Genomic DNA, 72,089 nt, shown 5'->3' with positions numbered 1-72,089 from the left:
GTTATATCTGGCTCTGCTTGCAATAGTTAAACTGGGTAGGTTATATCTGGCTCCACTTGTAATGGTTGAACTGGGTAGGTTATATCTGGCTCCACTTGTAATGGTTAAACTGGGTAGGTTATATCTGGCTCCACTTATAATGGTTGAACTGGGTAGGTTATATCTGGCTCTGCTTGTAATCGTTAAACTGGATAGGTTATATCTATCTCCATTTGTAATGGTTGAACTGGGTAGGTTATATCTGGCTCCACTTGTAATGGTTAATCTGGGTGACTTATATCTGGCTCCACTTGTAATAGTTAAACTTTGTAGGTTACATCTGGCTCCACTTTTAATGGTTGAACTGGGTAGGTTATATCTGGCTCCACTTGTAATGGTTAAACTGGGTAGGTTATATCTGGCTCCACTTGTAATGGTTAAACTGGGTAGGTTATATCTGGCTCTGCTTGTAATGGTTAAACTGGGTAGGTTATATCTGGCTCCACTTGTAATGGTTGAACTGGGTAGGTTATATCTGGCTCCACTTGTAATGGTTAAACTAGGTAGGTTATATCTGGCTCCACTTGTAATGGTTAAACTGGGTAGGTTATATCTGGCTCCACTTGGAATGGTTGAACTGGGTAGGTTATATCTGGCTCCACTTGTAATGGTTAAACTGGGTAGGTTATATCTGGCTCTGCTTGTAATGGTTAAACTGGGTAGGTTATATCTGGCTCCACTTGTAATGGTTGAACTGGGTAGGTTATATCTGACTCCACTTGTAATGGTTGAACTGGGTAGGTTATATCTGGCTCTGCTTGTAATCGTTAAACTGGATAGGTTATATCTATCTCCATTTGTAATGGTTGAACTGGGTAGGTTATATCTGGCTCCACTTGTATTGGTTTAATGAACAGTCAGGTAACTCCCTGTCATCTTGTCACTCATTTGGAGTAAACAGATATTTCCAACACATAAGTTGGACCTATCTGTTTACAGGTTCATTGTTTTGGTAGTTTTATGTTTCATTAAATTGCTGTAGGTTGACTCGAATGCTAATCAGCGGGTCATACAAATACTTGATAACCTTGACCTAGAAGGGATGTTTGACAGCGTAAGTCACCTTCATCTTTAAAACTGTTGTATAGTCACCTTTGAACTTTTCCTGATGAATATTTTAGCCATAGTAACATTTTAGTCTTGCTACAGCTGCTTGTCTACACATTGCATAAACAATACTGCTTTATTTTCTAGCGTTGTTACATACGCTACTTTATATTGTAGTACAAGCACTTTAACCTGAGTCTTGTGCGAGATTTAGCAAAAAATACCATTCCTCTTGAAGGTAAGAGATTAGTTGTTCTGAGAGACTGCTAACGGTTGCCATTAAAATTTCCAGTTTTAATAATTAGTCAACTGCTGCTGTTCTATCCGTTTACAGTCAAACCTCTGCTTACTAAAGTCAAATTTTTACATGCTACAATCGAACATCTTAATAGTACAGTCAAACCTCTTAATACTACGGTCAAATCTCAACATGCTCTAGTCAAACCTCTACATACTACAGTCAAACTTTTAAATACTACAGTCAAACCTTTACATACTGCAGCCACATCGTTACATAATACAGTCAAACCTTTAAATACTATGGTCAAACCTCTTCATACTACGGTCAACTCTCAACATGCTTTAGTCAAACCTCTACATACTACAGTCAAACTTTTAAATACTACAGTAAAACCTTTATATACTGCAGCCACATCGTTACGTAATGCAGTCAAACCTTTAAATACTATGGTCAAACCTCTTCATACTACGGTCAACTCTCAACATGCTTTAGTCAAACCTCTACATACTACAGTCAAACTTTTAAATACTACAGTAAAACCTTTATATACTGCAGCCGCATCGTTACATAATACAGTCAAACCTTTAAATACTATGGTCAAACCTCTTAATACTACGGTCAACTCTCAACATGCTTTAGTCAAACCTCTACATACTACAGTCAAACTTTTAAATACTACAGTAAAACCTTTATATACTGCAGCCACATCATTACGTAATGCAGTCAAACCTTTACGTGCTACAGTCAACCATCTACATACTACAATTAAACCTATACATACTACATTCAAGCTTCTACGTACTAAAGTGAAACCGGTTAAAGTACATTCCATTTTTTACTTTGCGTCTCAAAATGGTGATATTTTAGAGCCAATCTTTTCTAGAAAAGACACTGTAAGTTGCTTACTTTATTTTGCAACCAAACAAACTTATTAAATACTGCAGGTAATTACACGTGGCATTAGAATAAATGTTGTTATATAGAAATTGCAAAGCAAACTGAATGTAAAATAGCTGAATGTTATAAAAAATTAAATTAATAAAGTGATAATCAACAGAAAGACTTTCTACAGTTACCATTGATACACGGAGAATGAAGCTTAGTTTAGGCAATGTATAGGTTTAAAGGTAGAGTTAAAGAAGCCAGACATAACCTACTCTACTTTACACTACGTAAGGTATAGACTAACTTACTTTATATAATTTATTAGAGTTATAGTGTTGTACATTTTCCTTTTAATTTCTCAAAAACTCTTCAATTTCATTTGTAAAACTGCAATGTTTGGGTGGGAGGTCAAACATTTGCTCAAATTTTACTCACTGAAGAACTACAATTTTTGTTGTGTTTTTATGTAGTGTTGCATGTATTTTCCATCTGAATAAGCTATTTGTTTTTAAATAATACAATATTTTTATATTCATAAAGGTCTCATATTTTATGCCTAATATATGACATCACTTAAAGAAATAAAGTCTCTATGATAATATAAACAATGAAGCAACAGCTGCACCTGAGTGTGTTTCATTATTCAGGTATTGAGGAACTGGTTTCTGAAAGGACTGAACAAGTGCAGAAAGACTTCAACTGGTCTGCGGTACTCCAACATTTCCGTTTTATTATTTGTAATAATTTTAGTTTTATTTTCTGTTTATCTTAAAATCGAGCCTATATTTAGTATTCTACAGCCAATTTGAAGCTATGTACTGTAAATAGCTAAAGACTATTCATATCTAGTTTTATACCAAATGTCTTACACCAAATTGATTGCTTGCCTTGAGCTCATACTTTCAACTTTTATTAAAACCCTTGCAGCTCTTTAAAAAAAACTCTAGATTTCCTTTTTAGCTCAATCCTTTGCAAAGTGATGAAGCAATGATGAAAGCAATAAATAATGCAGAAGAATTTCTGTCACACTCTGCTTTTAAAAATGTGTGAGTTAATCTCCAGCTTATTTCTATATTAGTTATCAGTTATTACCTGTTACTCTTCTCCTGTTTATTTCTACATTAACCAACAGTTGCTATTAGTTACGCTTCTGTTTATTTACATATTAGTCAACAGTTACCATCAGTTAGTTCTCTGTTTAGCAATAAGTTAGTCAATAGTCCCAACTATGTGTTTGTAACAAGATAAGGCATAAAACAGAGCTTATAGGGGAGAAGTAGAACTTCATAGGCATGACTAAAATAGAAGTTTGATGGTCTTACGCTCTTTTGTTTCTGGTCCAATCTCTATTGACTTTATAATCTTAGTCAGATGCTCCTATGGCTATTTCCATGTGTTTAGTCAGTTTAAAAAAATTATCATTAATTTATGAGTGACTTGTTAACATATGCCTATCTTGCTTGAAAACCAGTCATTATGAGGTTCCTTTGATTTATGATATTGTAAAGGAAGCCTGCAGGGCCTCTTTACTAGCACCACGTCTGAACTTAGAATAAGAATTTAGTGTGTTTGAGTGTCAAGATACACATTTGTTGAACTTATATATATTATATTGCATAAATCATAATAGTTCATTAGCTGACACAAATTAGCTCTGAAGTACTTGTCCCTTCCGTCATCTTATATACTCGCTCAGTCGTAAGTTTCAGCATACTATCTTCGAACCAAATCAGGCTGGGTCGATCTCACTTGAGCTGGGCTAAACAATTTCGAGTAAGATTGGTGAGGTGCTGAGCCAGACATGGGGCTGGCTCAGTGAATTAGGGATCATGAGATGTTTTATTGCTTAGTAACCTGTTGACCAGAAGTTTTTCCTTCAGTTAGAAACCCTATTGCACCAATGATGAATGAATTTATTAGCTGATAACAAAGTGTTCAGGTTCTTTAATAAAATGGCCGTAAACCATCTGTTGAAGCAGCCTGAGGTTTTGACTCCAAGAATCTCAGCTGTATAGACTGATCAACTAGTCAGCCATGTCTCTGTTGTCAGTATTTGTTGCCTTTAATAGATTGTTTATACTATTGCTATCCTACATAATACATACAAAGGGCTTTTGTGCATGATCTGGTATTAATCTTTTTAGCGGACACGTAGTAAGGGCATTAGCATTAGTGCCCTTGGTGTACGTCGCTATTGTGGGCCTTGGGCTTGCCATGGGGTTGTACGCTACACATGACCAAGAGTTTCCTTGCCCAGAAAGAAATGCAACTTCCGATTTTGGGGCAGACTTTCTCAACAGGTCAGTTTTAATAACTATACAAAATGTTGTTAGGAATTCAAGTGCATGAAAAGTATCATTAAATAGTTTCATAATATAAAAAATTTGACAAGAAATTTTCTCCCTGTGTGTCTTTGCCCTGAAACTGTTTCTAGTAAAACTGAAAATTGAGCAGCTTAGACCGTAAGTAAGCAGCAGTTATGTTTTATGGGCGCCTTTACTGCAACCGCAGACTCTGCTTTATCATTTATGAGGTCATGGTTATTACACAAACGATTACATCTATTTTGTTAATTATCTTTAAATTGGCATGTTTGTTTTAATGCCTGTAAAAGTTCCCATGGTTATAGCCAAATTTTCATGCCTGATCGAGCATTTCGCCAACTTGAAGCTTCTATAAAAAATTGGGACAGCCTTTGTTGAACTAGACATGTATAGAATGTAGGAAGAGGTGATGGTCCATAAAACGTTATACCATCATGCTCTAAATTTGTTCATTGAAATGATATCATAGAAAAAACCATGTAATGCCTCCGATTATTGTACAACAAATAAAAGTCATCCCTATTCATCCCTATAATCATCTCTAAAGGTTGGTTCAAGTGATTGTAATGCAATACTAACCTAATAGTTAAGAAGAAAAATTGCTCATGCTGTGGTACAGCTGATTTAAGGAAAATACGCTAAATTACGGACCGAGTTTGGGCCTTGGCTGCTTGACTAAGAGCAAAGCCAGCAGCAGATATTAGTGAGTTATGGACACTTGTCAATCTACCAATGAAAAAAGCAGAGGTCAATGAAGGATAATAGGAATCATAACTTAATAAACAAGAAAGGGTAGTACTAATAAGGTGACATACTCAGAGTAGTACTAATAAGGTGAAGTACTCAGAGTAGTACTAATAAGGTGAAATGCTCTCAGAGTAGTACTAATAAGGTGAAGTACTCAGAGTAGTACTAATAAGGTGACGTACTCAGAGTAGTACTAATAAGGTGAAGTACTCAGAGTAGTACTAATAAGGTGAAGTGCTCAGGGTAGTACTAATAAGGTGAAGTACTCAGAGTAGTACTAATAAGGTGAAGTACTCAGAGTCGTACTAATAAGGTGAAGAGCTCAGAGTAGTGCTAATAAGGTGGTACTCAGAGTCGTACTAATAAGGTGAAGAGCTCAGAGTAGTACTAATAAGGTGAAATACTCAGAGTAGTACTAATAAGGTCAAGTACTCAGGAATAATAATAATGAGGCTACGTACTCATGGTATGTTGAGTGTTCTTCTTCTATGCAGGGCTCAATGGATTGTGTTAGTGTTCCATGCATACTTTGCTCTGGTTGGTGCCATCCTTCTTATAACCATGCCATTTGTGTCCATAATCACAGAGTCCTTCTACACCAAAGACATCACCATGAGGGTAAGCTAGCATGTCTACAGATAGTGCTACACATCTCTATGGTAATAACGCTGAGTTGTGTAAAATTACATTAGGAATAGCCTACTTGTATGACAAACAATCTCACCTGTCCACTGACCAAACCATGAAGCAATTTCTTTCATCAGCTGTAACTTCTACTGATCTGACAAGATAGGAAAGCTTGCTCATAAGTTTCGTGTATCTTCCTATTTTCCTCATCCAATGTTGGCTAATTTTCAAACATTTTTGAACAAAATAAAATCTGTGTGTTGTTTATGCCGCAAAGTTGCCAGTTTCTAGTTACTACAAGATCAAGTTTCAAAATATGCTTATTAGCTTAGTGTAGGAGTTTTGGGTTTAGGAGAGTGGAATACCCCTGCTTATCCGCACTCATCCCTATAAGTAGAGAATAGGTGATCAAAACTTCCCACTATCTGTTGCACCTTCTGAGTTGTCTCCCGCTCAAACCAGGCAGATTATTATTTTTAGATTTTAGATCGACTTCCACCTGCTTACAGAAAAATAAACTTTGAATTGGGTGGCTCGCAGATTGATGTAGATGTATCTACCAAGAACTTCCTTCAGTAAGCTATAGCTAAACAGCTAAATATATAAATATCAGTTGATCAAATGATCATTACTGTAAAACTTAGCATGGCATGCTTGTATGACTCATACACCATTTACAGCCTATAATACAGAGATCCGCATTCTGTAGCAATAGACCAATCATACAGTTTTGAATAGGAAAGTCTTGGCATATACATGTATATATAATGCTGTGCATATCTCAAGTCATATGTTCGTATGTACAGTGTTTTAGTCTGATGAAAGCTTGGCGCAGGTGTCTGCATCACTTGCCATATTATCAATGCTCTAAATTGACGGACTAATTGATAACCCTGTGAATACTGACAGTTTCAGTTTAAATATAATACAATACAATTCATTCATTTTATAAGTACAGTTTTTCTAGTTTGAAGATAAAAGAATTGTATTAGATTCAGGCTGAAACTGTCAGTATTCACAGGGTTATCGATTAGTCCGTCAGTTTAAACTTTAGAGCATTGATAATAGGCAAGTGACACAGACACCTGTGCCAAGCTGTCATCAGCACAAGAAAGTAGAGAAGCCTGCTCTGTTTGGTACTCCCTTTGCCTACTGTTCACTTTAGCGATTGACTCCGAACTTTCATCTTCTTGTCTGATCAACTTAATGAGCTCCTACTTTTTGCGACCTTCAAAAATGTTGACAGTTGTAAGTAAGAGCCTTCGTTTTGATTCTTTAATGTTTAGTAAAAGCTGGTATTTTAGATTATATTATGCACTTGCAAAATAATCACATGTTTTCAAAATAATGACTATTTCATGTTAAAAAAAAAGCGAATAATTACTTAAATGCTATTTGTATCGCAGCTACTTTGCAGAAGCCTTTTTCTAGACTTGGCGCTGTAACTATTTCATATGGTTGTTGAATTCAGTTTGGCGCAAAGAATCTGTTTTGCCACACTTATTAGGCTAAAACGAAATTCTACGAAAACCTCGGATTAAGAAACATCTTGTAGTTTGAGAAGTAAATTGCTGGCTACATAGCTTTAGTAACAGTAACTCATATTTACTTCTGACCTGCCAAACTGCTTGGGCATGAGCGTGTTCAACGATTGTAAGGTATTTTATGAAGGAATTACTCTTCACAAAGATAAAGCTGTTGGTTCCATAACTGCTTTCGCGAAATCTGTTGATTTTTTTCTCTCATTTTTTTCTAATATTCTTTAATACGTGTATAATATGTACATGTGAGCAAAGCAATAAAAGGTTGTTACGCAGCACCAAGCTGCACCGATGGCGCACCAACCTTCCCTTTGCCACCAGTTTTCACCACCACATCTTTACGCACCCGTAGCACAGTAGCCACAACCAACCCCAGTCCCTCCTACCAACACCTGTTCGCAAGCCAATAACTGCTCAGCAGCCTCCGCTGCTACACAATAGTTCTATCCGTTCAAGCCATCTCATGCTGAAGGTCTACTGTCAGCATAAGAGAAAGGCACTGCAACACAATAGCGCAGTTCACACGTTCCGCTCTCCTTATTGAAACTTCTGCCTTCAATACTGATTCACTGCCCGCATATAGCTAATCCCGTTAACAGTCCCTGGCTTTCTGTGAGAGTCAGCTTCTGTATTACTGGCTAATCCACAGGCTAACTTTGAATATTCACATAATATCCTACAATATTGTATAATCGTATAATATCATATAGTATCATATAATGCTGTATTACCATATAATATCGTATAGTATGGTATAATACCGTATATTATCATATGATATTTTATATAGTTTGCACTATCTCTGCTAAATCCCTTCTGCTGATGGTCAGCAATCTCCAATAGTTTAAGTTGCAGCCTTCCATCGTCCAATATCTTACTCATCTACAAGCATTGACCTTGACCTTGGTTTCCTAGATTTGCTATATGATTGTTCATCCTTATCCTATTTGAGTAATAATGAAATTCAACCTCCTTAAACCATAATACGTCTTTGATAACAAGCATTATATGAAAACCTCAATCATTCCTAGGGTTTGTCAAAACAATGGGGGAGCCTTGAAAGCGCTACAGGTCAACGTCGGCGACTTTTCTAGCGTCACTGAAGTTTTGGAACTTATCCCTGTGAGTAAACCGAATATATGCACATTGTATTGAGTACAGTGGCTCAGCAAGTTGTGATATAAAAGAGTTTCTAAGAAGGGATGCTCTAGAATTATGTATGTTTTATTTATCTAGTGGCCTGATTTAAGCAACTTCACAGATACACTGTTAGATGAGATTAACAACATTGAAAGGCTGGCTGTTCCAAAACACGGAGAGATACAGAAAGTGCAGCAGTACTTAGACGCACTTGTTATGCCACAGTTCAACTTTAGTCAAGTAAAGTTATAGTCTCTTATCACTCAATGTTGTAATTTTTAAATGTAGCTAGCCGTAAGCCTTTATGACATGACTATAATATTGTGTACGCGGTTTTTGCTTAATAAGTTAGAAGGTTTCAGCTAGAGGAGCAATTGCAAGGTGTTGGCTTATATTATATCTACGACTACTACAATTCTGGAATCATTAATAGCGCAGCCGAGATTTAAAATCTGTACGGTGGATAATTTTGAAAGCTTGCATAAGGGTAACTTTAGGCGGAGACTTTCTGTAGGGTACTTTTGCGCAGATGCTTTCAAGCTAATACATTCAAATTTATATCTTTGGTCTGGTTCCTCCGAGTGGGCTCCTCTGAGTGGGTTCTTCTGAGTGGGTTCCTCTAATTGGGTTCTTCTAAATGGGTTCCTCTGAGTGGAACCCAGTTAGTGAGTTAGTTAGTTAGGGAGTCTTACTCAGAATGCGTTTTGCTGAGTGGGTTCCTCTGAGTGGGTTCCTCTAATTGGGTTTCTCTGAGTGGGTTTTTCTGAGTGGGTTCCTCTGAGTGGGTTCCTCTGAGTGGATCTCTTTAAATTTTTCATATAAACAATTAACTCAAGTTATTTTGCAAAATTTTGTAAAATTCTATAATAGCAGCTAGGTAACTTATTATGGTTTACCATTTCTAGTATGCCTCTTTTCACCCTTTTGACCCTTTCAGAATCGGTCTCATGTCAATAATTGAGAACAGCATCCGTAGTTTTAATGCAACAGTTAAGTAATGGTTTTGATTTATTTGATAAAAATTAATGAATAAACTTGTAAAACAAATGTTAGAAATAATGTTGAGGAATAATAATAGCGAATGTTTCAATTGTGCCTAGAGTAAACATAGACTTACCAACATAGATGAATTTTCATTTGTATCTTAGTTTACTTGTACGTTGTAGCTGCAAAGTGATTTGGATGAAGTACTGCGCATCGATGTTAATGGTATTACAACATCATTACCAAACTTTGCTAGCAACCTTGAGAACAAAGCCAACAGTTTGCGGGTGGTGAGCAGACCCTCGAGCAAAAGCTGTTTACATAGCCATTGAGATAAAATATTTGTGCATACATAATTTTTAGAAGATGGAGGTTTTCTTTGGGATATGATACGTGAGCCTCCTTATGCTCTAGTGATCTACTTAAACACTCGCTGACTTAGACATGATGACTTAGACTATTACCAGACTATGTCGGGTTTGTAAGCTGGTACAAGGAAGTCAACTTTAGTATTGCACTTGAACAGCTATTCAATGGTTTAGCTGTTAAGTCATTTATTGTGTGCTGATGTCTTTAGTTGTTAAGTCATTTATTGTGTGCTGGTGTCTTTGCAATCAACTTGCATTCTTGATTACAATTTTAGTCAAACCAGCAGCAGGCTAAGCCAGTAGTAGCTGAGCTAGACAGTATTGTTACAAGCATTAGAAATATTGAGGGTGAAATTCAAAAGATACGTGATAGCTTGGTAAGTCGCTTCCCCTTGTTTAGTTAGATACTAAAATAAGATTACACATAGATTTGGTCTTTTGGAGTAGAAATTGGAATAAAAATTCTGATGTATATGCCATAAATAACCTCTCTCCACTACCCATCGCATTCACAGTCAGAGCTTGAGATGCTGTATGATGAGACAACTCCTCTTCTAAGGAGAATCAAGAATGATGTGACAACTCTTTATGATGAAATGGTGGCTCTTGGTCAGAAGCTACTTAGTCAAGCTAAAAACTCTGTACACATAAATGTAAGTATTGCTCCTGACTCCTGTCTCAACTTCTTTTACACTACTCGTCTTCAGACGTCGCTGATTACTGGATAATGGTTTTAACATTCAAATACTCTGAATGGGCTGCGGTTAACCACTTTTACTTATTTTTTGTTGTTATAGACAATTTTATAAGCATTCTGCTGCGTTGTCACAAAAATAAAATGATATAAATCAAGATTTTAATGTTCTTTTTTTAGAAAGAAAATCATTGGTTTTCGTAAATTTTCAAAAATCAGTGTTTTTACAATCTTGTTTTGACGTAAGTAATACATCTGTAACCACTCTGATGTCAAGAATTAGCTAATGTGATGGAGATATGTGACTGTGTGTACAACGCTGCATGAGGACCTTTGAAGTTTATTTAGCAAACCTCAAAGCAGGATTAAAGTAAAGTAAACCTTGCAAGTAAACCTTCAAAGCAGGATTAATTGTGAGGTAGCAACTGTAACTGCTACAGTTTTCTCTCACTACTCAGTCTAATAAATTACATTATGACATGAAACTCTTTACAGATATCAGCTCAAGATCAAGCATTGAAAGAGTATTCTATACCTTTGGTTTTTTATTCAAACATAAGAAACTGGCTGATACTGTAAAATCTGGCAAGCTGGTATTTATATTTCGCATGATCAGCTGCATTCATCACACTATTGCAAAATTTGCTTTAATATTTCACTGCACTTTTGGCTCTCATCCATATTTTATGCACAGATGCTAGTAGTTCTGCTCCACTAACTTACATGTAGTGTGTATATTATAATTTTATTTTATTTATCTATCATCTATTTATATGAATCTTCGTGTTTGTTTGTTGGTCTGTCATTTGTGCGTCCAGTTATAGCAATTAAAATCTATGAATGACACGCTTGCTTCTCACTGGAATTGAACTCAGAAAAACTCTTTTTGCAAACAGGTGTGCTATTTAATGCGCTGCGCTGTCATTTCCATTCTACTGTATAGTTGTTCACATATTTGTTACATCAGCCAATCTCAAATTTTGATTGGTTAAAATAGCATGTGTCCCTGTTCATCTAGCATGCTTGAATATCACAATTACTTGATAGATCATGATGCGTAACATAGTGGTTATAAGCACACTTATAAGCACCAGCTAGCTTCAGACAGACCGACACAGCTTTTATTGTAGTAAATACTTATACTAGCTCATGTTACTAGCCTAAGTTACTAGCTTAAGCTATTAGCTCAAGTTACTAGCTTAAGTTACTAGCTTAAGTTACTAGCTTAGGTTACTAGCTTAAGTTACTAGCTTAAATTACTAGCTTAAGTTACTAGCTTAAGTTACTAGCTTAAGTTACTAACTCAAGTTACTAGCTCAAGTTACTAGCTCAAGTTACTAGCTCAAGTTACTAGCTCAAGTTACTAGCTCAAGTTACTAGCTTAAGTTACTAGCTTAAGTTACTAACTCAAGTTACTAACTCAAGTTACTAGCTCAAGTTACTAGCTCAAGTTACTAGCTCAAGTTACTAGCTCAAGTTACTAGCTTAAGTTACTAGCTTAAGTTACTAGCTCAAGTTACTAGCTCAAGTTACTAGCTCAAGTTACTAGCTCAAGTTACTAGCTTAAGTTACTAGCTTAAGTTACTAGCCTAAGTTAGTAGCTTAAGTTACTAGCTTAAGTTACTAGCTTAAGTTACTAGCTTAAGTTACTAGCTCAAGTTACTAGCTTAAGTTACTAGCTCAAGTTACTACCTCAAGTTACTAGCTCGTGTTATTAGCTCAAGTTACTAGCTCAAGTTATTAGCTCAAGTTACTAGCTCAAGTTACTAGCTCAAGTTACTAGCTTAAGTTACTAGCTTAAGTTACTAGCTTAGGTTACTAACTTAAGTTACTAGCCTAAGTTAGTAGCTTAAGTTACTAGCTTAAGTTACTAGCTTAAGTTACTAGCCTAAGTTAGTAGCTTAAGTTACTAGCTTAAGTTACTAGCTCAAGTTACTAGCTCAAGTTACTAGCTCAAGTTACTAGCTCAAGTTACTAGCTCAAGTTACTAGTTCAAGTTACTAGCTCAAGTTACTAGCTCAAGTTACTAGCTCAAGTTACTAGCTTAAGTTACTAGCTTAGGTTACTAGCTTAGGTTACTAGCTTAAGTTACTAGCTTAAGTTACTAGCTCAAGTTACTAGCTCAAGTTACTAGCTCAAGTTACTAGCTCAAGTTACTAGCTCAAGTTACTAGCTCAAGTTACTAGTTCAAGTTACTAGCTCAAGTTACTAGCTCAAGTTACTAGCTCAAGTTACTAGCTTAAGTTACTAGCTTAGGTTACTAGCTTAGGTTACTAGCTTAAGTTACTAGCTTAAGTTACTAGCTCAAGTTATTAAAATTCATTAGGTAAAGAAACTTAGCCAATGGTAACTACATTACCTGTCACTGTTTATAAGCTGTTTTAAATCTTGAATGAATGTCTAGCATAAAAAGTCGAAAATGTTTTTCAGCAATCTGTTTTAGCTATGCTTTGAGCTTTCAAATATTTGAATTATGCGTTGGCCGGACACACATTAAAATAAACAAACATCTTCATTTAATTGTTATACAAGGGTATATGTCGATTAAAAATAGATTTTCTGTGCAAAAAGTTTTTATAGCTTGTACAATGCCGGGCGCTCAGTATTATGTAGTATATGTAACTGTTGAATGGAAGAAATATAAAAATTTGTCAAACTTAAGCATGCTATTCACTAACACTGAAAAGTGGGTTCACTAGCATTCTGATACCCAATGCAATACACATACAAATTGCATAAGCATATATGAGCAAAACTCAAAAAATTTCCAATATTTCATAAACGTTGAAAATTAAAAAAACTTTTCAAAAAGAATTATATTTTCTTTCTAACCCTGCCATACTGTAAACACCATTTCAATGTTAAAATCATGAACTTGTAAAACAAGCTCTGAACAAACATCTATTAATAAATAATTGCCAAATAAGTGCTAACTCAATGACGTGCTTCTTATGTCAGATGTAACCTGCCTAACTACAGACTAGACAGTACCATCTGCGGCAGACACTAAACGTCTTTGAGTATCGCCTGTGATATCAGGTTATAGAGCGGTTTACTGTAGCGAGTAGATTGGTTCCATATATAAAATCCAAACTCAGAGCAAAAACTTTGTGAGCCTCTAAGAATAAAGCAAAACCTCACATAACGAAAAGTGAAAAAATCACTAGATGTATCTGGAAAAAAATTTGAGGCATAGCTTTTTTGTCAAGCTGCTGAAGGGGCATATATAGTTATTAGCAGCAGGTTTCTGACATCAATAAGATAAAGCCTTTAAACAATAACTTAAGGTCTATAGGTAAGAGCTACACCGGCTACTAAGACATTTTGGCTATAATTAATTTGCCCACTCTCTGCTATGCTATGGCTGTGAAGTTCATATTTAACGGGAAGACAACTCCGCATTATACGTGTATACATTATTCAACTGTATGTCTCTGTTGTAGAATGCTGCCTTGATTTTGAATGATACGAAACTAAAGCTGAGGACGGCATTATTTACTATAATCGACTTTGTAAGTAGACCTACTGCTGTCTAACTTCGTTAGTAACATATTATAGCAGTAATAAAATAATAAAATACAATAAAAAACACAATAAGGAGCTTTGGAACTGGTGACAGTGGTAGAAGAACTAGGCCTGCTCTGGCATAACAATAGTAGATTGAAATTATATCATCAAGGTAGAGGTTTGTCAACTAGAGTAAAGATGTGTGTTTGGGTTGCTATGTGTCCACCTGTTTAACAAGAACCGTAAGATGGCAACCTGCAGTTTCTGTCAACAGCTGTTATCAGTTATGCGTTTGTTTTGCATATTAAATTTAACTTTAAAATTAAACTTATATATAGTAGTATGTAATATGGGGGTTCTGGACCAGAATTTTCGCCCTGTCATTTTTTGTCTAAAGATGGAAAAAATCCTAGAATTTTACAAAGTTTTCAAAATCATTGCTGATTTTGAAAAAATGGATATTAGAAATTTGTACGGAGAGAAGGTACGGCTGCCAAAGAGCACGCGACTGCAGGACCTAAGTGCTGGTCACGCTTGCCATTTGTACCTCCTTTATTATACAAAATTCTTTAAACCTACATCAATCGATTTGACTAATGCTTAAAGGCTTTTATAATAAATGGATATTAGAAACCTCTACGGAGAGGGGAATACGAGCTGGCTTCGACAGGATGCCAAGCGAAGCGGTGTAAAGGGATACAGCAAAATGAGCAAAGCGGAGCTCGCGTATCGTGCTGGCGATCGATCCAAAGTGATTGGTAAAACTATTAAGGGTATACCAATAGTGGTAGACGGTACTTACAAAAAGCCACACCCGGATGATGCCCTCCGCAATGTGAGAAACCTGTATGGAGACTCTACCTCCAGTCAGATGAGGGAGGAGGCGAAGCGTATGGGGTTTGGGAATACAGCGAAGCTGAGAAAAGCCGAGTTAAAGGATATTGTTGATGGCAAGAAACGTCTTACAGTGGATGACTTGAGTATGAAAGATCTAAAATCTTTAGCTCGAGCCAGAGATATAACAGTTGGGCCGCGTGTGAAAAAAGCGGACTTGGTGGGCGCATTGAGAGGTGTTGACAGAGCGCCACGGGTGGAGATAAGAACCACTTTTGTAGATGAGGTCACCAACAAATCTACTATAGATGTATCCAGTTATCAATCAGCCAACATAGACTTTGTATGGAATCACGCCAAACCCGTCATTATAGGTAGGATTAATGATGAGTTTAACCGAACTAAAAAACTTCGCGTAAGTGCTGAAGTTGCATTCTCCCATCTGGAGCGTGGTACTATAATCACTCGATTCTGGGGTACCCCTAGAGAAGGTGCCGTACCAATCCTAGCATCAACCAATCTGGATGAAGAATTAAACAGACAGCTAGCGAATATAATCAGAAAAATTGATGAATTTACGAACAACGGTTCGGGGTGGATTTTGGAGCGAGTATCTAGATTTTATTTGGAAATTTATCGGTGGAAACCTCTAAGAGGTGGAACGTACAAACCAACCCCTAAAGCTTTAGCGAACAAAAATGCCATCATAAACGTCAACAATGGAGGTGCCAAAACAATGGCAGTGATAAAACGGATTGCAAAATCTATGGACATTCCTTTTACTACCAAAATCGAGAAATCAGCGTTAGTTAAAAAAATAAAAGAAATAGATCCAGAGGCTTTGGATGATAACAAGTGCTTCTTGTGGGCGGTGCTATCATGCCTATACCCATCATCGGATCACGTAGACAGGTTATCAAATTACACGCCATATCAAAACAGCTTGAATACCAAAATGTTAAAGTACCCGGTCACCATAGACCAGATTCAAAAGTTTGCTAACAAGAACAAACTCGTGATTAATGTGTTTGAGTGGAAAGATGGTGGAATGGAGATTGTTCACACGGATGACCGGTTGTATACAGATAGTGCAAAAGGTCTCCCAGAGGTGAATTTAATTCTTTATAAAAATCACTACATGTGGATCAAGAGTATGTCAGCGCTAATGTATGCCCAGACAGAGCACAAAGAGTCTAAGTATACCTGCCTACGATGTCTCCACCACTCAACGTGTGAGAGAACTTTTAAAGATCATGTTGAGGTGTGCCTAAGGCTTCATGATGGAACTTGCACCATTAAGATGCCTGAACCAGGGTCAGTTATGAAATTTAAAAACTTTAAGAACATGGAGAAAGCGCTGTACACGGTCTACGCAGATTTTGAGTCAGTTATAGACAAAGTACATAGCGCGTGTGGGTATGGGTTAAAGTTGGTTAATAGCATGGGTGAGTCATTGAGGTTTGAAATGTACAGAGGCGAGGATTGTATGGAGCAGTTCTTTAAGGTGTTAGACGAGTTGGAAGAATACGTTGATAGTATACCGATTGCTGAGATGATCATCACTCCTGAACAGGAACAAAAATTTTATCACGATGTTGAAGAGGGTACATCGGAGTGCTGGATATGTAAAAAACCGCAGGGTGAGTCTATGGTTAAGGACCACGATCATGTATCGGGGTTGTATAGAGGTCCGGCTCATAACAAATGCAATCTTAATTTACGACAAACTAAAAAGATTAAGGTGATATTTCACAATTTTCGTGGCTATGACTCTCACCTTATCGTCAAAGCTTGGAAAGGTAGATGAATAAAATGCTACATGTGTAAAGAAAAAGCTGACGTCAATGCTGATATGGTTACTGTGTATAAACGCAATATTGATGAATTGGTTGTACATAAAAAGTGTAAACTTTCTCAGCATGATAGTCTAGATGAGCCACAGGACCCTAAACGCTGCTTTGCATGCGGTTTGGCGGGGGGAGATGATCCTTTAGTGATGCGAAAAATTCCAGACAAAAAGTTGGGAGTGGCTCATAAAATGTGTGCGAATGAAAAGTCATTCTTATGGCAGCAGTTGCACAAGTGTGCAAAGTTTGAGGGGGCAGAGGATATTGATGTTATAGCCAATACCGATGAAAAATACATGTCTATGAGAATAGGTAGGTTTGAGTTTATGGACAGCCTCCAGCACCTCAATAGCTCATTGGCTACATTGGTGGAAGGCCTAGATGATCTACCGCACCTGAAACGAGAGTATCCAGAGCATGCCGGGCTACTTTCCAGGAAGGGTGTATATCCGTACGAGTACATGGATTCTCACGAGCGGTTTAAAGAACGACGACTCCCGGATAAAAAGTACTTTAGTTCATCGCTTGACAATTATGCCGGTATAAGTGATGAGGACTATCGGCATGCTCAAAAAGTGTGGAAGGAGCTGGGGTGTGAGACTTTGGGTGATTATCACGATCTGTATCTTAAGACGGATGTCTTGCTTTTGACTGATGTTTTTGAGAGCCATAGATCGACAGCCATGGATGTATATGGTCTCGATCCGTGTCACTACATCTCAGCACCCTCATTGTCATGGGATGCATTGCTTAAAATAACAAAACAAGAACTGGAGCTCATCAGTGATGTAGACATGTACAATTTTGTAGAGAGTGGTATAAGAGGTGGTGTGTCTACATGCGGAGGCTTGCGATACGCCAAGGCCAACAATCCTTATGTGGAGGGGTATGATAAAAAGAAACCAGCTACCTACCTGATGTACTTGGATGAGAATAACCTGTACGGGTGGGCCATGTCGCAAAAGCTACCGACTGGTGGTTTCGAATGGGTGAAATCGAAAGGGCTGCCAGACATTAATGATGATGAGGGCTACATGGCGGAGGTAGATCTAGAATATCCAAACAAGCTCCACGACGAACACAATGATTATCCCCTGGCACCCGAATCAATGAAACCTGATCAGTGGTCAGAGTATATGCGCGATGTGGGAGAGCTTGACAAGCTTGGAGAGCCGTGCTATGCAAAAGTTCCTAAGCTGGTGCCAAACCTTCGAGATAAGCGCAAGTACGTCGTACATCACAGTATCTTAAAGTATTATTTGAAAAAAGGTCTGCATTTGACTAAAGTACACCGAGTTCTCAAGTTTAAAGAAAGTGCATGGATGGAGCCGTACATTCGACTAAACACCGATCTTCGAAAAAAGGCCAAAACTGATTTTAAGAAAGATTTTTTCAAGCTCATGAACAATGCGGTATTCGGGAAATCGATGGAGAATGTTCGCAAACGGATAGATGTAGAGTTGACTACTAAAATGAATCGCAAACAAAAGCTCATAAATAAGCCGCGATTCAAGTGTAAGAAAGAGTTTAATGACAACTTGGCGGCCATTCTCATGAGCAAATCTACAGTGGCCCTAAACAAACCTATTTACGTCGGTCAGGCCATTTTAGATCTGTCCAAACTGCTCATGTACAAATTCTTTTACGATGACATACGACGGCGATACCCCGATGCTAGAATGATGTACACTGACACGGACAGCTTAGTGTTAGTAATCGAGACAGAAGATTTTTATAAGGAAATGCCGCTCGAAAAGTATGATACGAGCAACTACCCTAAAGTTCACCCGTGCTACAGCGAGAAAAACAAGAAAGTGATAGGTCTGCCCAAGGATGAAGGTGGTGGACAACCAATTGCAGAGCTTGTGGCTCTTAGGGCTAAGTCATACTGCATAAAGTATCAACCTTGGGATCTCGATAAATCTGTTGAGGCAAACCTCATACTCAATAAAAAGAGTAAACCTAGTAAAGGAATAAAATGTTCCTGCAAAGACTCTAACAACTGTAAGTGTCTGATAAATGAAATTAAGAAACGAAACAAAGGTGTGAGTAAGTGCAAAGGTGTGAAAAAATGTGTAACTAAAAATCTAAGCTTTGATACGTACAAGCGGTGTCTGAATACCGGAAATCCTGCTGCGGAAGTGGAAATGACAACTCTCCGATCACGACTGCATGAGATCCAGAACTGGACTTTTAGAAAAAAGACTCTGTCGGCCTTTGACGACAAACGCTATTACCTAGATTCAATAAATAGCTTGGCACACGGACATTATAGAATAAATGACATTAACAATGCCGCGCTTCTTGAATAGGAAACCAAAAGAAAGTTCTCATACCTAGGTATGAGAATAGAATGCCACCAGAACTGTGCGTTAACTTACCCGAACTCAAAAAGCTGGCCAAGGCAAAAGATATACCAGGGTACAAAACGATGAAAAAGGCGGCTCTACAAGCCGCATTGTCATAATTTTATACAGTCGTATAAAATTACATCATGGAATAAGCTATACCCACGATGACTATAGTGCCGCCAATTAACAATTTATTTCCTTCGTGAATGTTGCCCTCGGGCGGTGACAATTCTGTTGATGGCTTTACAGAAGGGGCAGGTTTTGGTGAAAATAATTCTGTAGGAAATATAGATGGCTTTACAGAAGGAGTTGATTTTAGTGTCGGTGCTGGAGGCTGCTTTAGTGGTGCGGGTTTCGGTGGCTGTTGTAGTGGCACAGGTTGCGCAGGTTTTGGCTGTTGTGCGGGTTTGGGTTTTGGTGAAGGCTTTAGCGGTGTGGGTTTTGGTTTCGGTGGTGGAGGTTTTATCCCTACGCTATCAAACGCTTGGGCTATTTTAATTTTATCGTTAAATCCTTTTACGCTTTGTCCTAAAGCGTTCAAGTTCAAGTCTGACGGTATCATGTACAGACCTTTGGCTATAACATAATTTGTTTGCCCGCGAGTTTTAGTGAGGGCGTCCTCAAAGTTTGATATAGAATCTTGGAGAGATTGCTTTTTCATGATCAAGTCATTGACCAGAACTAAAAATTCTTGTTGAGACTCGAGGGAGGAACCCGCTTGTCTAGCTTGCACCTGAGCTCCCAGTAAACAGTAGACGTAAGCTCTAATACTATCATTAAGTCTAACTATTCCGGGGGATGTGAATGACTTACTATGATCGGGCACTACCCTTTTGTAGTCAAATGGGTCTTGAGTTACCGAAACCATTTTAGTACCCGCACTCGAATTCCACTCCGGAAACTGGTAATAAGTACCCCAACCATTGGCACCACTCCGATGCACATCCATATCCATCTTATCTTTACTGCTTGATGAATATTTTGGATACGGTTTGTGATGCCTGCCTAGATCAGCCATCTGTTTTTCTAAAGAACCTACTTTACTACCACCGTCTTGTATGATAAATCCGAGACCTCTGGCTGGTTGATCAATCTCAGGAATATCTTTAGCGGTTACTCTAAACTCATTGAGCAATTTGCAGTACTCGGTTCTGTTGTAAGGATTGTTGTACGGATCAAAATCTCGATCTCCGGGATTTCTAATCTCCATTTGCGCCAACATCTTTTTAGTTTGGTACATAACGTGAAAGTTTAAAATAGCTTTTGTAAGAGGTAGACCTCGTGTCAGCTGATCTTTACTCACACCGCACAAAGCAGTCGCGCAGTATAAGGCAAACTTATATTGCTGAAAATAATATAACATGGGGTCATCATACCATCGATTGACATCATCAAAGCTTTTAACCACTACCGGTGCTGGTGAGATATCGACAAACTTTTTGACAAAGCTATACGATATTTTGTTATGTTCGTCTATCGCTACGACGACAGTTAAGTTGTAAAAATCTATGGGATAACCGCTAGATAGTTGTCCAGTCATTTATTAATAAATGACCTCTTTGACAATAAACAAAACCGGTCGCATTGAGCTCGATCGATCCGTGAAGGCAACCGGTATTAGCCTTAAGACAATTACGTTATATTTATCTTTTTACAATTTGACCGAGGTGACCAGTTACACGTACAACGGTAGAACGACTACTATTCAGCCGGGGTATTACACGTACGAGCAGCTCCTTTCCAAATTACCAGGCTCATTTAAAGTTCATCAAAACACTTTAAAGGTTAGTACTGACGCGACGATTACGGGTGGACTAGCCAAACTGATAGAGAATGAATATTTATATCTGACCCCATTGTGTTTGTATTTATACATCGATGGAATAGACACGTCTAAAAATTTATGGAACGGTAAACGATCAAATCTCCTTTCAATTATTCCCATAGGCAGAACTGATGTGGGAGAAATAATACAACACCATCCTACTAATAATTACAAATCCATGCTCATTGGCGAGCTCAACAGCTTAAACGTGTCAATCTCGGATGAACGAGGTAACGCTTATCCCGGAAAATTTATTGCGGAGCTCGAGTTATCGTAGAATAAATGTATGGCAGTAAATCAAAATCTGTAAATGTGCATCAAGTCAAGCTAGATCGGGCGAGGCTTTATGATGGTAAATCCTTGTTTATGCCAGTTATTCCTCGAGGTGGAACTATTAAGGATATTATTCTCTACCGGCCGTACACACCCGGAGTGGAATTGGATATAGAATTTTTTAATGACGAATCCGAGGTTGTAGGAACGTATTCCGGGTTGTTAAATAATAAACTTCACGCGATCAATCTTCGGGTAGAGGGAATTGTGTCCTGTCTCATATCCAGTCCTAATATAAAAGAGCTCATAGTATTTTATGAGATATAATAAATGGCTAGTATCGCGATTATGGTAGTAGGAGCCGTCGTAAACTCTTTAGCGTTCGCCGGTGGAAATTATCTTTTTTCAAAGATTGATAAAAATGGAGCTCAGGAAGAAGCCAAGAGACATAATGCGGCGTTAGAAAAGCTAAACGCTGAACAAGCGGATTACAACATCAAACGAGCCAAAAACCAAGATTGGCTAAACGAGCAAAATGCTCGAAAGCAGGAGGCTACCGATGAAATATACTCGGTAAATTCGGCCTTTGATACTTATGAAAAGCTTTACGGTGAAAAGCCTACACTACCTCACCCTGATTTAAAAGCGCCTTCTTTAGATTACACCCCTAGCTCTGAACAAAAAACATATGAGCGAGTTTTTGTAGGCGCTGCCACGGCTGCGAGTGTAGGAGGTTTTGCGCTAATCCAATAAGGTAACAATCTTCGCAATCTAAGCAACAATTTTTGCAAAAATCTTTGTAAAAATCTTTGTAAGAATCTTCGCAAACCTCAACAATCTTTGTAACAATCTTTGCAATCTTTGTAACAATCTTCGCAAACCTCAACAATTTTTGTAAAAATCTTTGCAATCTTTGTAACAATCTTCGCAAACCTCAACAATTTTTGTAAAAATCTTTGCAATCTTTGTAACAATCTTCGCAAACCTCAACAATTTTTGTAAAAATCTTTGTAACAATCTTCGCAATCTTTGCAATCTTTGTAATCTTTGTAATCTTTGCAATCTTTGTAACAATCTTTGTAATCTTTGCAATCTTTGCAATCTTTGCAATCTTTGTAACAATCTTTGCAATCTTTGCAATCTTTGTAATCTTTGTAATCTTTGCAATCTTTGTAACAATCTTCGCAATCTTTGCAATCTTTGTAACAATCTTTGCAATCTTTGTAACAATCTTTGCAATCTTTGTAATCTTTGTAACAATCTTTGCAATCTTTGCAATCTTTGTAATCTTTGCAATCTTTGCAATCTTCGCAACAATCTTTGCAATCTTTGTAATCTTTGCAATCTTTGCAATCTTTGCAATCTTCGCAACAATCTTTGTAATAATTCCTCATAACAATCTTTGTAACAATCTTTTATGACGTCATAAAAGATTTATCTGTGCTTATTTATTTCATACGCTAACAAAGTTAATGCCGCGGCGATGATTATCCACAAGTTGCTTTCGAGATAATCTACAGCATTTTCCATCATGTGCCAAAATGCTTGTACTGCGCCGGAAGTGTTTAGATATCTGTCATGAAAGTACGCGGCCAAGTCTTCCAGATTTTTCTTGATAATTTTGCCAATGCCGCTTTCGATAATATCCTTCGGATCGGTAGATTTAGGAATAAGATCTTTTACCGCATCAGATCCCAACGCATTCGCTACCGCTTCGAATATGGCCGTTAAAATTCCTCCAGCGGCTAACCCACCACCAATGCCTAAAATTAGGTTGCGCTGCTTTCGCATCTTTGCTGTATTATCCGAAAGGTCTCCTTTTAGATCACTGATTAAACCGTTTTGCGCATCCAAGTCTTCTTTTAGTTGTTGCAACTTTGCGAGTTCATTAGGAGATTTGTCCTCTTTAGCATCGAGTTGTTGTATCTGCTCTGTCAGGTTCGCAGCTTTTGACACAGCCACTGATATTTGTCCTTCTATAGTTTGAAATCTCTGATCAATAGCTACTAACTCTCGTTCCGGTAACCTTCCCCCTATATCACTCATTTCAAGTTCTTCGCGATAATTAAACTCTGATGTTTTTCTGTTACTTTTGAGCCGATCTATGAAATTTTTTGGTCTTTCACCGTGTCTCCCTGTTTAGATAGCCATGACTTGAAGTCAGTCAAATTGCCTTGATCCGCATCCACTTCTTCATCCACCGGAGCGATGGTTCTAGCATTGGCTTTTTCTACTCTTTTCCTGTATTCATCTTTGTTCAAGCCAAAAAGTCCTTGATATTCCACGGTTGGGATCTTTGGATTCTTGACAAAAGCTCAGGGTTACGCACATAAGTCAACATTTGCGAGCCTTTGCTCGTTTTTACCGCGAGGCCACCGTCATCCATCGGAACAAACTTGGAATGATCTATACCAGAGTATATATCCAGCTTGGATAGTTTTACACCGATTGTATTTTGCGTGTGCGTGTCTACACCCGGCGTGTTAACGGGAGGATTAGGTACACTATCTATAGAAGAGGCGAGATAGCTATCAATTTCTTCTCGCGTAAGAAACCTTTTACTAACAAAGTCATCATAAGTACCTCCGCGCCGCGAGTATTCGTCATAAATATTTATAGCCGCATTTATTCCATCAACATCTCGGGGTTTTACGACTTCAACAATAGCCGAAAACAATCGTTTATCTACAACCCTACCTTTCCCCTTTTTTAAAATTATTTCATCAATGCTGGGCAAGTCAGCTTGAGCGAGCCAATTATTTGCCTTGGATATCGCATCATTTTGTTCATGAATGCGCGGCTCGGTAAATGATGATGCGGGCTCGATAAATGATTTTTCTCCCGGGATTTCATCGACATCGGGGTTAAAGTCTTTACCTTCAAAGTCCATATTTATTTATTATAATAAATGTATACAGGAGAATTAAACCATAACCTGTCCGTGAGAGACAGACAGGGTCTAAAAGAGCACAAGATGCGCGCGCGAGTCGTGCACAATCCATCTACAGCGAGTCCTAGCGATGAGCTAGTAATTAAAATGCCCCAGCTAACGCCCAATACAGTTCTTTACCCCAAATCGCCTAATCTAACCTACAATTTCAAACTAGCCAGCGATGGAACTGAAGCGGACATTCCCGATCACCTTACATCGGCGATCGTAGAAACGTTTAAGATGACCATAAATGGTCAAACTATATCCGACATATCTAACTACGCTCATCTAGCGATATATAGAGAGTTTTGGCATTCGAAGCAAAAGTATACTTACAATCTTACGCATAGAGGTATTCAGTCTACAGCGACTAAAAAGCAACGACATTCAATAAACGGCGCGGCTGAAGACATTCTCGCAAAGATTCACGGTGAAAGATATTCTTTTCACCTAGGATCATTTTTGACTTACGCCGCCTTTACTCCGCAGGCGATCCAAAACAATGTAGAGTTTCATATCAAATTCGCCGCCCTGGTAAGTATACGCTGACCAACCTCTGCTTAGAATATGACTACATTTTAGAACCCAGTTTGGCTGAAGGTATTAAACAAAAATATTCTAATCATAGTCACATTATCAACGATTACAAATCTCACACGATCAAGGATATACAAAAAGAAGAGTCCGAGTTTGAAATAAACATAAACGCGAGCTATGAAAGTCTTCGAGCGATCTTGGTGTTTTTCAAGAAGGATAACTCTGTTGACACTACATTTTGGAATCCGATGCTAAAAGATGCCGGACTAGATATAGACGGCGCAACAAACCAGCAATTTACATCAAATTACTTAGCTCCCTACTCGTATGAGAACGCGGTCAAGTACTTTGGTGATGGAGAAGCGTTCATCAACCAAGAAAAATTTTACACGGACAAGTTTTGTTTAATTATAGATATGAGGACTTTGAATGATGAAAGATCGAGTGGGACGGGTCGACAGATCAAAGACTATGTCAAGCTTAAGCTATCAAAAGATGTAACGCAAGACGATGGCAAAGCGTTTGTATTTCTAGTGACTGACAAACGTGTATCTTTTGTAAATAACCAACTGAGTAATATCGAACAATAAATGGACAATTTACTTCCAAAGCATCCGCACAACGCAATCATTTGCGGACGAACAAACTCGGGTAAGACTTATCACGCGCTAAATGTAATTGAAAGGTATTACCTTCATGCTTTTGATCACATTTTTATCATCTGTCCCACATTCCATGACAACAAGACTTACAATCGTCCTTGGCTGAATAGGTGCACAGTTTTGTGCAACGGTAACTTGGTTGACAACCTAGAAAGCCTGATCAAGCGACACTCCAAAGGCGGCCAACTGTCGGGTAAAAAGTCGCTCATCATCATTGACGACTGCAGCGCGGAAAAAGACCTCAACAAACACCGCACATCACTCAGCAAGATCGCTTTTAGCGGGCGCCATGCCAACCTAACCACTTGGTTCATAACGCAGCGCTACGTTTCGGCTCCCAAAGATTTTAGAGAAAATATTCATTGGGTCTTGGTAACCAAAAACACTTGTAAAAAGTCTTTTGAGACTCTTACCAGCGAGAATGACATTATCCCGTCAGAGCGCCACGCTGAAATAAAGGCTGGACTAGTAAATACTTTTATGCTGTTTGTCAACACTGACCTTGGACAGTATTTGATCCTTAGCAAATGATTGAACAAATATTCTACGCGACGGGTTCACTCTTCTTTTCTCTGGGAAGCTTTGTAATCATCAAGTGCTACCTGACATGGAAACGGTTGTATAATAAAATGGAACCCACAATTTCACTACCGGAGCAGGCTGAAGAGACATCAGTACATGATGCCAACTATCGAAAAAGGCTGGTAAAGGCACGCGTCAAGACGGAAGAAGACCTTGCCAAAATGTCAGAGAATGAAGTTAAAAAGTTATATCTCAAACACGAGCAGAGCATCATTGACAACGTTGCCGGTAACGTATCCAAGGTGTTCGCCAAACTCTGGACAAAATCTGTGTCTAGAGTCGTGTCTGTAGATGAGGTGGAACTGGAAGCTGAACTAAACAAAGACGTCTTTGTCGAGGCATTCCTCAAAGAATATTTCCCGCCATTCTACTACGACTACGGAATGTATTTGGCCCCTTTCTCAGTACTGCTCACTACTGCCAACCACATCGACTACAAGTGGGTAGGAAATTCTCTAGAAATAAATGACAACGGTCAAGAAGAACCCCAAGAGGATGACGCCAATGCAGACTCCTCTAGAACCTCTGAGTGACATTAACGATGAGCTCTCCGGGATAACCCAGCAAACTGAACATCCCGAAGAAACTGAACATCCCAAAGAAACTGAACATGCGTGGATAATCGTCGGTCTCGGTATAGCTCTACTGTTGATAGGTTGGCAATGGTACACAAAGCCACTAGCACTAACGTCTACACCAACTCCCACACCAAAGCCTACACCAACTCCCACACCAAAGCCTACACCAACGCCCGCTGTAAAAGCGAGAATATTCTAGTATAATAAATGGCGCAGATGAACAACACTCTCAAGGATATTGGTAACGCGCTGTACCAAGGCGCTTTGTTAGCTACAGGGTTAGTAGTCACTAGAAAAGCGGTTAAGGAACTGGGTTTCAAGGACAGACCCATCGAAATGAAGGTCAAGAGTCTTGGCATGTTGTCCGCAGAAATTGCAACGGCTAGCTTTGTTCTGAAGAAACTACAGGACGCCAGACTGCCCGCAAACGTATTTAAATAAAAATTTTATACTCTCGAGTATAAAATTTTGCGAGGTTTACTGTGCAGCTTCTTTTGTGCCAGGCATACGCTGAAGCAGCTGCTGAGTTAGCTCTTCTTTAGCCTCCGCTCTTATTTTGTCAACGTCAAAAGACTCGAGCTCGCGACGTACGGCATTGTATTCATTCACAATGTCCTCAAACTCCACGTCATTAATAAAGTTATCATCCAGCACGCGTGAGATCTTTTTGTTTAGCACAGATATGCCAGTGCACAGAATGGCGTGCTTCTTGGCATGCTTGACCTTTTTCTTGGCGCAGTGCTTCGCTATAGGTGTCAGTACCGCAGCCATCAGACCTGACGCAACACCTAGACCCGTTAGTACCACACCAATGGGCAGCCCTACTATAGTAAGGGATGTAGCGATACCAGCTGTCGATTCCACGGCAGCCAGTGACGATAGAGTTATTTGAGCATTCTGTAGACCACTTACCGCCTTGCTGTATTTCTTGTAATAACCATTCCGATTGTCTCTCAGAACCTGCAGCTCATTGCGAATGTCGCGCACTCTGTTGTACCGCTCAAAACCTCCATCCGGAGGCGCTGTCGGCAGTTTGGGATATATTTTTTCCGTCATTTATTGTATATCTAATCCCTCCGTATCGGGTGGTACAACTTGCAGCTGCTCTGCAGTAAACGTTCGGTCATCAATGCCTTGGAGCGTGTACACGGATGGTTGATTCTCAGCTGAACGAATCTCATCTATGGTGTATACATCTACTGACCAAATGGCATCAGTGGCTCTGTACCGCGTGTCATTGTGCTCTTCTCCGGGTTTGTACAAATACCGCACCAATGAGTCTATCGGCAAGTCTTCAGTGACCTCGTCATACTCGGGTTGTGTTACACTGTCAAGTTTTATAGCATCCATCGGTTTCATATTTATCATACTAGTTTCTTCATCATTTATCGCAGCCACTACACCCGGCAACCTCTTTACCCACTCTTGGTTGGCCTTGTCAGTTTTAATTTCCTCAGCGTACTGGTGAGCGAACAATCTTTCTGACAACGTTCTATTAAAACGCTCTACAAACGCTACCTTTTTCTTATTAAGGCTTCTAGATATTTTTATGCCTTTCTCGTTCATCAGCTCTGTGAAAGTGCCCATAAACTCACGCCCCTTGTCAGACATTATTTCTTTTGGATATTCCAGTGGTGACCTATTATATATACATTTAATAGCCTCAACCGTATCAGCCGCTGTTTTCTTTTTGAGTGGCTCCGCCTCTTTGTACCTAGAAGCGATGTCCACCACTGTCAGTGCGTACTTGTACCCCTTGTCAGTGGGAAGGCTCAGCAGATCAATTTGGTGAGTATGGTTTGGTTTGTCTTGGCTGTAGTGGGGAAATTTTATACGCTTTGGCTTTGCCTTGTAAATCTGGTAGATGGGTTGACGGTCAAGCCAGTTTTGAATCTGACTTCGTTTCAACTCGGGGATTTTTTCATGCAGCTTCCTAGCAGCTGTCTTACCACGCTGATAGCCAGACGGCGAATAATATAGTTTCTTTAGCTTGTCCATTTATTTTATGTCGACGGATTTTATTTTATGTCGACGGTTTTTATTTTATGTCGACGGATTTTATTTTATGTCGACGGATTTTGCAAAATCGGTTGACGGTTTTTATTTTATGTCGACGGATTTTATTTTATGTCGACGGATTTTGAAGGATTAAGGGTTAATAAATGGAAAGGAGAAATAGACAACAACAAATAGAGCAGAAAGCAAGAGAATTGGCTATAGAAGGCTATCAGGGTATGAGCAACAATGAGCTAGGAAAAGCAATACAGCGAGCTCACTGTGAAGGTCAAGCGAGAAAGTTTGGAATAGAAGGCTATCAGCAAATGGATAAAAAAGAGCTAAGAAATGCTACAAAAAAAGCTAAGAAAAAAGCTAGAAAAGCAAGAAGATTGCGAGCACAGTTTGAGAGTGATATGCAAGAATTTAATTTACAAGACTACCAACAAATGAGCATTGATAATATAAGAAATATTTACATAAGAGCATGGCGTGATTATTGGCAGTATTATCGAAAAAATGCACTAAGAGCTGTGATATTATCTCATCCAAGCTTGCGAGTGTACTGTGAACAGCAAGCACAGAGACTAAACATACTAGACTATCAAAATATAAGCAATGAAACTCTAGGAAGTGTTATATCGCAAGCACTGTTTCAAGAAGAAGAACGAGAAAGAGGAAGATCACAGAGATTAAACAACTATATTGTATATGAGAGTTTCTGGTTAGACCATAATTTCGTAGATGAGCGTGCAATAGAACCTATAGTACTTACCTCTGCAGAAGCAAAAGATCCATGCTCTATATGCTTAGCTGATATTGCAGAAGCGGTGGCTACACCTTGCAAGCATATATTTCATAAAAAATGCATAGAGGAATGGGCTAAAAACTCAAGCACATGTCCAATGTGCAGACAATCATTGCATTAGTTTTTACATGCAATGATTGTCAGTCGCACTATTTTTCTTAGTAAAATGTTTTAAATTCAAATTTACTCTAGCCATTCTATGCAGTGATATGAGTGCCCACAGCTTTTCTTTACAAGCCCGCAGTAGACAAACTCCCTGTCTGGCAGAGCCTCTTTTGCTATATACTCGGGCATATACACTTTGTATTCTTCCTCAGTATCCATATTAATTACACTGACTATATATGTGCCAAACCTTGTTGGCTTTGATTCTTTGCTTAGGCACACATGCGGTATTTCCTTTGGTATTGCACTAATCTTATGCACTGCAGTATGCGAAGCTCCGTATGTTTTTCCTCTGATTGTGATTGGCATTGTTATTTATTATACAGTTTTCTTTAACCCTACATTAAACTGAGCACTGCATACGCCTGTCATATCACAAAATCATTCAAGCGCTATATACTTGCAAGTGCTATGCACAGGAAGGATATTCACTTTGCGCATCTAACAACTAATAAACACATTTCTGTTACTAGGGATTATAATGACTAGTCATTATAATCCTACAGGCAATGGGTACACTAAGCGTTGTTCAGTCAAATCGATTGATGTAGGCTTAAAGAATTTTGTATAATAAATAGGTGCAAAAAGCAAGCGTGACCAGCACCGAAAGGTCCTGCAGTCGCGTGTCACCTAGGTGACAGCCGTGCCTGTTTCTAACTCTCTCCATTTTATTTTTAATATCCATTTTTTTCAAAATCAGCAATGATTTTGAAAACTTTGTAAAATTCTAGGATTTTTTCCATCTTTAGACAAAAAATGACAGGGCGAAAATTCTGGTCCAGAACCCCCATATTACATACTACTATATATTGTTACGTTGTTGTTTTTATTGCTAGTGAGACATTGATGAATATAAAAAACTTATTGTGAGATCATAATAGCAATGTCAGTAGAGGGGTGTCAGTAGAGTAAACTGTATGTACTACTACATATTTAATGATGCCTGTACCATTTTTACGCCGTCAGCTGTGCTCTGCAACTGTAATGAAAAGAAATCATTGTTTGCTATGACATAGAGTTGAGTGTATAGGAACTCCGGGGTATGTTACCAGTACCCACAGTGATGGGTAAATAAGGCCTTTACCATCAAGTTCCCATCTTCACTTTACAGCTGCTGACAAACATGTTCAGATGTGAGCTGTTCTATGACCTCTACACAGTCTTGACTGAGCTAATCTATCTATACATCGTTAGATATCTCGTGAGTGCTCTACAATTGTTAAAATGCTTATTGTCGCATCAGATGCACCGAAATTTCCTAGCAATCTGATTGCTAACCAAAACTTACAAGGTGTGGTCATTAGCAGCCTAGTCAAAAGATTTATTGTTTTTTGTAATAGATCTTATTGTCTAGATATATTAAAATTTATTAAACTATATTAAAAGAAGACATGCAACTATTATAGTCAGCTAGTTATGGTTGTACAAGTTGATCCATTTATATTTTGCTCGCAAAATAGAAACTTTATATAGAACACAGCTATAAGTGTTGTTACAATTGTAAGACGCACCCTGATAAAACTTCATATTCTTTTTGTCAAATGGAGTGTACAGCCACCTTTATTCAACCACCAGACTAGCTGATACTTAGCCAATACTTAAATATAATTAAAACTCCTTTGCAATAATTCATTTTGATAACATGAACCTAGTTTAAATTATAGTAGTACATTGAGCATTTACTTGTGATCAATTAAAATGACAAGAAAAAGGGTACATGACTCCAGTAAAATGAGACTTCAGAAATGACTTGTTTACTAGTTTGATATACTACATGTAGTTTTTGTTCATTTCCTTTTTCTCTACATACCTTACTCCTATAAATAAACATTAAACTTACTTTTGGTACGTATATTATTCATCCACTTACTGCACAGTGCATATATACGTCTAGTGGCTGATCAGTTGTCAGCTAATGTTTATGACTGTCTCATTATTTTCTTGTATAAAGGTTGACTTGCAATAAAATTCACATTACAGTTATTTGGTGTCAAAAGATTCACCATGTCTTACTCTGTTGTGTTGTAGGTGGCAAATATGTGGAATTATGATTACAAGCTCTTAAAAGTTCAAAAACGAAAAGCCGCCGTAGATTGGAATCTCTTTATTTCTCTGACGTAGCCATGAAATTTGGTTATTGTCTTGTCACATGATGTTCTCACGTGAATTGAAAGGCCAATAAAAAGCTCAATATAAAACTTATCGTAACACTAGTTTATGACAAACACTTCGGGTTTTACCGAAGACCCCGTATCAAATATAGATGCTCGCTACTTTACAGTTTTGTTTCGGCTTGGTCTAATCGGCAAGTCGTAATCTGATCATGTGACCCAATACTTCGCAAATAATTTTTGCAGCACTTTTCGATTATCACTGGTGACCAACAGGCTCGTCATGATTATCAGACAATGATATGAACTCCTTCGAGATAAGGTTAAAAAGTTTAACCAATTTTTACGGTAAGTTATAAGATATCAGTGCTAAAAGTGGCAGCATTAGAATGCCGATAAATTAGACGTGTAAGAACAATAGACATGGTTTTATTGAATGCGTGAAGTATATTTGTGAAAATATTTCGACGAATAAGGTTGCATGAAAGTGTAAACAGAAACCATCTCTAACAACTACGTCACATATGAACCGTTTTGGAAAGAGAATCCAAACTACGGCGGTCTCGTGTGGCTGCGATTAACTGTTCGTTTTTTAGCTTTTAAGAGCTTGTAATCACACTTCCACATATTTGGCACCTACAACACAACGGAGTAAGACATGGTGAATCTTTTGATACCAAATAACTGTAATGCGAATTTTATTGCAAGTCAACCTTTAACTAAATAAAGCTAACTTTTTCCCTTTATTTGATCGTTTGAAGAATGGGGTATGGCTCTCGTCTCTTGTCATCTGCACTTGGGTGTTTTGCGCTGCAAGCTGTTGGAAAGCTACACCTTTCTTCCAGTAAGTCCCCTTTCGTTCAGTAAGTCATTTTAAAATTGAATTTCCAATATTAATTCTTTACTATTAGCAATTATATTGGGGGCAAACTATGATAATAAAAAAATAAATAAATGTAAAAGCAATCGAAGCATGGTTGCTTTTAATCATAATAGCAATTCACAAATGATAAATATTTGATAACATAAATCAAGCGCTAGTCTTGGTGATTTGATAAAAATAATTGAATTAGAAACAAGTAATACCCATTGCTCAAGAATCAAATGCTTAGAAGGTCAAGCGCTTTAGTTGATAAAAATTGATTTGAACAGCCACAAAAGAGATGAAAATATATAAACACCAACCAGAATCGTGTGACACTCACTTTATTCAGTAAATAATCATCCTGATTATTTGCTGCGAATTTCATCTGATGAGATTTTCTTCTACACTCGAGCATCTCATATTCCAGAGCTAACTTAGCTAGAGCAGTTAAATTAGAAAGTCTGTCACTTTATAGTAACGGTATCCTGTTGATAGTCTTGCAGTTGGTATAAAAGTGAACAATTTCAATCGCATAGCTAAGTGGTCATCAACGGCACTGTTCAGACAACTTTTTACATAGTCAATATGACTGTTTTTCAAAGTTTCTATCACCGAGCAGATCGACTGTCTGCCTCATATTTGCTATCGTTGTACAATTGACAATCTCCTCTTTCCAAAACTTGATAATAGTATGGCTCTATTATAGTATGGCTCTATTATAGTATGGCTCTATTATAGTATGGCTCTATTATAGTATAGCTCTATTATAGTACGGCTCTATTATAGTACGGCTCTATTATAGTACGGCTCTATTATAGTACGGCTCTATTATAGTACGGCTCTATTATAGTACGGCTCTATTATAGTACGGCTCTATTATAGTACGGCTCTATTATAGTACGGCTCTATTATAGTACGGCTCTAATATAGTATAGCTCTATTATAGTATGGCTCTATTATAGTATGGCTCTATTATAGTATGGCTCTATTATAGTATGGCTCTATAATAGTATGGCTCTATTATAGTATGGCTCTATTATAGTATGGCTCTATTATAGTATGGCTCTATTATAGTATGGCTCTATTATAGTATGGCTCTATTATAGTATGGCTCTATTATAGCATGGCTCTATTATAGTATAGCTCTATTATAGTACGGCTCTATTATAGTACGGCTCTATTATAGTACGGCTCTATTATAGTACGGCTCTATTATAGCACGGCTCTATTATAGTACACTCTATTATAGTACGGCTCTATTATAGTACGGCTCTATTATAGTACGGCTCTATTATAGTACGGCTCTATTATAGTACGGCTCTATTATAGTACGGCTCTATTATAGTACGGCTCTATTATAGTACGGCTCTATTATAGTACGGCTCTATTATAGTACGGCTCTATTATAGTATAGCTCTATTATAGTATGGCTCTATTATAGTACGGCTCTATTATAGTATAGCTCTATTATAGTATGGCTCTATTATAGTATGGCTCTATTATAGTATGGCTCTATTATAGTTTGGCGCGAATGCAAAATGTTTAAAGTTATACACAATGTCAGGCACCTAATTCCGCTGTGACTGACATTAAGCTGTAGATAACGAAGTGTTAAAATGATGAATTGGTTTAACATACATGTATGAGAAGACAAAGGGTCGTGACAAATTTTATTATTTAATACATGTACTCCTATTTTATCAGGTTATCTTAAAACATGACTCAAATTTTAAATGTTTTCTGCCTGTAATTAAAAACTTTTAGTGAGTCGGTTATACTGTGGCTAAAAATTCAAACTTAACCAACCGACCTTTAAAATTTATCTAAAATTGGTAAATATTTATCGATTAGTCATAGCTGATTAGGTGTAGGTGTGTAAGTGTTGTTATAAGACACTAATTACATACATACCTGTATGACATTGTCAAAACATATAAACACACTCCCCTCAATTAGCTTGTTTGTTAGTTTTGTACTAAGATTTAATGAAAGCTGTAAAGTTGTATTTATTTACTGGAGTATGTTTAACAATTTTGAACAAGTCATTTTTTTAGTAACCTCTTGCGACTAATTTATGACGTTAACATCAATACTTACATATCAGCTATACAACATATCATTATGTAATAATATATTGTAATGATTATGTAATGAGTTAACCATTAATTAATTTACATGTGTAAATTAATTAATGGTTAACTCGCTATGACAGCATTCAACATATAGCATGTCACAATTGAAAATATTTATTCTTACAGAATAATATCTGATTTGGAGAGCAAGCAAAAGCAGATAAGACAAAACAAGGAGAAGTAAGTACATGCACATCAATTTACGTACATTATTAAACCTTTCAATAGTTGTATGTTCTACCGCAAATATGCATTAGTTGTGGAGATTGCCGCTATAATGGGGAATACGTGTATTTCAAGATTAAATCTTTTGATCCCTAAATACCTTTGGAGTTGTTGTAACCTTTATTTCATTTTGTAGGATGGGTAGTGTGCCAATGACAGAAACGGTAAGCTATTTTTGGTTTGTCATTTGCATGCAATATATGTAAAATATTAATATATACTGTGTGCAAGAGATAGTTGGTTTGAGAAACAAAAATCTTTAATTCAATTTGTAGCTTATATTAGTAAAACTAGTCATTACTATGAAATCTATCAATTTGGCTTATATGCAAACAGTATTGCAGTCACATTGGATGTTTTCTGTAAATAATAGTGAGCAAACAAAGTTATTGCAACAGGATGAGAGGACAGCTCTCTTAGAAATAAATGACAATAGATATACATGTAAGTGCCCAAATCATGGTAAAAATCAGCTTGCACACTTTCAACCATAGACCAAAGTTTAATGTGCTTATCTTTGTTTAGTGAAAAATGCATGATATATGTTATATGATATATGATATATGTTATATGATGTATGTTATATGATATATGATATATGGTATATGTTATATAATAAATGTTGTATGGTATAGTATCAATAGGTAAAAGTTTTAGCCTTGTCAACAAAACACAGGTTCAATAATTGCTGCAAATTTTTACATACTATCATAAATGAACGCAAAAACAGTAAGATTTCATCACATGTGATAAAATCGCAATATAATTTACTTTAATTTTTAATTGGTTTTTCAATGGTTCGCTTTTCTACTCGCAGGCGAAGGATGCATCGTACAAACCTACTCCTATCACAACCATGCCTAAGATGATGGAAAATTCTGCTATGAACTTACAACAACAATAAACATAAGAAGAGTCATCTAGCAGCGCTCTTGTTGACAGCAGACCCTGCGCTGTCGTCAAGAGACTAATTAAACACAACTGGCACTCCTCAGTGTTTGCTCTCATACTTGTCTGTTGCATTAGGGATAACATGAAGATAAATAGAATGAATCTAACCAATAGCTTGCTTTCTCCTTCTTTTATTTTACTTCACACGAACAATTACCAGTATTGATGTGAGTATGTTTGCGCTGAAGGTTAAGTGTGTCTATTATGGGCTTTCTTGTTCAATAAATGAATTACAATTGACAACTGGTAACCACTGGTCTTATTCAGTTTGGCAGTTGAAGCCTACCTCACCGTGTGTTTTGGCAGTGTTCAAAGTACGTTTATAAAGCAGCGTAATTAGTTAGAATTGATTAGTGGCACCATTGTTGCCTGCTGCCACAAGTATATAAAGCTAGCTGACAAACAACTTCAAGTAAGCTTTAGCCAGATCGGTCGTTCAAAGATGGTTGATGAAGAGAAGGTTAAATTTACAGTCTTTGCTGAGGATAGTGATTTTCACGGAGTAAGGCAGGTGACCAGAAGAGAAAATGGACTTGTGAGTATTATTAATCCACATTCATGTAGGAATCAATTTCTCGAAGAAATGAGTGCCTGCAGAGGCTGTGTGTGTTTAAAAGAGCATGTCTGAGTTCAGTGACAAGGAACCTCAATGACTGAAGACACGCTCAGATGCAAAGGCAATTTAAGGTTGATGCCATTCCTGTTACCGCTAGCTGTCTTTTTGGCAACTGAAGTTGCACTACTACCACTATGTAGTCGAGTTCATGCGCCAATCACATCTATAAAATTATTGTTAGTGTTTTCTCAGAATGAGGGATTTGGTCGTTTTGCATTGTGTTGAACTTTAGCTTGAATAAGTTTATAGTTTACCGTGATGTCCATTGAAAGGTGATGTCAATTTTTATTTGTAATAGTTTTTTTGCTAGACATGAAACTAATACATATAAAAATTGACATCATCCCTCCATTTTCGTCTTGGTGAACTGTAAATTTATTCAAGGTCAAAAAATTAGCTAGCATGGTGTTTTTCCTTATCGCCAATGTATATAAGAATATTTTTTGTTATAATGCTAGTATGAACTAAAGAAAATAATGCATGTACCAAGTCTTTCTAAAAGGTAACAGAGAACTTTCTAGAATTGTGCAAGGCTTCATTTGATGAGATTTCCTACCTTTTCAGGTGCGTAGAATAATCTGGGGACTGCTACTTACGGTGTCTCTCGGCGTACTCATCAACAACACAACCATGCAAATCATATACTACTTTGAATACAACCACATCACCAAATATGATATCACTTTCGTACACCAGCTTGGTAAATATTCCTTGCACTAGCTTTCAAGTAAGGAAACTAGCCTACAGTTTTCTTACCTGAAAGCAATTAGTTGGCAAAGTTGTGACTTACATGTACGTATGTTTTAGATCGAATCAATGCTTCGTAAGATAAGGCTAGAAAAACAGAAGTGTTTTTTACTCAAATATGTTTTCCTTGACTGCATTGAGATTAACCAATGCTTTGCGCTAATGACTGGTGTACAACATTTAGTTTCAAAAGTTGGCTGATATTACAGATTTCTGCTGTAAGTTTTGTTCAATGAAACTGTAACTCATCGCAATGGCTTACTGATATTTTTCATTAAACATTTTTCCTGCCGTTGATCACAGTGGCATAGAAGAGTATAATAATGTGTAATAGAAGAGTCTTTGAACAAAAAATTGATTTGTATTTAACATATAACACCATTTGCCATTCTAACTTTCAAACTACATATCATGAGAGAAGTGTGTCGTGTAGTTGAAATCAATTAAGAGAAAAATAAAAACAACTGTACAGGTTTTAAAACTTTGTCAAACAACTGTACATTTCAAGCTAGTGGCCTGGCATATTGCCAATAAAAAATTCCACTAAGCTAGTTAATAAGGTTAGGCTTCCAATGACGGTAAGCCATGACTTTGAGTCTGCATTGTTGTCCAGCTCAGCTGTTCTAATAATAGCTATAGACAGAAAACAGACGAACTTTGAGAAATATATATATAGATAAGCCTCAACGTTGAGCATTGATAGAAGCTTAGATCATTGTTCTAAGTACAAAGTCACTCTAGTTGAAGTTGTTAAAACATGAATCTTGGAAGTTATAAAAAAGAAATAAACTGGTGATATCTTGCTTGAAGAGCTTAGTTCGTAGAGCTCTAATATAGTGAGCAATGACTGGTGTAGTACTTGCTGAGGTAGAGGTCAATTGTCAAGAGCTTATACAATGAATACTTCTCAATTGATTGACAGCATTAAAATTTTATTAAGGAGCACTCAAGAAAGCTTAGCCCTGCACCCTACTATAATTAGCCCTGCGCCCTACTATAATTAGCAGAGCGCAATACATTCGTACCGCATAAATTAGATTTTGCATTTGTCCTCATAAATACTCAGACAAAAAGGTCAAAGCCTACAAGTTTTGCTACTAGGATTACTCGCTGCCACCTGGTGACACAAAATCTTAATTTCCATTAAAGTATAATGTGACTGACCCATAATGGCCCTCCAATTAACCTGTGAATTCAATTGGCAGAAATTTATTGATCTTCTTGAGACAGCCGTGTCGTTACTCCCCAGTTCGTAGCCATTAAAGGTGCTCGTGACAATAACTAACAAATCTATTTGTAACAAATCTATGAAATTTTACCTGTAGGTAAAATTTCATACAGTTTTTACTCGTTATATATAATATCTAGCATGATATACATGCTTAGCTACTTATTAATAAAAAATATGCCATAAAGCCATTATCAGTTAGTAAACATGGGGCACCACTGTACACGCGTCTGCGGTTTTCTTTTTTTAAACAAAATCAATTTGAAACAGCGTGTTTCGTGATAAGCATGGTCTTGATGAAAGCTTCATAGGCAGAATAATCAGGTGGTGCTTATGTAAAGGAGTCGTGTCCTTCCATCTGCTATACAGTATTTCATTTTTTCAAGTAGTTTTAAGTGAATGTGTTATTCGAGCTCTTCACAATCTTTTAGATTACCCTGCTGTAACAATATGCAATGTAAACAAGCACAAAAGAAGTGAAATGACCTTGTGGGATATTTATGAAATGGGCCCTCATCTCGAAATGACTTATCCTAACCGCTCCCTCATTCATCCTGAGCTGTATCCAGAGGACTGGTACAACGACATGTTTGTTGGTCGAGATTGGCAACAAGTAGCGGACGACAATGAAGGTAAAGTAGTATATAGCAGGAGTAAAAGGAAAGGTTATCAGAATAAAATAATTTAGATGACTAGCTAGTGATAGAGATCAGAGATAGATAGAGATCGGAGGCACCATAGAAATCAGCAGGCACAATCAGATCAAATGCTGCAGGTGTAGACAACCACTAACAGGTGGCATGTCACGTGTACCGGTAGGCACTGGTGCTTTATATCCAACAGGTATCGATAGCGTGTTTTTTGAAAAATAAATGATGTAGCAATTGCTGCTCTCTCACTCACATCAAATCTGCATAAGTTACAAAAAATTATCATCTAATTGTAGAAAAAAATCATTTGATTTTTATAACTAAATTCATTTAAATGCAATTTTGTTAAATTTTGTTGAAGTCATTTATGAACTGGCTTACTTACTCGCACTAGAATGCCTGGATACAATAGTTTCTTGCCAAAATTCAAAATCAGTTAAAATTTCTGATATCTGCTTATCTTTGCATTATGTTGCTCAGCCAAGGTACTATAGCCCCTTGCCAGAGCGTTACAGCATTTTGAAAGCACTTTGTCAAGCTACTATTGCACTTAGCCAATGTACTATAATACGAGTACTTATAAAATCAAAAGGAGTAGTACTGCATCTGAACAGAGAGAGTTGTCACTCCTGTAAGACCTATACTCTGTCTCTAGAAGCAACTTGTAAACATGTCAGTAATTAAACTCTGCTAGACATGACAAACTGTAAAATAGCTTGGTGAAACATGATTCCAGTCAAAACTTTTTTCGTTTTATTTTTCTATCTCAATGTTATCAAACTTTTGCTAGCCGTGATAAGAAACGCTTAGTACAATTCGAAATAATTATTGAAGTTTGTCTAAGAAACGCTCTACCGGTTCACTGTAGGCAAAGTGTATGACTTAGAGGATTTTTACAACAGAACCGCCCACAGGTTTGAGGATCTAGTTCAGGCCTGCAGGTGGAAAAGTGTGTCATGCGAAGAGTCATCATGGGAAGTCGACTACACACACTACAGCAAGTGCTACACCTTTAATAGTCTTGGAGACCACCAGCTGCTCAAGGCTGGGTCTGGTATGTACCTGAGGAGTTCGCTTCTTTTCACTATTAGCCCACTCACCTGTCTCATCGTGCCAGCTTCTTATGTATAAGCACTTATTAATTTCCGGGCATGTTAGATATTAGATGAAAAATCAATGTTTTGTCTTTTGTTGTTGACAAGATGACTTGAAGCCAGTAGGTGTGGTCTTTTTATGACTTCATGAAAATCCGCTGAGATTATTCCTTCCAAGTTTCCTGCCAAATAAAGTTTTTCCTTCTGAAAGCGAGATGACTAGCCAATCACTTCATTGCGGTAACTTTTACATCTTTATTAAATAGAACGACACAAATTGACTAGTTTAAAACTCATGCTCGTGCGGTGACACTTGTAACCAATGAATTACACTTTAATAAGAAACTAAATTATAATAATAACTTATTATAATTAAATTTTATACTTTAATAAGAAAATATTGAAGAGTTTAGATAAAAAAGCAAAACCTGTTTTCACATGAAAAGATGAAAGTTCAGACTTCTTTGAACACATTCCAAAAAATTTATTTTCTTAAGCTCTCAATTAATTAAATCAGAGGGAAGGAATTTGGCTGTAAAACATTATCTCAACTACTAACTAATGATATACGGCTACTGATAAGACATTTGGATTCACTTGATAAGATAAAAAAGAATTGTTCGTCATCGAAATACCACACAATAGTATTGCTTAGTTAACAACAGAGAAAAAGACAAGTACAAGTAAAGTTTGATACTGATTATATAATAAACTTTCTTTTCTTGGAAAATGGTCAGCGGTTGCATAATATTCTGCACAGATTCATGGCAAATATGCCATAGTTGGTTATAAATAGATAGATTTATTTAGTCTGTCTACAATATAATATATCATTTTACTCAGATTAGCTTTTTTCCTTTCATTACTTTTAAAAATGATGCAATTTTAATCTTCCTACTACGGTGAAGCTACTACGGTGAAGTCACTGTTTATTATGTTGCCAAGCAGAGAGAACCAATTTGAAAGATCAACTGATTATTCAATTTACTGCCATCTCATGAGTGTTGCAATACCTTTAGTGATGTCAAACTAGCAAATCACAGAGTTATGGTGACATAGTACGGCTGCTTGGGACAAATCAGTCTGAACAATGACTAGTCAATATTAAAAGCAGAAAGAAACTGATTAACAGAGATAAGCAAATGCGTAGCAGTTAGAAGCGCATGCTTATGCTGTTCAGTACCTACATCTAGCTTTTCAAGAGTGGAGTAAACAGGGTCAGCTAGTACTTGCTCAATGAGTTCTGTTCTCATTTGCATATGACTGACATTCATCTACTCCTAACGTCTATGCTTGTATGACGCAGCTCGTAGAAAAGAGCTGTTGTGGTCACTTAGTACGTCGACAGCAATGCTATAGTGAGTCACTTAGAAAATGCGTCTGGTCAATTTTTATAATGGCATGCCCATGATCTTGATGAAAAAGTTTTAATATGGTACGAGTATTTGTCAATTTAATAATCTTCTTATGAATATGTATTCTAATATTTTATGGGCTCTTGTTAAAACATCGGTAAACGAGAAAACTATAAAAACATTTATGGATTTCTATTTGAGATATCTGTAGAAACATTACTTTTTAAAGGAAATGGCCTAGAGATGGTTTTATACGATGAAGAAGATGATTATATTGAAAGTAAAGACTCAGAAGATCTTGGGTTCAAGTTTTTAGCACACTCTCCTATAGAGCCACCCTTCCTCAAAGAGCTTGGCTTTGGCTTGGCCCCAGGCTTTCACTACTTGATTGCTTTACAACAGCGTGAGGTAATCCAGCACTTGGTTTGATCTTGGTTTAAAATGAGCGGCGATGACTCATTGCATGACCTAAAAAGGAGAGTAGTAAATAAGGTAACAGGGCAATACTCTCCTTAGCCTGACTATGCTCTGAACAGTAAGTGCATTTGTGGAGACAGATGATTGGTTAGTAACTGGTGTCATGTTCAATAGTAATGGTTTAGCAGAGGTCAAAATTAAGATTATCAATGAACACCAACTTTATAATAAGTACTTCTCGAAATTTTCTGATTTTATTTTTTATGAAGATTTAGTTGTTTCAACTACTTTTAAACCAGTTATAAACTTGTCATACAAAAAATCGTCTGGTGTTTTTATAGTAAGCATATAACAAGCAGTTAGGTAACCTTGTCTCAGTCTACCGAGGTTCAGGGATATACCTGCCTGCCTCTAGGTTAGGAACCCGTAGTATAAGACAACTCCTAGTATGAGACAACCTCGCATTTACAAAATAAAACACATAATGCTCAAGCTGAATAAGTCCCTTCAAATATTTTTAATAGATTTTTGGTCTGGGAGGTCGGTATACTGAGTGCGAGAAGGATCATGCCACAAAATACTTTCCCAACTACACAGTACCCGGGTGCAGGATAGAGTGTGAGACGGAAATCATATACCAGAACTGCTCATGCAAACTTGTTGAGAGTCCTGGGAACTATTCTGTCTGTACAACTGAGCAGTACGATTGTACAGTAGAAGTGCTGAGTGAGTTTCTGTGACTTACTTTTGTAAAGATACAAAGGCAATTGGCAAAACTGTCGTCAACCTTCTTGTTAGCGAGTTTCTCTTATTCTTCCTAATGCTATATCGTCTTGAACCTCACTTTAGAAAAGATTGAGGAGTCTGACCTGTGTGTCTGCCAGAACCCTTGTCATGCCACCCAGTATCCATTCACCATGTCTATCTTGGAGTTAAGACAAACTACTATAGACAAGTTGGCTAAGACACACCCGATTCCGGAAAATCTGACTACGTTAGTACAGCTAAGTTATTTTTGTACAACATGTTACATCACAGATTGACTGATGCATATTACATCACAGATTAGCTGATGCATGAAAATCTCATCATGTAGCAACAGTAATATTGTTCTAACAAAAGGTAATGATGAAGCAAACTACACACTGAATGATAGGTGGAGCAGTCTGTGCAGGCATGTTTGTGAGTGTGAATAGGTGATCGTGTTTGTGGGAATAAAATGGTTTATGTCCATTTGTGTGAATGCATGTATGTTTTTGTTCATGTACGCGTGAGCTTTTGAGCATGTTAATGGAAGCACTCGTGCATGCCCATTTTAGCTCGAGTGCATATTAGTTCATAGCGACTGGCCTAACCTAACATAAGATATACAAAGTTGGTTGCATTTCATAAACTAACTAATCAAGTTTTTTAAAAGTTGTTGTCTCTTGCCCATCTTGCACATTTTACTGCTCCTGCATATTGGCCATAGTCCTTTTTCTTACGGACAAATTGCTGCCTGCCCTTTGCATAGATGAACCTCATTAGATTTTTAATACATATTGTTGCACTTTTTGCAGAAAAGAATTAGCTGTTGTAAATATATACTTTGATTCCCTTGCATATGAGGAGATAACTCAAGTGCCAGCTTACACAGTTCTGGACATACTAAGTGAGAAACACTTATCATTCATAATTAAATTATATGCCTTACATAAACTTTACATACTTCATAATGTCTGGTAACTATCATATTTTTTGCCGCTTTACACTTCTCACACACCTCAGCTGTGAATTACATGCTTGAAGTTGCTATACCATGTTAATAGGTGAACAATACTAACAATTAAGAACTGTTTACTTGTAGGTGACTTTGGTGGAACTATGGGTCTATGGCTAGGTGCTAGTGTGCTAGCAGCCATTCAACTACTAGACTACCTTGCTATGTTCTGCTCTGTTAGATGTTGCAAAAGAGGAAGGGTTCATGAGCTGACACCAACAAGACAGGAAAAATAAAACAGCATTGACACTCAAATGAGTTTTTTTTACAGAACCTTCCATCCAGTATTTTCTTTTGTGCAACGAAATCAATAATATTATGATGTTATTTCCATACATTTATACAAAATGGCAGCCGTGCGTATCTCACAGATTGTTTTATTGCTAATAAGTAAATCATCGTTGTGGGTGTGATATGTTTGCCTAGATTTTTGTTTCCAATTTTATGAATATTCTCAGATAATAAGATATTTTTAAAATTCAAAATCTTTATTTTTATATATTTTTAATACCCACAAGCAATGTTTTCAGTAATTGAAGTTATTGTCAACCTAACACAGGCCAATATATTTTTGCACTCTGCCTTTGTATCAGCAACGTCATTATATTTTCATGGGTAGAATAACATTGGTACTGACCTGATGGTGCACTGCCTCTTTTGCTTTGACTTTAATTTCAATGACAGTATGCACAGGGATTATCATTAATCAACGATAATCCCTGAAAAGATTCTAGATCCTATTTGGTTTTTGGTCTCACGAGATAAATTATGAACAAATTTTCCAAAATTGTTTCACAGATAAATCTAGTCCTCGAATATTAAACTTTCATGGTTTATAGACAAAAATAATTAGCTTCCGATACTTCCAAACGGTTAGACATCGTTCTATCAAAATGATGTTGCTTGTGAGTTGATGGGACTGCCATTCCATCACTCAAGCGTTGCAAGTTCCTAGCAATGCAGGATTCTCAAGTAATGAAAATGGTGTAAAAGAAACGGTACACATGTATAAACAGAGCAAATCATATTGCTCTCAATCCAACTTTTTAAACAAAACAAAGTACAAAAGAAAATGAATATATGCTTCGTTAAATCCTTTTGCTTGCAATTTAGCTTGGTCAAATGACAGAGTTTATATTTCATTTATAATGCAAGTCTATAAATAAAGCATGTCGCAGAGTTTCTGTTGGTAATACTATAATTAGATTTCCAGTTTTTTGCTCATGTAGTACAAGTCCCTCCTTAGACCTGAGAAAAGAGAGAGCAGCTCAGAAATACAACGAATTTATAAAAAATTGTCTTCTCTCTTTTTAGTTCTTTTACAGGTGAAAGCAATTTCAAAAACACTGTCGTCCCGGAAAGCGAGAGTTGTAGCTATTCCAGCTTGTTTCCGGTTAATTTTCAAGAGTTTGCCATTCACTGGCATATGTTATCCGAACATTCCTAATGCGTTATTGTTGATATTCATTTGCTAATACTGTATGGCGCTAGGCGAGTCAACGAAGATACTACTTTTATAATATATTTTTGGGTAATGCTATCTATTCGTAATATAATTTAGTTGATACGTTCTTTATCTGATCATCTTATGCAATCCAAACATGGCATTGGCCAAATAATTTGCAGGTAATTCAGCGTTTTCAAATTAATAAAGTTACAAACAGTCAAAGTTATAATTTATATGCTTTAGAGCATGCACATAAAAGACAAAAAAGGCCATTATTACTTTCGGTCATATATTGTAATATAAAAACGTATAAGCGTAAAAAACGTCTGTTATAGTAAATAACGTTTTCTATTTGATCTATACTTTCTAGAGTAAAACATTGTTGCTGCTTATTGTTATGCAATTGTTTCTTAATATACAAAACACTAAATAGAATATAAAGGCAGAGAAAAAGCGTTGAACGACTGACGCTGTATATACGTAGCACATTATTCAGATTTGACTAGATACGTTCGAGGTGTATGCCTAATGAATCGATAGCAAAACACATTGGTTACACATTACTCGGTATTAAGTATTTATTACGAAACTCACATATTTTTTATAACAACCAATGAAAAACCGTTACGGTATTGGCCTTATTTAACAAATCTTGCAATTTTTAAATGTAATAACTCATTTTGGCGTTTCCTCACTCAATTATCTTAAAGATTGACTTGCAACAAAATTCACATTACCGTTATTTGATATGAAAAAATCCACCATGTTTTACTCTGTTGTGCTGTAGGTGCAAAATATGTGGAAAGGTGATTACAAGCTCTTAAAAGCTCAAAAACGAACAGAAAATCGCAGCCACACGAGACTGCTGTAGTTTGGATTCCCTTTCCAAAACGGCTCAAATGTGATGTAGTTGTGAGAGATGGTTTCTGTTTACACTTTCTTGCAACCTTATTCGTCGAAATATTTTCACAAATATACTTCACGCATTCAATAAAACTATGTCTATTGTTCTTACGCGTCTGTTTTATCGTCATCGTAATGCTGTCACTTGAGCCTTAGCTTGAAGGAGTACATATCATTGTCTGATAATCATGACGAGCCTGTTGGTCACCTATGATAATCGAAAAGTGCTGCAGAAATTATTTGCGAAGTATTGAGTCACGTGATCAGGTTACGACTTGCCGATTAGACCAAACCGAAACAAAACTGTTAAGTAGCGAGCATCTATATTTGATACGGGGTCTTCGGTAAAACCCGAAGCGTTTGTCATAAACTAGTACTATGATAAGTTTTCTATTGAGCTTTGTATTGGCCTTTCAATTCACGCGAAAACATACGTGACAAGATGATAACCAAATTTCGTGGCTACGTCATCGAAATAAAGAGATTCCAATTTTTGAGCTTTTAAGAGCTTGTAATTGCATTTCCACATATTTGGCACTTACAACACAACAGAGTAAGACATGGTGAATCTTTTGATAGCAAATAACTGTAATGTGAATTTTATTGCAAGTCAACCTTTAACTATTTTCTTAATTATTCCCAACACATTGTGGTGGAAATCTTCTACCAATAAATAGTGCTAGTGGTAATCATTTAAGTAATGGCTGAAAGTCAGGATATTTGGTAGTTTCTAGTGCTTTGGTTTTTAGTTTTTGGTATTATGACTAATTGGTATTTAAGCAATTTCATTTTTGGCCATAAAACATGAAAAGAGCTAAGCTAAATAAGAAGTAATGAATATATAGTTACTAATGCAACCAGCTGGTAGCATTGCAGTAGGAAGTCGTAGTGGTTGGCTGTTACCAAAATTTCTATGTAGGAATTGAAATTTACTACTCCTATTACACTGTAGTAGCCTTTAACAACTGATATTTACACATGCACTATGTCTGGGCTCTAGCATCTACATGAATTAATGCTTGGCAGATGCCAAAAAACTTTATTTTTCTTTTTATCTCTATCTTGTTGAGAATATATAAGCTGATAAAAGTCATAGTTGTGTAACTCAAATTTTAATTAATGCGGAATTCCAAATTTGCAGCTTTAAAAGCTAAAGTAATGACACATGTTTTCTTTGGGAGGGCAGCATTGGCTTATGTTAGCTGCCAACTAAAATGTCAAGCTCTGATCTATTCAGTAAAATAGTTGATGTCTTCTTGCCTGCTGCTCGGCATTTCCTAAGTCTAATACTGATAATCACCCACACATAAATTTGTGGTTAATATCAATACTAATTTTTTCAAGTGAAAATGCCATTTTTCAGACTACTGTCATAATATATTCATTGCAGTGTTACAGGATTTACTTGTTCACTATAAGTTGTTAATTTTTGCTGATTGGTGAAATGTTTTGCAAACATTTGTAGGGCTTTTAACATGAAAAATCTCAAAAGTTTGCTATTGAACTGCTGATACATATGGTCACATCTTTATTAATTATTAAAAAGCATTTTAGGCTGTTGCTAGGTGACAAATATACTTTCGAACTCTTTGCTAACCATACCTAGAAACCTGCTTGCCCAAGCTTTATGTCGTATGGCTGCACTATATAGAGAAAAGGAAAGGCATTTTTTTACCACCAGTTTGAAGCAGCTTTGACTTTGGCAGTCTCTTATAACTACCTAGTAAGTCTTAAGAAGCATAAAAATACTTATTTTTAACAGATCATGCATACACTACCCAAAATGTAATTCAAATTATTTGTGCTTAGATGCTATGAAGACTAGCGTAGCTTAGAATGCTATGAAGCTATGCTACATATTTCACCATCCCTGAGCATATTTATGTCTGGTTATTAAGCTACTGGTAATGAAACTAAACTACTTGGATGATATGACCTTTGTTGGCATTCTACATTGCTTGAATCTTTTGAAGTAAAATATTAGGCTGGCAAATAGTATGCTAGATATATCTTGGAGGGCCTGTCTATATGGGAATCTTTGATAATTACATCAATAAATTTTGTCAAGCTTGTTATTTATAAATAGCTTCATTCTGAACCAATGCCTGAATTGGAGGGAGTTTCTTTTACAGTAAAAAACTTGAGCCAAATCACAGCAAGTTAACATCTCCTAAGATGTTTAATGTTAAAATTTTGGTTGTGCATGGTCCTTTCAAGGGTGTTTACTGTTACACACCAAGCAGTTTCAGTTTATGCTGTAGTATTTTACCACACAGGGATTCCCCAGTAAAAAATGTTTGTAAATTTATAAAAAATCATGCTTTATTCTTCATCTACTCAGCTTTATTATTTTTTATACAGATGAAATAGTTGCAACTCTAGAACTTCTGACGATCTCTTCCCCTGCAGCCATGGATTTCTCATCGATAATGGCTGCAGCACAGAGTAACAGTGCCAATGCAAAATACCAGGTTTATTTCAACTTTTATTGTTCTAACACTACTTTGAGCTGGTACCAGAAATGCCTTGCTTGTAACTGCTGTCAAACCGCAACTGTATGCTAACGGTGGTTGTTTAAGCATAGTTGGGGTTTAATGTCTGCGCAGAAAGAACTGGTTTTAAAGACTAAGCTTTCTGCTCCCAAAAAAGCGGAGAAGAAGAAAGTTGATGTTGAGGCACTGAAGAGAAGACGCGCTGAAGAGGAGAAACGATTAAAGGAAGAGGAGAAACGATTAAAGGAAGAGGAGATGAGGGCTAAAGCTCCGCCCCCAGCAAAACCTGTGAACATGCTCAAGGTAGTTATAGCACAGTCTAGTTATTCTATTTATATCATGTGATACCTATAATAGGCCTGGGTAAGCATAACTTAGGTATTGGAATGAGCAGTCGGCATGAATTTTTATGCTTGTTCAGATCTAGAGTATAATTGCTGATTAGGCTACTAGAGTTCCCTCTTTTGCTGTTATGAATATGCGTTGTACATACTCAATGCGGTGTTCATCTGCACAGAAATCAACAGCTGAAATGAAGGTAAAACCGAAAAGCATTGACAAACCTAAATATGATAGTAAGGAACATGAGATGAAACACAAACAGTTTATGAACAAGATGCAGAGTATATCAAATAAAGCGGAATCAAAGTCAAACAATAAAATCCGACCGGCTGCAAAACCATTAGAAACCAAGAAAAAGCTGAGTATAGCAAAGAAACCTAAACCTACAGTAAACCCTCCAAGCTTTCACGATCTCATGAAAATGGCAGAGAAAGTTAAGACTGACCCATCTTCTCTCACCTCTCCTAGTTTTCCGACCAACAACCATATACATAAAAAGAATGAGTCTATAAATCATAGCAAACATCATTCGTCGGACGAGAAGCTCAAAGAAACAAAGACATCCAGTGATAAGAACTTAGAAAAGCAGAAAGTGTTAAACGGTAAAGTGAGCAAACATAAACACTCAACCAAGCCATCAGCAACTGGAACCGATAGTGCATTGTCGCTAGACAAGCGCAAAGAATCTCATTCAATTCACAAGAAGGAGCGGTTTGCTGAAAATACTAGCTCTAAGCCTAAGGAGACATGTAAACGTCCATACGAAGGGAGAGGGGACCGGCCTGCTGTTCAGCCTGCCAAGAAACCTATGCTATCAGGTAGTCAGTTTTTCCCTTCCTCAGTATTCTAATCTTTTGTATTTTCTCGGACTATCGTAAAACACTCAACATCCTATTCAACTTATGGCTCTGTTGAGACTACATTATTCATAAAATGTTATATGAGAGCGTTTGGTTGTTAAGTGTTGTAGGGTGCAACATCGTATGACACCCTCATGTTGATTAGCTGTAGGTCTTCATAGTTAGCGGGACAGTCAAGTTGTCCACTCATTATCGTTCTAAGACAGCACATATATTGTCTCCTATGTTGAAGTATTGTCTCTTTGATGTCCTATTTGCTGCTGTATTTTTGTATGCAGCATGCAGTACTGGCTAACTCACTCCTGTGATGTTCCACCAAATTTAAATAGCTTCGAGAATGCGTGGTTGTTTAACGGTAGCTGTTGTCATCTCATTTGCCATTGTATCTAGACAAATGAATTAAATATTGTTTGAACTCGTCACAGATTATTACACAGGAGTGCACAACTGCCATTTTTGTCTTGTGTCATTTAATAAATAGTTGACATGATTTTTCTGTAGGACAACAACTACATGTATTTTTAGAAAGTGCAATGGCTAAGCTCGCTCTCAAGGAAGGGCGGAAACCCACCCCTAATGCTGCAGGGCCTGGAAAAGATATAAAGAAAAACTCTGTAAACGAAAAAACACAAAAGGTTGATGCAGTAACAAAAGATAAACCTAAACCTCAGCACCCAACTCCGAAAGATAGTAAGTTGCTCTAGTGGGCAAACTGCTTCACTAGTAAGTTACCCTAGTGGGCAAACTGTGTCACTAGTAAGTTACCCTAGTGGGCACACTGTGTCACTAGTAAGTTACCCTAGTGGGCACACTGTGTCACTAGTAAGTTACCCTAGTGGGCAAACTGTTTCACTATGAAGTTACCCTAGTGGGCAAACTGTGTCACTAGTAAGTTACCCTAGTGGGCAAACTGTTTCACTAGTAAGTTACCCTAGTGGGCAAACTGTGTCACTAGTAAGTTACCCTTGTGGGAAAACTGTTTCACTAGTAAGTTCCCCTAGTGGGCAAACTGTTTCACTAGTAAGTTACCCTAGTGGGCACACTGTTTCACTAGTAAGTTACCCTAGTGGGCAAACTGTTTCACTATGAAGTTACCCTAGTGGGCAAACTGTGTCACTAGTAAGTTACCCTAGTGGGCACACTGTTTCACTAGTAAGTTACCCTAGTGGGCAAACTGTTTCACTATGAAGTTACCCTAGTGGGCAAACTGTGTCACTAGTAAGTTACCCCAGTGGGCAAACTGTGTCACTAGTAAGTTACCCTAGTGGGCAAACTGTTTCACTAGTAAGTTACCCTAGTGGGCAAACTGTGTCACTAGTAAGTTACCCTAGTGGACAAACTGTTTCACTAGTAAGTTACCCTAGTGGGCCAACTGTGTCACTAGTAAGTTACCCTAGTGGGCAAACTGTATCACTAGTAAGTTACCCTAGTGGGCAAACTGTTTCACTAGTAAGTTACCCTAGTGGGCAAACTGTTTCACTAGTAAGTTACCCTAGTGGGCAATCTGTTTCACTAGGTTTTGTGTTTTTGCTGTAGTTGTATGGAGATGGGCATTAGGGGACAATCCATTGCTCCTTACAGTTGTGGTTTAATTCCATGATAGTTGTAGTTGTATTATATAAGCTGCGTGAAAGGGTTCATGGTATTTAAATAGTTGTCAAATTTTTTGATTTTGTTTTTGTGTCAAAGGGTTTGTTTGTTTTATCCATGACCTTTTGTGTTAGGTTTACACACTTATAGAGCTTGTCTTTTGATGAGAAGTGTTACTAATGTGACTCAGAAAAGAGGTCATAAAATGCCTTAGTAGCTACCGTGCATCCTTACAGGCAAGACCAGTGCACAGGTCAAGAACACTGAGCATTCCGGGATGTCGACGTGGGACCAAATTAAAGCTAAGTCATGGAGCTCAAAAGGTAAGTAAAGATGTACAGAATGTCTGCTCTCCTTGTTTTGTGGCATAGTCTGTGTCTCACATTAAGTTGATTTTGGGCTGAGAAACAAAGAACCATACATATTGATATAAAATATGCACACAGTGCAAAGGGACTGCAAGCGGTAGGGTTTGGCGTTGTATCAACTACACTACACCACAAACTAGCGGGTTAAACACTGGTTCATTACATTCAAACTGCTTTTATAAACATGTGGTGTGTCTTATCCACTACATATTTTGATGAGCTTTTGATAAAAAGAAAAGCTAAGGTTGCTCACAGAACATGATGTTGATTCAATAAGGTTTGGTTGGAAGTTGTGGTACAATGGAATACTGTGTATGATCACTCTATGTATCATATTTCTGTGCATATGAACATTTTGAAGAACACTCTATGTGTATGAGCATTCTATGTTTATGTACTCTATCTGTTTGGACACTATGTATGAACACTCTATGTGTATGAGCATTCTATGTTTATGTACTCTATCTGTTTGGACACTATGTATGAACACTCTATGTGTATGAGCATTCTATGTTTATGTACTCTATCTGTTTGGACATTATGTATGAACACTCTATGTGTATGAGCATTCTATGTTGATGTACTCTATCTGTTTGGACACTATGTATGAACACTCTATGTGTATAAGCATTCTATGTTTATGTACTCTATCTGTTTGGACACTATGTATGAACACTCTATGTGTATGAGTATTCTATGTTTAGGTAGCCTATTTGTTTGGACACTATGTATGAACACTCTATGTGTATGAGCATTCTATGTTTGAATACTTAACGTGTTTCTATCCAATATATGAACACTCTGCATATGAACACTTTGTATGAACAACACTCTGCGTATGAACAACACTCTATGTATGAGCGCTTCAGGTACAAGCCTGATTCTTCTATTTTATGGTTAGAGCACTTCTATAGTTTTCTTGTATTCAAGTTTTCTGATATTTTGTAATGATCTTTACTAACTCCAGACAAATTATTTTAAACCACCACCTTGCATTGACCATGTTGGTATTTCTTGGGAAGGTTAGCTAAAGACTTGGCCATTTTGTCAAGGCCATAGCGTTATTTTTTCAATGCATCTGAGGTTTAAAGATAGATGGATATTTTACCTGTTTTTATAATCTAATAATAATATTTGAAATAATTAAACTACACTACTTCTTGTAATGTAGTTTTAATAGTATTTTATCTGGCTTCAGTAGTGAGATCAATTTATTGGCATCCTTTACCCGTAGAAGGTTTTTAAAAGGTTAGATGAAACCTTTCCGTAACACAGTCCCACCATCAAACCTAAGGTCTCCCTCATATACTAAGGACATTACTCGACACTGCATTGCAGCTACATCCTGGTGTGTCCCAGAAATCATATCTTTCTTAGTGTACAGTCCAAGTGTCATGAACTTAGTGGCCATTGTGGTGTCCCGTTCTATAGGGTTTATGTGAAACATTGTGGTGTCCCGTTCCATAGGGTTTATTTGAAACATGGTGGTGTCCAGTTCCATAGGTTTTATGTGAAACATGGTGGTGTCCAGTTCCGTAGAGTTTTTTGAAACACCCTGAGCGCCAAATAGAAAATACTTGTCATAGAAATCCTTCTAGTTTGTAATATACTGAAAGTTAGTTGCTGGGTGACCTGCTAGAATATTTATGTGTGCTTACATGATTTAGGGCGTTGTTGAAGGGCTGCTTTGCAATAGCTTCTGACTATCATTATTAAATCAGCTGTGGTGAGCATAGAGAAAGGATTTCAATGGTACTTGTCCTAAAGTTATCTACTATTTTGTAGAAAAGGTAAAAAAGAAGCCGGCCCACCGTTTCATAGACAGCGATGACGAGGATGAAGACTTGGAGGGCTTCATAGTTGATGGAGAGGATGAGGATGCGATTGACTACTCTGCTGCCATCTCTAGCATCTTCGGTTACGATAAGAGCAGGTCAGCAGCGCTGTCAAGCTTTAACACTTGAGAAATATGTACTAGTTTCATGTTATTATACTCTCACCTTTTTGTCAACAGATACCACGACGAAGACTTTGATGATAGGACGATGGTGGCTGGTTTTGCTGATATAATGAAGGAAGAAGTGCGAAGGTAAGGGTATGCAACTCTATTATCTACTACCTACAATTTTACACCAACAATTAATATTGCAGGATTTCTGTAAGTTCTTGATGTCATACTATTCTATGTGCTTGTTGTCAAACTGAATCGAAGAGGAATATCCGTTGCTCTATTAATTTAAGATTAGCTAAAATTATTAGATTACAGTAAATTTCGGCATACAAGTCGGGGTCTAAAGTTTGGTTTAAAAATCCTGGTTTTGACATGTACCTGCCGTATAAGTCGACCTTCCTTCTCTGGCTCAATTCGTTCAATCCCTGATAGTTCAGTCGGAATTAGAGAAAATGGCATTCAAAAATGCCATTAGCAAAAAATTCTCATGTTTGTGCCATCGGCAAAATGTACAACAGTTAACAAAAGGTGTGGTGACAGTTTTAGTGAAGACCACAAGGCATGGAAAACAATACATCACCATCGTATTGGCCCGTCTCGCCAATAGAATGAAACTGCCACCTTTCATAATACCCTAGGACACTTATGTATTCGCGGCATCTAACTTTCGCGTTTTCGCGGTGTCATTCTCTCGCGAAAGTTTCATGTGCGAAACTAAACTATCATAACAGACGAGCGAAAAAGCGAAACTAAATAGCTTTGTTCATTGATACTGTAGAATGGAATTTTATAACGACATTTATTTTAACGTTTTTAACGACCACTATAGCATCGTTAAAATATAAACCAACAAAATAATTTGACTGTCAAAATTTATTACGTTATTATTTTGCAATTAATTATGATTATTTTCCCATCAAGAATGATTTATAATGATAGGAATTTGATGTCAATGCACACGCATTAGTAGCGTTATCGTTTGCTGGGGACATCAATCAATGCAGTGAGCACCGTGTGTTGAAAGAAAATAAGACACATGCACTGACACTCGCAGTACTACACAAGCAGCATGGCTCTGGAAAGGTTTGGATTCACCACTGACACCTCTTCAATAACTTGTAATTTTTTGAGATTTGTTTTGTTTTAAGTGATGTGACTGACGAGACCTTTTTTTAATTAAAATAGGCAAAACATGACCGCAGTTAAAACTCTCAGAAAAAAGACATCTTTTTCTTTTGAGCGTTTTAACAAAGATCAATTTTGCGGATTTTATTTTAAGTTCATTCGGAGGCTTTTACGCTTTCGATGGGGCATGGCCGAGCGGGTGTTTGATAAAACTTAATCTTCTGCAAACCTTTATAAAAGCCGTTAACAAAAATATTTTGCCTCTGATGATGATAATAATGATGCCTAAGAACTACTAGAAGTTGATGTTTGTCTCTATGGCTTGGAATGAAGTGATATTCTACAGCGATAAAAACCGCGTCCATGGCCGTTGGGCAAATGACTTTTTGTATAAATGATGTTGAGGTCGAGTTATCTGAAGGAATTTATCATTGCGTTGGAACTGACCAAACAAATCCGTTTGAGTTGACCTTGTGTTTGAGATGAAATGTTACATTTTATCTGAGGGCGAGTTATCCGAGTTGGACTGTACTTACCGTAAAAAATTCCCAAAAAGTTGGGGCGGCTCAGCCGGCTAGCTGCCCCAGTGAAAACAGGCCTGTTGATAGTCCAAGAAACAAATGGCAGCAAGCGATCAAATTGCATTATCGACCTTGCCCACACCATTCTACCTGCGGTTCACAATTACAAACTAGTCGCAAATTGAAATTTTTTTTATTGGTGAACTGAACCTGAGGAATCTAATTATGTTTGTTCCACTGCATTTATTTTCACATCACTATATTTTCGCACTCATCAGAGCTGCGAAATTAAGTTGCTTCGAAATTTTACTCTGTGAGCTACTCACGAAACTAAATACTAGCGAAATATAAGTGTCCTAGGGTATGTATGTTTTTAACAGAAAAGTCATCACGCAAAACAGGTTTCTTTCAGTAATCGTGATTCATGTACAAGAGAATGGATGGACGATAGTGGATGTGTCAAATGGATTACCCAAGTATTGGCTTGTAGGCAGATACAATGAAAAAAGCATTAAATTCAAAAAATACACATTATTCCAGTAGAGGATCCTTATGATGACAATTTGAATGGGGAAGAATGGACTTAGTGTTTGATCCATCTCATGTTGAGTAGGAGTACTAGTATTTTACTATTTTATAAATAAATCCCTCTATGTCATATCATGTAATTTTGATTTGCGATGATTTTTAAGTTGAATTTTACTAGGATTTGTGTCATGAAAAACCTGACTGCTCTATAAGTCGAGGATGGATTTTTAAACTTGGGATTTGGTATCAAATTTTTGATTTATATAACGGAACTTATGGTGATTTAAATTAATTTAGATTTTTTGTGCCAGTTACATGTAGGTGTAATTAGTTAGTGATGTAAAGTTTTCAAATAATTGAAACCCAAAATGAGTCGACCTTTGACCTACTTCAGACTTAGTTGTGTTTCAACTTTTCTTTATGAGCCAACAAAAGGTTTACTTTCTAGCCCATGTTTTTACATTGCTGAATGCTGGCTTGGTTAATTTGTTTGAAGATGAATGTTAAATTCTTAAAATCGATGTTTGTGTTCCTAAAATTCAATTGTGTCGACTAACAATCATGGCGCTCCTCTTGGGTTAGTTATGTCTCTAGATAATAACATCTCAGCACTCCTCTTGGGTTAGTTATGTCTCTAGATAATAACATCTCAGCACTCCTCTTGGGTTAGTTATGTCTCTAGATAATAGCATCTCAGCACTCCTCTTGGGTTATTTATGTCTCTAGATAATAACATCTCAGCACTCCTCTTGGGTTAGTTATGTCTCTAGATAATAACATCTCAGCACTCCTCTTGGGTTAGTTATGTCTCTAGATAATAACATCTCAGCACTCCTCTTGGGTTAGTTATGTCTCTAGATAATAACATCTCAGTACTCCTCTTGGGTTAGTTATTTCTCTACATAATAACATCTCAGTACTCCTTTTGGGTTAGTTATGTCTCTAGATAATAACATCTCAGCCCTCCTCTTGGGTTAGTTATGTCTCTAGATAATAACATCTCAGCACTCCTGTTGTGCTAGTTATGTCTCTATATCTGGCATGCTGAACATTTTCTACTATTATAACAAGTTTTTAATGCAGTTTGCATTTGTAATCGGTTTTTTAATATATTAAGTGACAATTAATTATCCTTCACCATCATTTGGATTAATATCAGCAAAAACCTACGGCAAGTAAAGTACATTCATATGTGACATCTACAATTGCTTGGAATTTGTAAAGAGATTTCGGCAGCTGACTTCAACTGATGTCTTTTTTATTTTTCAGCATACACCTGTGAATGCTTGCACCATTAATTATGTCGTATATCTTTACAAACCTGGAACATACCATATACAAATAGTCTGCTAGGGGAGCTAACTCTTAGTCTATATATAACGAGAGCATTGTCCAAAATTTCCTGTTACATATTTTATCGTATTACTGGCTCTCCTTCAAATCTCAATCTCCAGCATCTTCTTATATAACATATTATTTAGTATATGGCGTTAAGTTGCAATGACAATTAGTTTTAATGGGTACCGTTGTACGCGTTTGTATTTGTCTAGCACTAAACTTGGGCTGAAAGAAGACTTAGAAGATATGGAGATGGAGGAGAGAGAGAAGAAGAAAAAGATGGCTAAAAAGAAAAAGAAGTTCCAATGATTAATGGTGAATACTCTGAAGACGGTATTAGCTCGTTTTTGTAAATACATGAATTTTATAGGTGCCTTCCTAACTCGGTATTCAAGCACAGGCTAAGCGTATATCAGCTGATTATCCTGAAAGTAGCTGCTTGTACCACGCATTTGCTCTTACATTTATATAATCTAGTCAACACTGTATTTATATATCTTGTATGTCCATATTACACGACTTTTAGACAAATATATTTTTACTACAATCATGGTCTTCGTACTTTGTGTTTCATTTGTTCTCTAACCAGAGCTGACAACTCCTGGAAGTGGCAATGTTTTTGTCTTGCCTTACCTTTGAAACAGCAAACTGATTCGTCAATAGCAAGAAACTTTCAAGTTACGAAGCAAGCCACGTGTTACAGAGAAAAAAATCAGTCATGTTCCAAATATGCTGTTTTCAGATCGTGCCATTGGATAGCTTAAAAAAACTTTTTGGTATCACGTAAGCCTGAGTAGGAAAGGCTACGGATTCTTTGAGGAAAGCATTATTTTACAGTAATCCAGAATTTACAAGAAGCTGGTGTTTTGATTAGCCTCTATAACTGGTTGTCAGTCATGATTTTTGGTATATTGGTGGTTACACAATCTTAATATAAATATTTAGCTGGTGTTACGTCACAACCTCAATACAACATTAATAGATGAAATATTGGTTTTTGTGTTCTTCTTTATAGATAACAATGAGGTGGTTGAACAATAGTTGGCTTTAGACCCTCTGTCGCTGACAGATCAATATATTGGATGGTCTGTTTACTCATTCTTTATTTCGCTCGATTGTAAGAAATAATTAACTTCTGCTTTGCAACATTTGTATGCTCTAGATCGTCCTCGTTTCTCATCCTCAGCCACCGAGTTTGTGACAGTGCTTTTCTCTGAATGGTAAGTTAGCCAATACCTAGCTCTGTCTACTAGTTTTAGTCAAACCTACATGTAATTCACCTCATATGGTAAGATGTTTGGGTACAAAGTGCTTGCTGTTAGACTGCTTGGAGTGTCTGTTGCAGTTTAGGCTTGCCAGCCGATGGTATGAGCCAAGCACAGCGAAACGTCTTTACTCCATTTTCCCGCAATGACTTCTATGACAAGACATACCTACAGAAGCTGAGGAATGATGTGAAACGACTAGACGATGCTCGTGTGGTGGCTCGCAACACTCATCATGTTAAATCGCCAGTGGTGCTCGAACCATCTCTCTCTCCAAGACCTAAAGGCAGCGGCAAGTCTCGGCAGACTATGCCAAGACCTCCAGGAACTGGTGCAGGGTCTAACAGTGGTCTCCTTCATCCAAACAGCTACCATAGTGGTAGCAAGTCACCACGCAGCCCTAGTCGAAATAGTAAGCTTCCTAGTAGGTCGGGACGTAGTGTGTCACCCTACAAACAAATAAGAAGTATAACGCCTAGAGAACAGGCCAGAGGAGCTGGTGTTACTCCACGACACATGAGCAAGTCTCCGAGCCCTAATACAGTTACAGGCAACACACTGGGCAGGTAGGAATACGTTTGTTCGGTCAATAAATATCTCTAATTAGTGCATACTTGAAGGGGAAATTATTTTATTACTCAAGCTGTACAGTGACTAGTACAGCTACTGAAATGTCTGTATTTGGATAAAAATATACTTTATGCTGACTGGTTTACAGATCTAAAAATGATCTTTCTTTTTTAAAAACTTTGATAATTTGTAGTTTTTCTCATTCTTGGTGTTGGAGGGTGGGTCATTTGACTATTTTTTAGTTTTCACATCTTTTCATCATGCAATGAAATGCAAAAGCTTTTACTAAATTATTTTTGTTTACATTTTAACTTCAACTTCATGCAAATTCAGAACCACAAGGCTGGTTGCACATCTTATAATTTCAAATCATTACCAATCGGAACTAAACATTTCTGTATTGTCTGAAGATTGGCCAAGCAGAAAGGTTGGAGCTTTGAGCCGTGGCTAAGCAGAAGACATGTTGGTTCATTCAGGTGGAAGGGTGCATTGAAAGCAGTACATGGTACTGAATGGTAGATTGTGTCGGAGCAGAATTACTAATTAGAGCGGCTAATGTGTAAAGAGGCAGTCATTATTGTTTCATAAAGAATATTGAGGATAATGATGAACTTTGTCCTAATAAATCTATTCAAGGACATTCGTGGATAGCTGTGCAGAAGTTGGAAGTATTCAGGGCAGTCTGACAGTCTGATGCGGCAGACAACTAACTTTGCACTCTATTAGAAGTGAATTATTCTTTATTCCGATTACAAAAATATCTGCTACACTTGTAGCTTGCCTCCAGAGTATCATGGGTATTAGAGAGGGCTGGTCAACATACCTGAGTATATTTATAAAAAAGAGAATACTAAACTCTAGGAATTTACATACATATATATATATATATATAAGTCTTAATGTTTGTCTGTCATATGTCTGTCCAGTTACAGCATTAAAGTTTTAGCAGTGAAAATCACCTCCGTACTGGATTTGAACTCACAACATTCAAATCGCAAGTCTACTAACAAGTGCGTGTAACCACAAGGCTACATCGTTCTTTGCACACCCTTTGCTCGTAACATATACTGTATATTCTTTTCACGATGGCACACAATAAATTATTAATGATTACAGTGCGTCTGTGGTTTACGATGCTCGTGCTATAAAAAAATTTTTGCCTCACTATGTGGAACACGATGTTTTTCGTCCTCTCCATACAAAGTCAAAATTATTTTCAAATGCTTTTGCCAAATGATATCAACAAAAATGTATCTTGAAATTTGGCAGTCGGTGTACTGATTACGATGAAATAACAAAAATGGCAGTATGTTATTTGCCGAAGTTCTTTGCGCAACGCCTGAAAGAGATACGATGCTCGCTTGCTCTCTATTTCAGTTCAGTATTATTCATTATAAGTTATAATAAAAACGAAACAAAAATCAGAAAAGTGTTAAGATTTTAGCCTTTCATAAAGTTGAAGTTTAGTTTAGAAAAATACATGCAAAAACTTGGCTTTAAGTATGTGCTTAGTAAGCTAAATGCATTTGAATTGAATTTAACATTTATGTTATGCGTCTGTCTCGAAGGTAAAAACTCCCTACCGTTCGTACTGCGCGTAGTACATTATAGTATTACATTTTCTTGGAGATCATAACCACTAAATACAACAATAGTTACTAAGGTTAACTTGCAACAAAATTCACATTACAGTTATTTGGTATCAGAAGATTCACCATGTCTCACTCTGCTGTTGTAGTTGCAAAATATGTAGAAATGTGATTACAAGCTCTTAAAAGATCAAAAACGAACAGTTAATTGCAGCCAGCACTAAAACACCATAGATTGGAAAGCCTTTCCAAAACGTCTCAAATGGGACGTAGTTGAACATCATGGCTTCTGTTTACACTTTCATGCGAACTCATTCGTCAAAATACTTTCACAAATATGCTTCACGCATTCAATAAAACCATGTCTATTGTCCTTACACGTCTATTTCATCATCATTCTAATGCTGTCACTTGGAGCGTTGATATCTCAAAACCTACCGTAAAATTTCGTTGAATTTTTTAACCTTAGCTCTAAGGAGTGCATATCATCCTCTGATAAACATGGCGAGCCTGTTGGTCACCTGTGATAACCGAAAAATTCTGCAGAAATTGTTTGCGCTGTCTGGCAGGAAGTATGGGTCACAACTGTAAAGTAGCGAGCATCTATATTTGATACGGGGTCTTCGGTAAAACCCGAAGTGTTTGTCATAAACTAGTGTTATGATAAGTTTTATATTAAGCTTTTTATTGGCCTTTCAATTCACGTGAGAACATCACGTGACAAGACGATTACCAAACTGTAATGACTACGCCAGAGAAATAAACAGATTCTAATCTACGGCGGTTTTTCGTTTTTGAGCTTTTAATAGCTTGTAATCACATTTCCACATATTTTGCACCTACAACACAACAGAGTAAGAGGTGGTGAATCTTTTGATACCAAATAACTGTAATGTGAATTTTGTTGCCAGTAAACCTTTAAAATATTATTTTGCAACTAATTTTTAGTGTGTACAGTATGATAATGTTCGCTAATGGGTGTTTGCATTAGATAAGTACTATGTGTTTCTATACCACTCATAAACTGCCAACACTGAAACAATTTAAAACATATAATTGTTTATCAAATAATTTTTTATTGTAATCGTAGCAAAACAGACTTTATTTAACCATTACTTGCAAATTATTTCACATTTATATTTAAACACAATTGATTTATTTTTTCTATTAATTTATTTCAACTACATAAAACACTTTTTTCATGATTTGAGATTTAAAAGTTACAGTTGTTTGAGAAAGTTTAAAAACATTTACAGTTGTGTTATTTGTTTCTTAATTTATTTGAACTGCACAAAACACTTTTCTCATCTCTCTTCCTATATATACAGAATTAAAGGAAATATAATAAACTTTATTCCATTTTTGCTCTTTTGTAGTAATCTAATTCTTCTGCCATCAATAGAAAGAGCATCATCCCGAGTGTCAAACTGTGGAAAGTCGATGTCTAGAGAAAAGTCAAACCTCATGCTGAAAGCTTCACTACGAAAGCGAGGTTCTTTTCCCAAAATAGGCATGAGTGAGCTACCTTCAATAACTGTGACTAAAAAACCTGTCACTCCTCAATATCCCGCTAGCATTCATTCTGAGAACACAGCAGGTTCTTTTGTGTCTGTCACATCTGGGAGTCGAATGAGCAGACGTGATCGTTATATACATGATCAAATGGCAACCGCTGCACAAGCTACACACGCGATAACAAGAGTAGAGGTCTCCGTGAGCCCTTATCCTCAGCAGGGCTTCAACAGGCTTGTTATAAGCCCCACGGTCAGCATAGTCTCAGCTTCTGCTGAAGACATGGCAACTTTGGCCGTACATGGAGAGAAGCTAACTCCACAGCACTCTCCTCGCGGTAGTCCGTTACATTCTCCTACCAGATATGCGCCTCGTTCGCAATACGTAATGGCCACAGGGCATCATGTTTCTCCAGGAAGAGGTTCAAATTTTAATCCATACACCCAATCAGTTGTATCTGCAGCAAACTCTCCTTACACCTCTCCACATCATAGTCCGGCAAATAGTATTTATAATGGCAGCCCATCCCACTCACCATCCAGGTTTTTTACATCTGATAGCCGACGAATATCTGACCTGTCAAATTATTCTGGTGATGATGTGTCTCTGCATAAATACATCACTCAGCCTGTAGTAGCTGGGGTCGTTTATGCATCGCAGCAGTCTCCGTACAATCAACCCTCTTATACTCCCGTTAGCATCGCAATGCCTCTTCATTCTCGAACCAATATACTAAACAAAGGAGGAGTCAACTCTAGAGATGCTAGTCCTAACAGCATGGTATATGTTGAAGCTCAACCTAGCTTATCACCTAACAATAGGATAACAAAGGTGAAAGATATGAGCACCCAAACATTTCAAACTCAGGAAACTAAACTCAAACAATCTAGAGATAAACATAAACATAAGTCATCAAAAAGAGCACAACAACAAAATAAAAAGGTAACACAGTTTAACAACAACTCATCTATGCTACAAGACCTCTCCAACACTTTTCAGAGAGATAAATCATTTGTTCAGATGAAGACCAATGATAACACGATTTCAAAGAGTGAAGAACCAAAGCGGAGTAAGGCGGTGCTGGTAATGAGAACTGTAACAACCGTAACTCCGACATCTGAAGCTGATCAAGATACTATGAAGGAACCGACTAGCTACTCAAGAGAATCTACCATACACATTGACATAGATTATGACAGCAACACATCTGCGGAAGACATTTTAAAGACAGCGATGATTTCTAGTCTCCCTAATGCTCAAATTTCTACAGTATTTAAACCGGGTCCTTCTGAAAAGTTACCTCCTCCAACTTCTCCTTCTCATGATCGCCGGTCAAGTGTATCTGGTCCTATACCAGAAATAAGCCTCATGTGTGCCACACCAGATGATCTTACACCCTCTTCTCCTGGAATTCCCAAAATTGATGGTGAAAATTATTCAGTTTCTGTTCTAGATTAATGCTTCTTTTACTAGCATTCAAATTATTGCACCAATTTTTAAAAGTAATTTATTACATATATGCAGTTAGCTTTTACAGCTTTATGAACTTTTATGGTTTTTAGAAAATATATGTATATACTTCATTGCTAATATTTTTCAAATATAATATTAGTACCAGGGATAAACATTAATAAATGCTGTAATTGTTATTAGTGATAGCTATATTATTACATGTCAAACGTGTGCCAACCTAAGCTTCCTCATATTATTTCCGCGTAATGTTAAAACATCTCTGAGGACCTTTGCAAGATTTTACCAATTTGAACAATGTCAACTTGTCTTTATTTACAAAACTAAAAATGGCGGAGATAAAGTGGGCCAAGTGTGTGATTTTTCTCCTTCTCACCATCACACACAAGGATAAATAGAGGTGGGTTAAATGTTAGTTTTCATTTGATTCCTTGTGACTTGCTTAGACTTTTGTAAAAAAAAACATTGTTCGTCTATCTTACCGTTGATAGATCTTGTCAAAAATCATGATGAGATTTTCAGTCTGTGAACTACACAGGAATAAATAGTATTACTAGTAGGTACACAATCTTTAGTAACACTTAGATTTTTTATTCTAGTAAATGAGCTAAAATTGGGTTTTTACCCTAAAAAAGTTGGCTAGGTAGTTTGCACAATTGACTCAAACTCAATTCAACTGTTATACTTTATTTTTACTAGATTATATATGTATTTACCATTTCATATTATTAATTGTTCGCATGCTTAAAAACTTTAAAGTAAATACACAAAAGAAGTTATGGAGGATAAAAAAAGCAAAATAGAAAAACCTGAGACTCCCTAAATCATTTAGAATAGCTAATCAGAAGCTCTCAAGGTGTAGCCCTGAAGCATTTATAATGCCAACCTGATCTACCAACTGCAACTGAGCTGAAACCATGCATCACGCAAAGGGTGAAATTGGCAAAACTATCATATCAGCTTAATCAATGTTAGTTAATGATCAACACTGGTTACCTAATTAAAAATCGTTCAGTTCACTTACGAATTTGGCATCTAATATCTTTATGAAGACGAATACATTACTGTATTTTCATAGTTGATCAGAAAGAGTTGTCTTCTCTACAGTCTCCGCCTCGGTATCTTATTGATACCGAGCTCTGAACCTATACGCAATTACGCATAGACTTATTTAAAGCGTAAATAAGTTCTATGGCGCATAAGACCGGGTCAGAACCTAGGATATAAGTCGTTACAACTAGCTCATTTTTGGCGCGTCGGCTTGGTAACCCAAAAAGCAATGTCTATTAATCCACTCCTGATCCAGTGTATGGTATTGATTGCATACATACTGACGTTGCTTATTCTTTCTGTGTTAATCTCTATCACGCTCACAGATCAAGTAACCAATTTTGATAACCATGGGCACTTATTATCATCAAGAATCTTTGAGGAAACAGCGAATGCTAGAAAGAACAAAAGCAGCAAGAGATAAAACGGAACACCGCGGAGGATATGTAAGAACTGTTTGTAATAAAAATATATGCTTTTAATTGATAGTAATGATAACGTTTTGGCCAAAGATTATTTTTTGCAGTTTATATATAGATATACTAAAATTATTTTGATGTTGCATAGAATAAAATGATAAAATAGGTGTTTATTACAGCGTTAAGTATATAATTTAGTCGTAAGCTCGAGAAATGTAAAATGGGTGGCGGTAAAAACTTTCACTTTTTGCTTACTTGCTGTCTTATAAAACTAATAGTTACATTTATAATACATTATAATAATAATAATAAGTTACTATGATGACACTAGTTTTAATTTCAGTGTATAATCCTGAACGTCACTTTTTTGTAGGATTCAATGATGAAAAACATGATGACGGCGGTTGAAGCTCCAGCTAAAGTTGCTATGGAAAGGTATGGTAGCAATAGTAATTTTAAGAAAAAGAATTTGCTGTTGATGGGCGTGTTGTTTAACCTAAAATAGTAGAAGCAGTACAATATAGGATTAGTTCAAGAATATCTACTTGTAGTACATGGTGGTGTAAGATACTGGACACACTAAGAATATCATGACTAGCAACACCGAGAAGCTGCAATGTCCATGTTTTTTCCACATCGATTTTAACTAACAAGCATGTCACAACACACTAAGCTATTTTATATGTTATCCAGGAAACAAAATTATGAGGCAACGACAAACAACCGATTCCAATCCGGTGACCCTGTTCACGTTGATCGAATATATAGCGTTATGTATCCTGATAGAAACAACTCTTCATATAAAGATGACGCAAGTCGAACCAACCGAATAAAAAACATGGCCGAGAGCAGATATGACATGCTTGTTAAGTTAAATGGACCACTGCACGTCCAGCTAGTCAATGAGCGACTGATGTGTGAAGAAAAGTAACACCAGAAATGGTGTCTTGTCTGCTGACGCTCTGCCTTGCTTTACCTTTTCCATGCAGTTATTTGATATTCTTTTTAGACCGGTGTCTATGTATCCTTCCTTAAGGAGGCAAAGCAAGGTAGAGCTCAGCTATCCACAACAACCCAAACGTACATGGAAGCCTACTCCAGAAATGGCAACCATTGAACGAGACAATATTCAACAACTCATGCATCCTTATGACTTTAGCACATGGGAAACTCGAAAATCTCTAGGAATAAATGTTACTGATGGGGCCCACTATTATAAACCGAGGCCAAAATCACAAATATTTAAAGTACCCTATTATTCGTCTTATGTGTGGTCATAGACTTTACTTTGTAGCCGTTAGCCTATTTAATTAGGTAGCCAGTGACCAGGTTTTACTTGGTAAACATTTTAAAAACTTGTAGTTACAATGAGAAAAAATAACTTCCAACATTCACGGCTGAAAAGGGCTATTGATTTGAGCTCAGTTTTTACATTAAACTTGCACTCAGTATTGATTATCTAAGCTCACCAAACTTGCTCAAGTCTGCTGTTCGCTCGCTTTACACACTTTTTGACTATTATGTTTGTGCAATGCCATGTTTAATGTTTCTATTTAAACTAATTTATGGTAACGATTGGTGTTACTATTTATACATAGTCTAAGCACAACCACGCCACCTATGCTGACCACACTAAATGAGCTCATAATCTAAACAGTATGAGTTTGAGCAAGGATTACCATTTGCTCTTTGGAGCAATAACCCTGTGCATATATTGTATGATGTTCTATTGCTTGGCTGGTTGGCATGTTTTGTGTAGCTTTGACTTCTACTGTAACAATACACGGATTTCTGTTTCACGTTTTGTATTAGCTAAAGCTCTGCACAGTTGAAGCTTGTATACATTATAGCAAAATATATTTCATCAGAACTGCTTATAGCTTTAATTGATTCTTAGAGATTAGCTGGCTGCATTGCTAAGGATGTTTAGCGTGGTAGTCTGGTTAGAACTTCTGAAGTATGCAGCCACATTCCGTTATAATGCTGGCAGCCTTCGCTATTTCTAAATGAATGAAATAACCATTATGTAGAAAAACTTTTTCGAAGAATTCATAATTGATCATCATTATGTTCATGCGGAATAAGTTGTGTAAAATTGAAACTTGGACAGTCTTCACAGGTTATATAAAGAAAGCTTTAGTCACTGCTAGTTAAACTTGGCATTGTTCTTAAAACCTTAATTTTCAACAAGGAATATTAGCCTTTAACGATATATTTAGCCAGCCCAGAGAGCCTGTTCACAGAAGGTACAATTTCAACTCTCCTCATCACGCCATTCGACACAGACGGGTTGACAATACCTCTGTAGACCAAATAACACAGTATATGAAACCAGAATACATTGACCACCGAACACCCAAAGATCAACTGCCTCCTCGTAAAACGCACGTCAAAGTGTAGTCTTCATTTTTTCTCTCCCTCTTAACCATCACCTGTTATTAGCCTAAGTTTTCCTTTCTGCTATTATGCCAAAACTCAATTTTTGAGAATTAGTAACCAAGAAAATGGCTAAAACCTGATATTTAAGTAATCGTTTTGCATACTCCATGTCAGCGCAATTCGCTAGCAAATACAATGCTTACAGCACAACTTTACCACAAACGGCGCAATATTATCTGCTTAAACTCTAGTGACTTTAAGACCAGTGGAGATTATAAAGATATTATTGGTTTTATGGCTTGTTTTATTCTCTTTTATACTAGTACTTTTTAAATAGCTTGACACCACATTCTTGTTGGAGTTTTTTGTTTGCTTTTATGAGCTTTGCGCGGTGTGGGAGTCGAAATTGAAACTGCTCATTCCCAGTTATTTTGCAAGTTTTCACATTATGTAACCGCTATTATATTTAGAATAAAATGTTTGCACAGCAATGCCAATGGCATCATCAGAATAATGACTGGCTTACATCAAAGTACCTATAAGAGATTTCAAGCGATTATATTGAGTTATAAGAAATATTTATAACAATGCAAATGGAGGTAAGTATACTCTGTAAAGGATATAAGAATAATGGGAAATGCTACTATCAAGGCATACTCTCAAATTTCTGGAATATATGCTGCCAATAGACACAAAATACTGCTTAATAGTAACGTAACCTTTAATGGATGTTAAATCACAAACAGAATCGTGACAGCCATGAAGTTGGATATATTTTAGTGCTACGCTCTAAGCTTTATATAAATTAACCAATCAGCATAAAAATTAGAATAAATGGTCTTTTCCAACCTAAATATCCACATTAGAAAAAAGCATGGCAGAGCACCATTTTTAGCTTACACCAGACTCTAACAAATATAAGCATTTCAACATGCCAGCTGAGATAATGAGTGTTAGGCAGTGTCTATTAAAGGGCAGCATCTAAAAGATTATAGCATGTCATATTTTATGGAGAGGGTGTTGTCTGCACATTAGTTGCTTGTACACCATCACCAAATGAACACTGATTGGCTGGTCAAGAAGAGAGTCTGAAATTGCTCTTGGTACTGTAAGCCGATTCATGTATTTGATCTTCTCTGCATAGACAGGCAACTCTCATAAAATGCTTTTTCTAAAATACCATGAATTTCTTAGGCAGTGACATTATCACGCAAGGGCTTAGCTAAAAGACAAGGGTTTTGTTAGTTACAGGGGAAATAGAATGAAAAATTCATGTTATGAAACAGAAAAATCTTTAAACAATTGAACAAAAAATAATTCATTCTCACCCCAAACTAAATATGATCAGTGTGATTATTAAAATTCTGATACATTTTGACATTAGACAAACTCACTGACACACAATGCAGGTGAAAGAAACATACCTTACAGAGCATTTAGCAGCAATTTAGCAATAGTATAAACTTGCAGTACCTTAGTCATCCTTATTGCCAGGCAAAGAAGGTCCGCTGGTTTGACGGCGGGTCACCTTCAACGCCTCTTCTCGTTCTTTAGTGGTTCGTATATCCCTGGCTATTGGGCTTTCAGAAGTGTACCTGAACACCATTAAATCGTGTATGCTAACTATCACCCTCTACATAAGGCTGATAAACCTCAATACAAGTCACAGTGAATGCAAGCAGACCCAAAGAGCTATTATGTGTGATAAATCTAATGAAAATTGTCATTACAATTTACAAAAGAGGAAACAACTCCGAATATGTTTTAATACCCGTACATCTAAAAGACTGACTCACAAAGAGCAATACATGCAGCAATAATGCTCATCGATGCTATAACATCTTCGGTTTAATATAGCGGGAATCAAGCCAAGTAACATTCATAATGCCACTCTAAAGTTCTTCAAATATTAGGAAATAGTTCAAGATATTACTCTATATTATAGCAATGTTACTACATGTTGTGCCACTCTGTTTCAACCAGTCATAGTAGTTGAACATAAATTCACTAAACACAAAATGTTACAAAGCATAAGATCAAATATTGCACTCAAACTATTTCAACTTCATCCTATGATAATATTCACCTACTGCTACTTATTTACCATGTTTGTCACTAAGGCAACATCAATAGAACAGAAATTAATCATTATTAATTTATTATTATATTATATATGTTATATATTATATAAAAAATTGCTATTAATTATTATAAAGGAATCACTTAATTGTTTTTAATGAGTTTTTAATTTAAAAATACCGCAACTACCGATGTAGTATGAAAAACTTGACGCAAAGTGTGGTCATTAGTCGGTTATGCAGACACCTTTAAACAACCAAGTAAGTCACTGACAATCAGTAATATTAAGAAAGAGCTGAAATTTGTAATTTGATATTTTGAATACATCAAAAAAGTAAACTTTTATTTGTCTATTCTGTTTTATTTATGTGATAAGATTCGATTGTGTACACAGAGGAGACGAGGAGTTGTCATAGTATCGAAGGACAACAACCAGCTGAAGTAAAAGGTAACAAAAGAAAGAAAAAATACATACCAGGGAGAAGTTACTTTCGAGTCACTTATCTCTACACTTGGTGATCTGCAATCAAGATGTATTTATTATTCACAAAAACCCAGAATGTTACAATATGTTAAATTGAAACCAAGTAATAAAAATTTAAGATGATAATTTATATATCAAAGCAACTCTTTCAGTTATACAATATTTCAGCTAAGTAACTTTTGATTGTACAAACATTCAAACCTATAATAGCAGGTGGTATCTACACAACATTCAAACCTATAATAGCAGGTGGTATCTACACAACATTCAAACCTATAATAGCAGGTGGTATCTACACAACATTCAAACCTATAATAGCAGGTGGTATCTACACAACATTCAAACCTATAATAGCAGGTGGTATCTACACAACATTGTAGAAACTTTTATATTACGAGGATGTAAGATGTTGTTCATGGTGCCCTACGAGCGCAGCTCATGAATGTTTGGCCCCTCATTAGGAGTTTACTGTGGTGAATGCATACCATAGCACATACTTATCTATCTAAAGAAGGGGAAATGAGTCACACCACTATGCTTTATAGATGTAATATTTTACAGACAATGCACTGATGTTGGCAGCGTGTGGCTCTATTGCTGCCAAACCTGAATAAAAGAGAAGAGTAGAAAGCTGCTGCCACTTGAGACCCATGTACACTGAGCACCATATACTCTAACACCTATGTACACTGAGCTCCATATATTCTAACACCCATGTACACGGAGCTCCATATATTCTAACACCCATGTACACGGAGCTCCATATACTCTAAGACCTATGTACACTGAGCACCATATACTATAACACCCATGTACACGGAGCTCCATATACTTTAACACCCATGTACACTGAGCTCCATATACTATAACACCCATGTACACTGAGCACCATATACTATAACACCCATGTACACTGAGCTCCATATACTCTAACACCCATGTACATGGAGCTCCATATACTCTAACACCTTGTACAACAATTTTCATGTAGAAAGGTCCTTGCACAGCAGATCTCATGTACATCAGGTCTCATATACAAAAGGCCCTTGTACAGCAGTCTTGCTATAGAGTTCACAGATAAATGGCCAAGAATAACCAATTACTCCAATCATATTACCTTGTTCGATTGCTTAGCTGGTATATCATAGAGCCCTTGGACTTTTGAGTGGTTAACTTGGGTGTAGCTACAGGCTTGGGTGAGCTACCTACAAGTATTTTCAACCTCTCAAATTAATATTTACTGAAATTGTTAGCAAATTTTGTTGATTTTTTACCACAGTATTAGCATGGAAATACCACGAGTGCCCTAAGTGACCTCATTTAAAAGAAGTGAAAGGTCATTTCTGATGCAAAACGTTTCTTAAAATTGAACAATTTTACAATTATTAAATGAACTCCAAGACTGTGGATCTATCTGATACCCATTAAATAGTGGTTAGAGTTGTGCTCTATTGACAAACAAAATCTGTGCATGGAAATGGCTTCATTGCGCTTCAGAGTTTTATAAACTTATTTGAACATTTCTGAGCCCGGCAGCGAAAGAGTCCTGACAACTAAAACACTGAACTTCGGCTGAGAGCCAAAATGATTCTTTTTCTCTTGGATGCTCATAACCAGGTCTTCAACCAGCTCATACTGCATGTATTTAACAGCACAATGGCTCATAGCAAATTTTGCAATGGGCACAACTTCAGCTGCTCAACCACAATCGCTGCAGGCAGCCATCTGACAGAACGTAAAATATCAACATTCTTGTAACTAAGCTTGCAAGTGCAAGTTTCAGTGGACAAGCCCGCTTCTTAACACAGATGCCTACAAGCTGCCTTGCTTATCAATGTCAATTGGTTGTCAAAGTTCCGATCAAAATTTTCAGTTACTCCAATAATGGAAATAGAGGAATTATTGTATAATTTGTGTAACTATGGAAACATATAAGCTAGCATGACATACTGAGTGCGTAACTCTGAGCTGGACTTTGCGCTGGGCTTGATGCAATGGGGCTGGGAGCAGGAAGCGCATCAACCTGAAGACTTTCTCTATTTCTGGTCTCAGGCTGTAGCTCTTCAAAGGGAGTTGAGAGTTTAGCTTGAGTAAGCATCTGCCTTTCGAGATTCAGCTCTTTCT

The 72,089-nt window shown here is 37.0% G+C and overlaps 4 protein-coding genes across 6 annotated transcripts in view; 3 read left to right on the top strand and 1 right to left on the bottom strand.

The window, feature by feature from the left end:
- Positions 1-36,233: 36,233 nt before the first annotated feature.
- On the top strand, positions 36,234-44,266 carry LOC137409830 (acid-sensing ion channel 1C-like). The gene is made up of 9 exons (XM_068095594.1): positions 36,234-36,352; positions 36,998-37,133; positions 38,840-39,040; positions 39,927-40,112; positions 41,737-41,915; positions 42,449-42,650; positions 42,774-42,918; positions 43,484-43,575; positions 43,771-44,266. Exons 1-9 carry the CDS (start codon positions 36,260-36,262, stop codon positions 43,917-43,919), a joined length of 1,383 nt encoding a protein of 460 aa, XP_067951695.1. The 5' UTR covers positions 36,234-36,259; the 3' UTR covers positions 43,920-44,266.
- Positions 44,267-45,087: 821 nt separating this feature from the next.
- LOC137406676 (protein SPT2 homolog) lies at positions 45,088-57,700 on the top strand. 2 transcript variants are annotated; one of them, XM_068093298.1, is made up of 9 exons: positions 45,088-45,214; positions 48,395-48,504; positions 48,640-48,828; positions 49,043-49,685; positions 50,253-50,417; positions 51,554-51,640; positions 53,471-53,618; positions 53,700-53,774; positions 57,361-57,700. In XM_068093298.1, exons 2-9 carry the CDS (start codon positions 48,445-48,447, stop codon positions 57,455-57,457), a joined length of 1,464 nt encoding a protein of 487 aa, XP_067949399.1. In that variant the 5' UTR covers positions 45,088-45,214; positions 48,395-48,444; the 3' UTR covers positions 57,458-57,700. The 2 variants fall into 2 exon arrangements, with proteins under 2 accessions (XP_067949399.1, XP_067949392.1); XM_068093291.1 differs by having other exon boundaries at positions 45,137-45,309.
- Positions 57,701-64,884: 7,184 nt separating this feature from the next.
- Positions 64,885-66,763, top strand: LOC137394379 (uncharacterized). Of its 2 annotated transcripts, none has more exons than XM_068081093.1 (3): positions 64,885-65,050; positions 65,397-65,458; positions 66,033-66,763. In XM_068081093.1, exons 1-3 carry the CDS (start codon positions 64,955-64,957, stop codon positions 66,301-66,303), a joined length of 429 nt encoding a protein of 142 aa, XP_067937194.1. In that variant the 5' UTR covers positions 64,885-64,954; the 3' UTR covers positions 66,304-66,763. The 2 variants fall into 2 exon arrangements, with proteins under 2 accessions (XP_067937194.1, XP_067937198.1); XM_068081097.1 differs by having other exon boundaries at positions 65,717-66,161.
- Positions 66,764-67,944: 1,181 nt separating this feature from the next.
- The window catches only part of LOC137389835 (uncharacterized), a 15,496-nt gene continuing 11,351 nt past the window's right edge, over positions 67,945-72,089 (bottom strand). The window contains exons 8-12 of the mRNA XM_068075968.1: positions 71,916-72,089; positions 71,083-71,170; positions 69,957-70,001; positions 68,876-68,997; positions 67,945-68,573 (exon numbers count right to left, since the gene is read on the bottom strand). The exon at positions 71,916-72,089 is cut by the window's right edge and continues 88 nt beyond it. Coding sequence (XP_067932069.1) covers positions 68,877-68,997; positions 69,957-70,001; positions 71,083-71,170; positions 71,916-72,089 — 428 coding nt within the window. The 3' untranslated portion in view covers positions 67,945-68,573; position 68,876. The remainder of the gene's footprint in view (positions 68,574-68,875; positions 68,998-69,956; positions 70,002-71,082; positions 71,171-71,915) is intronic.

This window comes from Watersipora subatra, chromosome 1 (genome assembly GCF_963576615.1).
Source record: "Watersipora subatra chromosome 1, tzWatSuba1.1, whole genome shotgun sequence".
Lineage (NCBI taxonomy): Eukaryota > Metazoa > Bryozoa > Gymnolaemata > Cheilostomatida > Watersiporidae > Watersipora > Watersipora subatra.
Note: the sequence above shows the minus strand (reverse complement) of the source record. Positions and strands in the feature narration are given on the sequence as shown.

Bases quoted from the DNA above. Each gene is read 5' to 3' on its own strand.
- LOC137409830 (XM_068095594.1), top strand. From the start codon at position 36,260: ATGGTTGATGAAGAGAAGGTTAAATTTACAGTCTTTGCTGAGGATAGT. The intron at 36,353-36,997 runs GTGAGTATTATT...CTACCTTTTCAG, and splicing joins CCAGAAGAGAAAATGGACTT to GTGCGTAGAATAATCTGGGG. The intron at 43,576-43,770 runs GTGAGAAACACT...GTTTACTTGTAG, and splicing joins CACAGTTCTGGACATACTAA to GTGACTTTGGTGGAACTATG.
- LOC137406676 (XM_068093298.1), top strand. From the start codon at position 48,445: ATGGATTTCTCATCGATAATGGCTGCAGCACAGAGTAACAGTGCCAAT. The intron at 49,686-50,252 runs GTAGTCAGTTTT...ATGTATTTTTAG, and splicing joins CAAGAAACCTATGCTATCAG to AAAGTGCAATGGCTAAGCTC. The intron at 53,775-57,360 runs GTAAGGGTATGC...GTATTTGTCTAG, and splicing joins ATGAAGGAAGAAGTGCGAAG to CACTAAACTTGGGCTGAAAG.
- LOC137394379 (XM_068081093.1), top strand. From the start codon at position 64,955: ATGGGCACTTATTATCATCAAGAATCTTTGAGGAAACAGCGAATGCTA. The intron at 65,051-65,396 runs GTAAGAACTGTT...ACTTTTTTGTAG, and splicing joins CGGAACACCGCGGAGGATAT to GATTCAATGATGAAAAACAT. The intron at 65,459-66,032 runs GTATGGTAGCAA...TATTCTTTTTAG, and splicing joins GCTAAAGTTGCTATGGAAAG to ACCGGTGTCTATGTATCCTT.